At 39.0% G+C, this 72,089-nt stretch overlaps 3 protein-coding genes across 7 annotated transcripts; 1 reads left to right on the forward strand and 2 right to left on the reverse strand.

Moving 5' to 3' along the window:
* Positions 1-10,704: 10,704 nt before the first annotated feature.
* Positions 10,705-23,945, reverse strand: tfap2c (transcription factor AP-2 gamma (activating enhancer binding protein 2 gamma)). Of its 4 annotated transcripts, XM_042406621.1 has the most exons (9): positions 23,892-23,945; positions 22,321-22,474; positions 18,055-18,516; positions 17,602-17,653; positions 16,238-16,309; positions 15,404-15,626; positions 13,983-14,101; positions 12,415-12,556; positions 10,705-12,203 (listed from the first exon to the last, which is right to left on the reverse strand). In XM_042406621.1, the coding sequence occupies exons 2-9, from the start codon at positions 22,348-22,350 to the stop codon at positions 11,909-11,911; spliced, it is 1,395 nt and encodes a 464-aa protein (XP_042262555.1). In that variant the 5' UTR covers positions 22,351-22,474; positions 23,892-23,945; the 3' UTR covers positions 10,705-11,908. The 4 variants fall into 4 exon arrangements, with proteins under 4 accessions (XP_042262555.1, XP_042262556.1, XP_042262557.1 ...); XM_042406622.1 differs by lacking the exon at positions 16,238-16,309; XM_042406623.1 differs by lacking the exons at positions 22,321-22,474; positions 23,892-23,945 and adding an exon at positions 19,258-19,508.
* A 1,349-nt stretch (positions 23,946-25,294) lies between these two features.
* gcnt7 (glucosaminyl (N-acetyl) transferase family member 7) lies at positions 25,295-41,222 on the forward strand. Of its 2 annotated transcripts, none has more exons than XM_042407202.1 (5): positions 25,295-25,423; positions 37,694-37,939; positions 38,279-39,020; positions 39,984-40,079; positions 40,542-41,222. In XM_042407202.1, the coding sequence occupies exons 1-5, from the start codon at positions 25,349-25,351 to the stop codon at positions 40,778-40,780; spliced, it is 1,398 nt and encodes a 465-aa protein (XP_042263136.1). In that variant the 5' UTR covers positions 25,295-25,348; the 3' UTR covers positions 40,781-41,222. The 2 variants fall into 2 exon arrangements, with proteins under 2 accessions (XP_042263136.1, XP_042263137.1); XM_042407203.1 differs by lacking the exon at positions 25,295-25,423 and adding an exon at positions 29,885-32,547.
* Positions 25,795-46,540, reverse strand: rtf2 (replication termination factor 2). The gene is made up of 9 exons (XM_042407204.1): positions 46,365-46,540; positions 45,587-45,681; positions 44,827-44,920; positions 44,441-44,580; positions 43,849-43,927; positions 29,382-29,492; positions 28,611-28,665; positions 27,351-27,425; positions 25,795-26,747 (listed from the first exon to the last, which is right to left on the reverse strand). Exons 1-9 carry the CDS (start codon positions 46,431-46,433, stop codon positions 26,542-26,544), a joined length of 924 nt encoding a protein of 307 aa, XP_042263138.1. The 5' UTR covers positions 46,434-46,540; the 3' UTR covers positions 25,795-26,541.
* Positions 46,541-72,089: the final 25,549 nt, after the last annotated feature.

The following is a 72,089-nucleotide window of genomic DNA, read 5'->3' on the forward strand; positions in this document are numbered from 1 at the left end:
CTACATCTACACACAACCTTCAGCGTCATATCTTACAGTAATCCAGACACAAAATATTGTCTAAATAAAACTGACTTGAGTTCAAATAAACAAGTGCACATTTAATATACCACATTAAGATAAAATAATTTTAAAGAAACAAGAAGTTTTTTGTTTTTTTTTTCCTTTTTTGATCAGTTGGTGGCGTGAATGCTGCTCCTGTCAGGCTGCTCAGTAGACGGCTGTGCTTTAAGTTAGACGGTTGGTGTAGAGCAGAAAATGATGTGACATGTCAGAACAAGACTGATATTTTCAAGCTGCACATTTTTCTCCCTGCTGGAGACTTCTGCCTGTCTGTTTGGACAAAGCACTAAACGCACACACACAAATACACACACACACACACATACACACTCACACACACACACACACACAAAGTGCACTTATACACATGCATACATTCAAACTTATACACTTACACACACTTGTGTAATCATATACTCAGGCTTTTATTCATATTCACTCATGCGTGCACAGATAAAGACAAACACACACGCGCACACACACACACACACACACACACACACACACACAGACAACAAGGTTAAGAAGATCTAGTTTCATAATAAAGAGTATTCACATTTTCATTTGTATTTCATTACATTTTTACACATTATTAATCTGCTTTTCATTCTGTATTTTGTTTATACATTAAAAAAAAGGAAAATCTTTTGAATTTATGTGTAACTCTAATAAAATTTACAATTTTCATTTCCCAGCACAGCCTATCGTATAAAAGAGATTGTTATCATAGATGCAAGGCAGTTGTCAGATTCTTATGATATACTGTATGAAAGGCACGTTACTAAATATCTAGTGTCTCATACACACATGCGCAAACACACATTCTCACACACCCAAAACAGGTGCTCTCATGCCAGGCAGACATTGTGCAGATGGCTGTTTTATGAATTCCTGGTTTCTGAGAGTACATTTACCAACATTGTGACAGGTCTTTGCTCAAATAGGAATGATGAAATATGTCAGGAACATCCTTTTTGTCTCTCCCTCCCCTTGAGATACTTCCTGTTCATACAAACAGCAGTTCCACATGGAAAAATATGTTTCCTTATCCAACTTTTAAGGAGTACTAAGCACGCTGATGTTTTGAAGGGTTTAAAAGAATACCATGATAAGTGTGACACCTCTGTTTCTCACCAAACAATCAGATAGTATACAGCAGCAGTTCTGTAGTGTAAACATGCTGAGATATGAGCTTTATCGCCCTCATATCACTGACATCTGGGATCTCGCTCTCTCCTTCTCCCTTGTGCTCTTCATGTTATTTTTTTTTGTTCCTTTGACATGCCAGTTTATCCAACAGTAGTTGCATCAGCAGAACCGTTGTCTGCGTCAGTCACGCTAATTTAGCCTCTTTCCTTTTTTTTATGTCTCGGATAGGCAGGTGCATGTTTGCTCTCTCTCTCTCTCGCTCTCTCTTTCTCTCCTTCTCTCATAGACACACACAACCTACCATACATTAGCACAGGAATACAAAGCACATTACTTAGCAGGTTTGACACTTTTTGAGTATTTGTGTTTGTCGTGATCGTATTTGTCAATTTCTAACACTGATTAAACATCTAAAACAAGCTCAGCTAGTTCAAACATTTGAGACTTTGTTCAAATGTGTGTTTGCCTAGTTAAACACACACATTCATACTGTACACTTTGTACAAATACAGCCTGGAGACATCAATTCCACTCATTCCGGTTCCACTTCCAGGCATCAAGATATTCCTCCTGACTTGTAACAGTTTTTGATATCATTTGATTAAGTCTGCAATGCAAATTAATGCCACCTTTCTCCACATCACATGAGAAAAATTGCCATCATTGCCGGTGTACTGACTTGAGATGTCTAATGGTTTATATTTCACTTTGCATATATGGCCTGATAAATGAATATTACATTATTTCTGCATCCTTCAGAACGTCTGTCTCTTAACTAAAACCACAACAGAAAATAACTCAGCCGTTTCACTTTCTTCCTCTCTCTGTCTGTCTCTCCTTCTCTCTGTTGTTTAAAGAGGAGACAGTGGACACTGACACCTTTCATCACCACCTTCCCCCTTTATGCAAAAACAGCGCCGTGGCCGGATGCCACGGGTAGGTACTGTAAACATCACTCCCTTTCTCTCCCTCTCTCCAACACAATAGCGTCCAACATAATTGAGGCATGCAAGTCTGTGGCTGCCATATGCCAAACATGGGCTGGATAAATTGCTGGGAAGGAAGGAGAGAGAGGAGCAGAGAAAACAGCTCTGTTTCTTTGATTAAATCATTCATGAGTGATTCATCTAGATTCAGGAGAGCAAAATTCCATTACAGCGATTATTTGTTTATATATTCTTTTTCATTTTGGTTGTAAAGGAGAGTGTGAATACAACAAGATAACATTACAGATAACGTAACAACAAGGACTGAGGGAAGCTTGTTAGCATCCATTAATGTCTTATCCAGTAGCTATGGGGCTGTCAAACTACTATTCCTTTAAGTGTTACTACAAGTTGCTTAAGTATGGCCTTTCCCTGTCTGAGATGAGCGCATCTCCCTCTCTGTACACTATCCTGCACACTGCAAACAAGTCTGGACAGCTTTGTATCTCATCCCTCTTTGGATAAACACAGGCAGGAAATGAATGTGGTTTTACAATGATTCACTCCATACTGGAAGCATTTGCTGTCAAAGAAATCCATTGAAAGCAGCTTTGGCTTCACATGTTTACTATTTTCTCTTGCTTTGGCAGATATGTATCTTTTCATTGGGCTATTTCCTACCTCTGAAACACACCTTACCAAACACATGTCTGATTTTTGCCCTCTCAACTTCGACAGTTGCGTCTGAGTTTGAAAGAATTTTCACAAAAAGTACCATTTTTAGTAGCTTCTATCCAATGAAAATTGTACAAAACTCAAGACCCTTTATCTGTCTTTCATTTTGTGTATGTCTTATCTTTAATTTAAATTTTTTCCCCGCTTCACTCTCTCCCCTTTTCTCTGCAGAATCCCACATTTCTACATGTTTCTCTTCTGCTCTGCTATCTTTATTAGTGGAAAGTCAAAGTGCCTGAGGCCAGAGCTTAAACCATGCAGTACAGCTGGTTAGGGACTGTTGGCCGGAGTAATGAGCTTTACCTTTAGCTGAACCATAAAGGCTGGTGCCTGCCCATGGGCATTCTTGCTCTGAAGTGAGGACAACACATGCACGTGTACGCTCAACATCCCATCTCCCTCGTTGTAACGACTCTCATTCTCCAGCTTTTAAGTGTTTCCCCTCATCATGTCCCACTCAAGACAACAAGACATGAGTTACTGTTAGGAGTTGTTGATTGCTGAGTGACCACTGTGAGGAATCATAAGTTGTTGTTCTTGACAGAGGTCAGTGTGTGCAATCCTAAGGTAGTAGCTCCACAGGGGATGATATGTTTGAAGACAGTTCACCCGTAAACTAACATCTCTCCATTAGCTTCCTGTAAGCTACAGAATTGATTTTAAGCTGCTTCTCATTGTTTTCAAATTGCTTTATAATCTTCCTCCATCTTACAACAATGGCTTCCTCACACTTAATGTCCCTGACAGATCATTGCTTTCCACTGACTTTCTGATCATTCCAAGACTAACGCCTACAGTGATGCTGGATTTAGTCCATAAGTGGAACTGGCCAAAATGTGGAAATGCTTCTTTGTTTTGAGATTATGAACCTCTATGACTTTCATAAGAAAACGTTTCCAATCTGGTGTCACCATAGGATTTTCACTTACTTGTGTGGTTTTAGTTCTCAGATCTACAGAGTTTTTGAGTGCCTTTCAGCTCGTGTTTTGGTTTTACAGCCTGCAACCTTACTGTTTCACTCTCACAGCCTTTGTGTGGTATCAATAACTATTGAACGGATTTTTCCATCATGAGTTGCTGAAGACTAAAACAGAGCTAAAGGGAGGATGAACATCAGACTCACATTCACCTTGTGGCTAGAAACCCAACTCCAAATTAATGCTAACGTGGCTCCATGTCTGCTGGATGTGTACAATAGGCAACTTTATTCTGTGATAATATGTCAGTGTTGTTTTTACAGCTTGTTTCCGCTGCCCCTATGATGCCTTCAGACACCAAAAAACAATTATTGCTTCTTTAAGCTAAATGTTATCATGCTAAATGTGTCAAATTCTGATGAGTGGAGTATTACAAAAAAATCTATATAGTACATACTGACTGCTGGTTATGACCAACTCCTTTTATGATCATTTCAGGTTTTGTAGGGTGGTTTGAATCATTTCAACTCAAAGGTGAAACAGTAGGTCACACAATATTGGATGAGGATTAGCAAATGCTGCCAAAAATACAGAGGTGGAGAAGGTCTGGCAAGTTTTGGAGAGCTGGTTGAAAATGTTTTTAGTGACACTTTAGAAAATATATCTTTTGTGGGTTGAAAACAACAAACACTGTCATGTGATCCAGAAAACAATTGAATTACGTTTCTCAATTACGTGAAAACTCATCGTATTCACACCATTTCCACAGCTGCTACCTTATGACCAGCAGCACGTCCATAAATTCTTGAGTCTTCCACAAAGGTCAATGTGTACAATTTCAAGGTATCAGTAAAGCCACGTAACACTCTCCAGCCTCTTGACATACAGTAGGAGGTGATGCACCATGAGTTCTGTGTAGTATAAGATGTTAATGGGCGAGTGACGTATTGCGAGTTCAGCAACTGGAGCATGACTGAAGTGGTGCAAACCGCATGTTGATTTTGGTGTCATTAGAGTCCAGTCTTGTGATTGTTACTGTGCTTTCCGAGTAATTGCCCAGTTTTATACAATAAGCATGACACTTTTACAAGAAAAATAAAAAAGTGAGAGAAGAGAGACAAATATATTGATTGCTAGCTTGATCCAGTAAATACATTATCCTTGTACTTACATTAATCCAGGTTGTTCGGCAGTGTTTTACATCATGTATGATGTGTTACATCATAAAAACAGAACACATGTTAATGAAAGAAAATATTAAGCTTCAGAGAAAACATAAAACACTTTACACAGCAAATGGCATTAATTTAATGAAACATCAACAAGATGTGTTAGGATCTTGGTAGATTACAACCTCTGCTAAACAACCATCTATTCATGTTGTTATTGTTACTGTTATTGTTGTTGTTCTTAGAGCCAAAAGGTAATAATTAGAAGTTAATAATTACAGAATAATTTGTACATGACGATATATTATATTTGGCATGAATGTGTTCTCCAGAGTGGAGTGATTGCAACCAAAAAATGCTATTAAAAACTAAAATTCATGCTGAAGTTTTCTACACTCACATCCTTCCTTTAGCATTTTCTCTGTATGAACTAACATTAAGGTACCATAATTGCAGGAGGCGGTTTTTGAGAAACTTTAATGCTTCACCAATATGACTCTACTTCAGCCACTGTTAGTCACAGGCTCCACTCACTGAGCTTGGGAATCAACCATGTGTGGACCAATGATGAGTTGAAGAACTGATGAACAGTGAGACACAGACAGATCAATAATCCTTGCTAATCCATAATCCCATTAACAGTTACAACAATGAGCAACAAATGTTATTTTTTGAGATTCACCCATTTGTTATCGATCCATAATTGACTTTAATAACTGTTATTTGCACTAAACCCTTTGAGAAAGCAACACCTGAGTGACCGGTGACACCACGTATCTCTTATTGTTCTACCGCTATGTTAAAGATTCCCAACTCTGGTAAACCAGTAAAGAGTACTGTGTGTAAAGCACAGTGCATTTTGTGTTTACAGGCCTGTTTGTTGACCAAACAGCTTGTTCCCATTACTGCACTCAGGCCTAGGTGAACAAGACTTGCTTGTATGTTGGTTAGCAGAGGGAGACGACAGATGCTTTTCATTAGATAGATGAGCGGCGGCAACCATCCTGTGTAATTTATCTGTTTTTGTGTCAGGCTAAATAAGAAAGAAAGAAGATGCTCTTACTGGTGGTGGAGTGCGTTTATGAGCAAATGAGTTTGTCTGTGTGCGTTGGAGAATATCTACTCAACAACTAATCCCCTTCCAGTTAGCTAAGAGTTCTGGGATGTGGCAGGTTTGGAGAGGATGGGAAGGAGATTTATTTTGTAGCAGAGGCTGCAAGAGGCCAGCGAAGAGACGCATGTTCCCTGAGAAACCAAAACATCTGTTGTCTGTGAGAAGAGAGCACAGGGTGGAGAGCAGGGATTGAGGGGTCCCTACAGTCCTGTCCACACCGGCAGCGACTACACTGCTGACTAATTGGTAAGAGGCCTTTGCGTGAGCAAGCGAAGGAGGGGTGTCTGGGTGGCAAGCCAAAGAGGAAGGAAGACAGGCCACCTCATTCCCACAGGATGAGGAAAAAAGAAAAAAAAAACAAAAACAAAAACAGCAAACAAAAATACAGAAAAGGACAGGAGTAATGGCTGTTTCCCCTCGTCCTCCCCCCCCCCCCCCTCTCTCCCTCCTTCCCTTCCCTCTGTAGCCCTTCCAGACCCAGACTCCAGACTAGCCTCATCCTTGTAATTTAGATTAATTTCTTCCACATTTTCCTCAGGGATTAGGCTGCAAACCCACCCAGCCCCACCTCCTCCTCCACACACACATACATACACTCACGCACACTCAGTTCACCCCCCACCATAGTTGCTTAATGCTCTCATTATTGAACTACGTTCTCCTCACAGCTACCCCCACCCCCAACTCTCCACACACAAACACACTCAGAAATGCAAAGACTCACAGCTCTGATCAGTGTTGTTCTTTTAATGTAATTAAATTATTCCACTGATTATATGAATGAATCAGTTATGTTTTATTTAACTTTATAAATGCGACGTTTTCTTCATCAGGGTCAACTCTGTTTTTAAATACTGTCACTAGAGCTATTATTAATCATGTTGGTATGTTCAGGAGGATTTGTCATTTAAGTTTGTTTGAACCTCTTTTACATCACAAAAAATCTTACAAAAGGTGGTGACCACTTTGGAGAGCATCACTGAATCGTACAGGGATAACAAAACGGTTTTCAGGATGCAACCACAACCATTTCACAGCGAGCATATGTAAGGCAGGCAGTCTCACCAGACAGAAGGTGTGTTCTCTGACTACTACAGAGTAAAGTGCAAATACCAGAACAGTGTACTCACTGTAAGTCCAGGTGTGTTGGTTTGCCACACAGGAGCTTGCGAATCGCACAGACAGAGCAGACAGACACGACTCAAAAGTTCCTCAAAACAAGAAGTTAACGCTGGAACTTGTATAAAACAATGAAAGTAAAGCAAAAACATGTCAGCACGAGGAATTAAACATATCACCTGTTGTTTTGTAAATGTATTTTTTTATTTGTTTGTTTTATTGCATCCTTCTCTTTTTCCATGGTCATTTTTCCTGTGTTGAACTCCTTGTTGTGCAGTAAATTCCAGCTGTTGGCCTGGGGAAGATGCTAAATGTCTCCAACAAAACACACGGAGTTACCATACATGTTTTTTTAACCAGTCATGGAGGAACAGTCTATGAATAGTGAGACAGTTAATCTTTTTCATTCTGTATTTCATTTTGATCACAAATTAGTCATTTTCCTTGGTTTTTCTTGAGAAGAGCTAAGGAAATTTTCCACGCATGAGTAACATTACGTCTTCATGAGTAATAATTAAGTCAAATTAAGAGCACTTATTAAGAAGCATATTGTACTTTCTTTTTCTTCCACTCATGAAACTGCAGTCCATGCTTAAACCGAACATTTGTTTGAACCAATTAAGTTGCTTTCATCTCTTCTTCTTTCACTCATTTAATTCATTCTTCATTTATCTGTCCATCACTTGATCTTATTTCTGAGAGGTGCCAAACAGCAGACGTCATCATGTGAAGATTGGACCGCTCCTCTTTTTTCTCTGAATGAGAGACACATATTTTGAATTCAAGTTTTCATCTGCTTCCACTGTTTTCTGAGCTGGGAATGACTTGACCTCGACTCTCGCTTTACACGTGAGAATCTAACTGTCGTCGGTATGACTTGTCGCTTGTGACATGGGATGTTAAGACTATGGTCTAACTCATAAAGTGGTTTCAGTGGTCGGGAACTGCAAGCAAGCGATTAGTCTGACTGCAAATGAGCCTTAATGTACAACAGATTTGAAAGGCGGTTGTTGAAGGGAAGTGGTGGGACCAAATGGAAGGGGTGAAAGTAAAGTGCGAAGTATCTGGGAACATGTTGGGCAGAATGCGGTTAACTCATTGTATTTTGAGAATACTGTGAGAAACTGATATACAACTTCCCCTGTCTTGATGTCATTCCCTCTTGATTTGTCAGCTTTGATAAGCTGATAGGAAACTACAGTATAGTCAGGCTTAAATGCTGCCATTTCATTGCTAAAAACAATAAACAAGGATAAATGCAAAATGATCCACTTAGATTTAAATGTGGTATAAAAAACAAAATATAGCTTAGCATTTTTCCACTTCCCTGACAGTTTTGTCATGTGACTTGCTGTGACCTACATAGAAAAGGTCATTCAGTCAGAACTGGCATGAAATATGGCTACAGTTCAGTGAATCTTGAGTTGACATTTAGCCCTGGGCATCCTAATGAGATCAAAAGATTATATTAGCACGTCAGATATAATCTCTGAAAATAAAAGAAGTATATGAGTTTCTTTTTTTTTTCCATAAAAGAAGAAAATGTGAAGGTAACAACAGGTAAGCTCAACAAGTCTATGCTCGCCTCCGTTTCCCAGCTTCATTAGGTGTGTCAGAGGTGAATCACTCATGTCTCACAGTTGAAAGGGGAAAAGTTTGACCAGTTACCATGTTGCCTGTGTTTTGGAAAACAATTCATAAGGAATGAGACATTTTAAGCAGGTGTACTGTGGTTTGATTGAAAACTTGATAATTTTCTGGTGATAGGTTGTGGCTGTTTAATCACCATTGGTATTCATTGTTTTCACTCCCTGTGAATTTGTAATTATACATGCATACCTGGTTTACAATGACTCATATTTAATTCAACTGCTCATAAAATGACAGTCCATGTGTGTACACCTTTATACTGGACCCTTTATATACTCATCTGACAGACTCTAACCTAATAAACTAACTCAGAAGGGATCTCATCCAATGACAACAAAGGTGAGGAAAGCGAATAGGACATGTGTGTGTTTAATAGCTCACGGCTGCCAAAAACAAAACCCTGCGATGACACGCTGACAGAGTGACAACATGAAGAGAAAGAGAGAAGCGACAGAGCGAATAACCTCCAATCAAAGCCTCAGACGCAGAGAGGTGTTGTCTTAACCGTGTTCAACTGGTCATCAAAGGCACTCAAAATCCTCCTCCGCTCTCTCTCTCTCTCTCCCTCCACCAACCTTCACCAATACCTCCTTCTACTTTGCTACCGCCTCCTCCTCCTCCTCCTCCTCCTCCTCTTCCTGCTCTCTCAGGGCAAAGCGTACAAGCTAACACGAGTAACTGAAGGCAGTTAAAGTCAACCGCTGCGAGGGCAGTGAGCCACCAGGTTGACAGGTCTGGTTAAACAGGTTCTCAGGGGAGAGGCTGATACTTGTTTAACTGCTAGGTATGGCACACTGCTGCTGCTGCTGCTGCTGCTGATGCCTCTCTAATGTGTAGTAAGACCTTTGTGAAATGCTGGTTTCACCTTATGACCTTCAAAATGCGATATGATTAATGTGGCATGAGTTTGGCATACCATAGAGAGAGCTGTAGATACCATACATTATTGTGGGTTATGAATATACTCAATGCTGTAGTTGTCACACTCATAAATCCAGCTATGTGTCCAATGCTACTGCACAAATGTTTTTCGATCAGCAATGGTTGAGTCGGTGTTACTATGGCTCGGGCACTTTGCAATAAGCTGTTCTGGAACACATAAACAGACAGAGCACATAAATCAGCAGGGACTGGCTGAACAATTGATGATTAAGCAGCCTTGCACCACATGTAAAACCCATCTGCACTTTTGCATCACTTCTTTTTTTTTTTACAGACATCAAAGGAATTATCCTCCGCATAGTGAAACTTGCAGAACGGGTTGAAATAAACCTTGAAACAAAAGGCAGATCGAAACCTCACGATGGAGCACACCTGCTCTAAACTCAGGAAATGGAAAGGAAAGAGGAAATATCCGTGAGCAGGAGACAAACTACAGAGAGATTTTGGAGACAGGATGCTAAGTGATGGGTTCTTAGTACAATCTATTCAGTATGTGTCACTAGTTTTCTAAGTTTAAACATAAACAAGCCATTTGTCTGCTCTCAGCTGTGCATCTTTGTTCATCACATGATGTACTTTTGAGGTTTCTGCCTTCACTGAGCCACACAGCCTATTTGTGAAGCTAAGTGAGAGCAGATAATGATGGCTTCTGTTCCCATTAGTTTGGGGATTTTTCTTTGCTGTTTATTAATAGGAAAATCTTCCAACACATGACTTAACCATCATCTGTGAAATACTGCTGAAAAGGAGGTTACAGAACAATAGTGCTATCCATTAACAAAAATGTGTGTGTCTCTGTGTGTGTTTGCATATGTATGTGTGTGTGTGTGTGTGTGTGTGTGTGTGTGTGAGGCCTAGGCAACATCACTAAGTCACTAGATCAAGCTGGAGTCTTCAATTTTATTTTTATTTTTCCTGAAACTCTTAAACAGTTTTTTTTTTTGTTTTTTTTTTTTACATAATTTCAAAAAAGTATATCATGCCCACTTCCTAACCTCTACTCGATAAAAAACTAACCCATTTATAAAAGTTTAACACGTCATCATAAAAAGTGAAACCATACACCAGAGTGATACCATTATTTACACAAGCCCATTAAATTACAACATAAATTAGAAAATATTTACATCCAGGACAAGACACTGGATAAAATTCTATGTTTGGAATTTAATGTCTAATTAAAAACATTTTCAGAGAAAGGAATATGTACATTTACACACATTCTCACAACATACATACACTCTGGCAGGACTGAACTCGTTGGTAGGTTGATGTCAACTTGGGGTTTTTAAATACTAAGGATGATGAATACCTAATGTGGTCACAAAAATAAAAGATAGAGTAACAATGGAAGCATTGCTATGCCTGTAATCCACACGGACACTGAAGAGGCTTCTATTATACCAACTTTAAAGTCTCTGGTTTCTGACTGAACACAGACTGACAATCCAAAAATTGTCTTTTCTCATTCAGGCCTACATAAGATTCAAATCATCTCTCATGAACAAAGCACAATAACACTGGAGCCATTTTGAAGTGGTTGTACAAATCAAGCACAAAAAAAAAGAAAAGGAAGTGGATTTTCTTCTCTCTCTTTCTCATATAAAAATTGTCCTTTGCAAGTCCATTGAGACACAGGAAATCAGTGGATTTGCCTCCAGACAGAGCAGGAGGGGGGAAAGCTGAGAGGAATTCACAGCCACACCAACTCATCTTGAAATGATGTCCTCTAGGGAGAAAAAACAGTATGCACTTTGTTCTTTTCCTCTTCTTGCCAACAGAGTGCAGGTCCCATGGTTGTAGTATCATAAAATTGGCAACTGTATGGAACTGCATGGTGGTTATTAAGCTATGGTGTGTAATATGTCCTCACAGGGTGGGCTCCCATCAGGACCAATTCACAGGCGTTCGCCATATGTGCCATTGCAGGCTGACAAGTTCTTAGAAATCCTCAAAAAATATGATATAAATTCAACAGTGCAAGCACACACAGACACACAAATTCAGCTCTCAAAATGTCAATACTAAATATTGATTTTAAAAAAAGTCCAAAAAGGGCAGACAGGGCGGCAAGATTAAGGGACTTGGGGGTTCTCAAGTTCATAAGGATTCTCTTTCCAGCTCTCATTTCCTGTGCTTGTCCATTTTGTCGGTAGATTTGCTTCCACTGTCTGAGGACCCCTGGGTGTCGCTACCAGAGCTCAGGTACATCTTGTCCACTTGTTTGAGCGCCTCATTCAGGTAGTTCTGAAGCGAGGTCATGGCGGCGCAGATGGCTGGAGAGCCAAAGCCATGACTGATGAGGCTGAAGTGGGTCAGGCAGCCTTGGATTCCAGGCTCCAGGATGGGCGCCGGTCGTGAGTTTCCCAGAGGTGAACGGTCCTGAGTAAGCAGGTCAGTGAACTCCTTGCAGATTTGCCTGAAGGTAGAAAACCAGAATTGATTTATCTACTGATTCACTGGGATCTAGGGACAAATTCAATAGATGAGACTGCAGGAAACTCAAGTGCAAAATCTTCCAGCAATCAATGAATACCATTAAACTAACCGAAGCATTTAAAAAAGTTCCCACTTTGCTAGAAGTGTTTTTCTTTGCAAACCCAAGGCAACCATCCAGAAAAGACACTTACTTGGCAGCAAGGAGCATGTTCTTGCGAGAGTTAACCTCGTTGCGTTCCACGTGTGGCCTGCCCAGGTATTCAGCAATTGCCTTTGCAGGGAATTCTGTCTCACACACATAGCCAAAGTCTCTCGCTAAATGAACAGCTTCACCTGAGAAAATAAGAATAAAACAAACATTGTAAGAAAAAAAAAAGACTCACGTCACCTCTAAAACCAAGAATGTTACTCTGGTCTAAGTCAACATAGAAGCTGACACTTGGCTCTTGGGCTTCTGATTAGCTGTATATTAATCAATAAATAAAGATTATTTTCATTTCCACACACATTATCCCAGCATTTCCTTTGACACACTTGACAAAGACGGAATGGTAGGCCGGCTGGCCTCAACAATTTATCAATTTATAACTTTAAAGCAGCAGCTCTGTGTCAGACTTGATATGAACAAGCATCAAGGAAGTGAAGCAGTTGAACTACAGAATAATCAGCTGTGCTCAGTTTTCTAGCTCAGGGGAAGAAGAGCTACTGAGATGAATATATTTCCGTCTTGAGGGTGGTTTGACTTGCATGGTCATAATGGGCTTATGTGGATAAATGCTAGCAGAGAGTGCCCACAGCGCCAACAGAACCACTTATTGATAGACACGCACATCACTTGAGGACGCAGGCAGCTATTCAGAAGCACAAGCTTTAAGGTCAGCTGGCCCTCCTGGCTAGCCGTACACAAGATAACAAGGCTTAATTCAGCTTTGAAGGTCTCTAAATAACACAAGCCTCCAGTCATTCTCCTGCACAGAATCATCAGCCCATTTATAAAAATTAGGCGTGCAGGGAGCAAGAGAGCAAAAAAATATTCTACCTTAGCCCGCGGCAGGTAGATGTGATTAAAGTGATACTGTGATCACGGCGAAGCGTCACTGTCTGGCTAAGGTTTGACTGATGATGTTGTTTTAGTATTTAAGGCATTGACAATGGAAGCTGATGCTGTCATGTTGTCATTATAACTACGCATCAGCGCAAACAGAAAAGAAAAGTCTAGATTCCTAAAATGACGTGTGTTAACACCGCGGCCATTTAACATGATGCAGAGGTTTAAATGAGGAGCATATCTGACAATAGTTTAAAGCTGTATGTACCTTGTGGACTTAGAAGTGATGAGAAGAATTGATTTTGAGTTGCTCCTCAAGTTTTTGCAGTTGCTTGCCTCAAAATATGAGTTTACAAAGGATTTATGTCCAGTCTTCTTTGTTGGCCGAAGACTGAGGATAACCAGCATTAGACATCAGCTCTGTCACTCTAATGTTGTCTAAATAGACAGAATGGGAACAAAGGGACGACAAATGTGCAACTGACAGTTCTTCATAAAGGAAAACTTTGCACTCATATTGTCTGTCTATCACTAAGTATTTCAACAATGACTGGTGTTTGGCTTAATATACTGTACAGTATTTAAAACACATATGGAATATAGAAAGATTGACGTTCCCATGTTCTCACGTTATTAGAGCGACATTCCAGTCAGTGCAAACAGTAATTACACCTGAGAAGGTGCTATGCACTACTGAGTGACAAGTCATACCTTCTACTAGTGAGGTAAGTAGAGTGACGTTGGCTGCCTTCCTTCTTCCTGCAGGCAGGTTGAGCCCAATTTTATCCAGCTTTTCTCTCAGAGAACGACCTCCATTTTTTGACTTGGCTCTGCAGAAGGAGAATACAAAAATACATATTAAGTCAACAGTCATATAGCCATTTCAAGAGTATCATATTTTTGTTCATGTTTGTAGAAAATGGTTCATGGGGAATTGAGAAATTAATATGGCATTTGATGCTCTCATGACACATTGTCAAAATTTCTATATTTCAGTCAGCTTTAGGACGTTTAATAGATAGATTAGGAAGATCAAACAGAAAAGATTTTATCATTAATGTCCTTTCAGAAGGAGTTTACAGCACATAAAGTGGAAATAACCTCCTAGAAGAGGCCTCGCACTGGCTCCTGTAGAGGGTCTCAGCGTATACTTTTAATAACAAATAAACCACACACAAACAAGGCTTTCCTGACCTAAAAAAACACTGACACAATTGATGCTTCCACTCAAAGAGCGCAGCAGAGAAATAACTCATACACGCGTTTGCAGTAACACTTCAACTCCCCACTTGCCATGGCCGATTCAGTTTTCCGCATGACTGGCGGGCAAGCTCTCACTCTCCATGGCGGGTGAGAGAGGCAGCATCTTTAGGGAGGCATGTGTGTATGAGTGCCCCCACCCCTTCATCCCCTTCTACCCCCTGTCCCTCTGCTAACGATCCCCCTCCTATTGCTATATGACCTACTTAAAAATGTCTGTGAATGTGTGTGTGTGTGTGTGTGTGTGTGTGTATGTGCATGTCAGCATTAACAGAGGCACATGGGAAGTGGCAAACGTGCACTCCAAGCACAAAATGCTCCGGTCAGGGGTGTTGAGTACATACTGTAACCTCGCAGTCCCTCAACAGACTGTCCCACTAACGCACGTGCCATAAGGTCAACTGCTCTGCCACAGTTAAAGGTACCCATGCTGCAACCCCTGACAAACACACAAAAACACACCCACAGAGCCAAGCATCTTTAAATCGGTACTAACTGTGTTGATGTAACCTATCCTCAGAGGAAGCACAGAACCAAAATTGCAAACCACACAAAGAATGTCACGAACCTTACGCAAAAAACTGATGAGCCGGAGCAACGAAGCCAAACTGTGCTTTTAGAAAACCCTTTCCCATGGGCTGCTGAGCTTTAGTCTACAGATCACTAGAGCAACAAATCTTCAGTTTGATGATCATTCATATTTGAGACAACCTTATCAACGGCTTGTAGATATAAGAGATATTCATAAAACACCAAGTAAATTAATTATGTTCGGTCAGTTGCTCTTATTTTTGTGAATCAGTGCTACTGTAGTCCTGTGCAACACCATGAAGTCTAGCCTGCTGTCATTTTGAATGAGTTTGAGCTCTGACCTGCGTAAAACTCCTCCCAGGAGCGATGCGTTGAGGCACTCTGGGGGTGACAGACGTCTCTGGACCTCAGCCACGGTAACCTTGTATTTAGAGGTGGAGCTCAGCAAGGAAAGACGACCAGGTACAGAACAGAAGACCTCTGTGGGGTTTGATACCATGCCCAGCAGGGACTCTTTCTGGAAGGGAAGACCCAGCGCGTTGCCTTTGGGAAGAGTGACAGGCCCTGGAAGGTGAAGCAAAAAAATGTGAGTGAGAATAAGCAGAAGATGCATTAAAAAAAATTTTAAAAACACCTAAAAGTGAGTCTGGTTGTGCAATAGCGTTTGTTTATATATGCAGTTTTCTTGTGTATGTTATTCTTAATCAACATAATCCTCTCTGTGCAACAGGGAATCTGTGTTTTCTTGTATGTAATCACAAGGAAGAATGTGTATGCAGCTCTGCACGCCTGAGAAAACCAGTTTCTGCTCTACAGAAGTATACAAGAAACAACTACTAAAGACTTGTGAAATATTGTGTGGTTTTCCAAACATTGGTTACCTGATGTTTAAACAGCTAAAATGCCCTCATTCCAAACACCATCCACAAACAGGTACACACATACAGACTGCCCCTCATTTAAGCCGCAGATCCTCAGTACTCTATTATTTGGTCTCATATGCTCTAAATAATCTAGATGTTGTGTTGTTGTTTTTTTATTTTTAGCTGCTCTAAAAGTTGGACTAAATTAAGTTCAAAGACTCAACATTTTTAACCCCCCACAAAAGCACTGACAGTCATCGGACAAACAAAACAGTACAGCACACTACAAAAAATAGCTATCTTCATCCTCACCCGCAAGAATGCCCCCCTGATAATAAGTCCTCTGTAAGCGATCAAGGTTCCTGCCACCTCGTAGTCCTAATACTGAGACAGAAATCACAGTCACATGAGTGCTTTAAGGCTCCTCTGGGGCACATTGCTGGGAATGACATGCCGTTGTTTACAAGTGGAAAACCTAGATTGCCCATAGCGTGCCCTTAAGCATGGGAACAATATAATGAGCCATTACTGATTTCCGTAACCAATGGGGACTGGTTGGTTTATTGTGCTGTGCAAAATTGCTTTCTGATGTAACTATGCATCATAATACGGTCACACTTTTTTTTATTAGAATGCTTTTGAAAAAACAACAACATTGCATTCACTGTAAAATATCACATAAATGTCATTGAATTAACCACAATGAAGATGGCGGCCAATGGTATTTAATAAGCATGGCAGTGAGAAACTAAAGCATGAGATTTACATTTTTAAACTGAAACATAAACTCTATCTTTAAATAAATATATCATACTGTTCTATCTATCTATCTATCTATCTATCTATCAGCCTGTACGTGTTTCAAATAAATGCACAAAGCTGAGCAGAAGAATAATGTTGGTCAAGCTGATCTTGCTCTGACTCAAAGTCTCTTTAATGGAGCCCTGATGACGAAACAGCAGGAATAAATTCTCACTCAAAACAGTTCATGTCCCAACAAATTACTAAACTGTCCTTCACATGCAAGCCTAATGCCACACCCCACCAAGAGCTGGTTCTGTAGAGCCAAACACAGCTTCAAGATCAACTCGTAATATCCTGCTAACGTGAACTGAAAAGAGCTGCAATTGCAAGCTTAACCAGCCTAAAGGTGATCCAAAGCTTTCCTCTTCTCTCACAGTCAACACCCCGGTCGTGAGATTGCTCAATTTTCATGTCATGTCAGCTATAGCCTGACGTTTTTTTTGTAAAAGGGATCCTTTTTTTTTCCACTGGGCATCTTCATTCACCAACAGAAAAGACTAAGGATCACATCAAGCTTAGATAAAGTGTATCTCATGGCTGTGAGGATTATCATTGTATGCAGTGCGAGTACAAATAGAACGACTCCTCCTTTACTGCACTGAGTGCCCTGACATTTCACTATAGAAGTAATTGTTGTGACATTTCCAAGTATGTAGAGAGTGAGGTAAAAAAAAAACGGTCCTTACAGTAAATTTCCAGCCCTTTCCAGTAATTACTGCATCTTTATTTGGCTGTACAAAGGCACATGTACCCCAGGCAGAACTTTCCAAAACCTCTTTTCTTTTTCTTTTCAAATAAACAGAACTGCACTAAATAATTACTACTTTTGCACTAAATGTTACGTCATTCATAAATTTGGAAAAAAAACTCACCTTTTTTGATGACTGTCTGATCTGCCACAATAATACTGTGGTCATCTACATGCTGATATAAAAAGAACAGAAGAAGCAATAAGAAATCATTGTTAAAAACAAAAAAAAACACAATCTTGAAGACACAGCAGGCTAAAGTTAAGTTTCAAAATGAAAATCCTCTGTAACAGCTGTATAAATCATTCCTTCTCTCTTTGTCTTTGTTATGCAAAACTAATAAAAAGGAACAATGGTGTTGCTGTATTATTTTCAATAAGGAATTTGTTTGTTTAGTGAGTTGACAGTGAACTTTAGTTATTTTTTATCTGCTTTGAGATGACAAGATATATTACACAATTATTGAATGCATGTGTGGTAGCTTAAAATGTAGCTATCATATTTGGCTACTACAGTTCACAGCTTTTCCTCTAAAGTGTAGTATTTGAAGTGGTCATCCCAATAAAATCCACTCACTTGAACATCCTCCAGCCCGTGCCCCATGTCGTGCATCCCCATGTTATCCCCAATAACCGACGACTCTATGCTGTGCGCGTGGGGGGGCAGCAGCTCCGGCCGGCGGAACCCTTCCCTCCTCATCCCGGACGAGCCTCCCTCCAGGCCCAAGATTTGACTCGCCAGCCCGCTCCTCCCGTGAGCTGCGAGCCCCTCCTGGCCCTGCCGGCCGGGCCACGGCTGCTGCTGGTTCGACGACGGCGACTGGTGTATGGAGTTGATGTTGAAAGGGTCGCCCAGGTGGGAGTAAGGGTCACTGGACTGCGGGTAGGAGATAGGCTGGTAGGGAGGAGGGAAGTACGGGGGCTGGAAGTCCGAACTGGCCGAGTGTGAGAGGGCGGGAGACGGGCTGTAGAGGTGTTGACTGACCGCTGGCAGGTGAGGCAGCCGGGGGTTCCCATTGCTGTTGCCGTCGTGCCTTTCCTGGGGGACGGAAGAGACAGGGCAGCTGAGAGAGGACAACTAGATGGCAGGTAGTGGTGACATTTGCCCCACAAGGGAAAGTCTATTCACTGGCACGATGTCCACTGAAAATAGGCCTAATAGTTTAAAGGAGAGCATTGAATATATTTAGACTTTAATTTAATTTAGGACTTTAATATTTTCCCTTTATTAGCTTTAGGAAGAAAGGCACCTTTTTAATTTATATATGATAGCCAAATTGAAATCATAGTAAATGTTTTCAGGCGTTAAGTTAATAATGAAGCAGAATAAATTGTGGAACATTTAAAAAAAAAAAAAAAAGATGTTTTAAAATGTGTGTATGTAGGCCTATGTAAAACAATATATATATATATATATAGTTATTGTTATTATTAGTAACAGTATCATTATTATTATTATGCCTACTGTTGTTATTATAGGAATAATTATTATCCAGTTATTCTGAATCGTGTCTTTCGTTTTTACAGTTGTAGGCGTCTCAACTTTTTTTTTTTTTTCAAAATTGACTTTTTAGCAGTTTTTGTCCCCATGTTGTCGCATTTTATGCTGTATAAAGATTCCCTCCACACCTTTCTTCTTATCTTTACAGTTAGCATATGAAGTTAGCATATTAAAAACAATTAAACCATGCCTGTGGTTGAACTACAGACTTTTGTTGGATTGTCACGCAAAGGGGACTTTCTTTTCTCCCCTCTTTTTTGTACTTCTGTCGAAACTCACCTCACAGTCATCCTCATATTTCACGTTGTCGGCTAATTTCCACAACATTCTGACTGTGAAAAAAAAAGTCTCTCCGTTACGAAAAAGAATACAAGAAAAAAAACAAAAAAATATATATATTGTCGCCTGCGAGTTAATCCAGGTAAGAATAAATGAAGAGCTTCCTGGTGACCATGAACCCCCTTGTTCCTCAGCTGCGGTAAGACGAAGTTGTGGGTGAAGAAGGCTGAAGGGGCGAACTGACCGACCGACTGACTATCCGACCACAGATATGAGTTTCCAACAGCCACTATGAGGGAAAATAATCGTTGTCAAGTAATATTTCCCCCCCTCTCTCCGGTCAACGCGCTCTGTACTTCTGCTGTGGAAGTGGGCGAGAACTGTGCATATAAGAAACTTGACTCCCTCTTATGGACAAAACAGCGATGTTCAGTCTACGCTCAGCGCAAACATGAGCACTGTGTACTATATCTGCACAGACACACGAAGGAGGCGTCACCCCTGCCCGGTGATGTCAGTGAACAGGAGAAATGAAAATATTGCTGATTGGCGGGATAAGGAACCAATCAGAATTCTGTCCGTCTGTACAACGTCAGACATTTAAACCCGTGGACTGTGTAGCCCACTTTTCGTAGCTTCCAGCGAGTGAAGCCTCTCACCAAGTTGTTTGATTAACTGTTTTTTTTTTTTTTAATCTCTTCAATCATGACTTGAGGGATTTTAATTATATAGAAGGACACCTGTAAATTCTGTTTCAGGATTACCACTGAGGGAAAGATTCAGAAGATTATTAGTGTTAAATTAACTCTATAATACGAATTTTTTTCTCTAATCATGAGTCTGTAAACTGATGTGATTTCTGTTCGAACCAACAAAACATGGACTGATGTTGTTGCAGTGAGGGGTTGCTAGGTTACCGGGTTCCTCGTTGTGAAGTTTTTTTTGACGTTAGGTGGAATGCTTCTCAGCCAATCACACTGCTCGGTACGAGCTGTTCTAGAACATGAAGAGAACATGCTACATTATGGCAGCTGAATGGGTTCCATTTATTACTCAGGCTATATTTATTTATGTAATGATTAATAAGACATCAATTATATACTGTTAAAGTCATGATGTAACAATGTGGCTTATTACCATTATTACTGTCATAATCATTGTTTTAATACATGTTATTATTATTATTATTATTATTATTATTATTATTATTATTATTTGTAGTGATGGTAATACCTATTTGTATTAGGCCTAATATTAATTATTATTATTATTATTATTAAAAGTACTGTGGAATGATGTGTGTGTGTTCTTTATGCGTGACCCTTACGTTCTTATTAAGAAAAACTAAATTCTTGTGTTCATCATTTTTACCGACTCGCAGTTACCTCGGTTATTTTGTTTAGCCGAGAATCAGCAAGATATCAAGATGATGAAGATCTGAGATTTGAATGCCTAAATAGAATAAGAGGCATTCAAATAAACCCATGACAGTTTAATGTCGGTGTTTCACAGTGGTGGTTAAGTGCTTGTTTCAAACCGCAATAAGCCTGAGGGCTTAACATCATTCTCTCAAAAACCTCTAAAGCTCAAAGGATCTCAACAAACAACTCTTTCTTAACTTCATTTACATTTTTGGTGGAGCTTTGCAATGTCCAAAACAAGGCTGCTTTGAAGCTTTGTTATGCATCAAATCCCAAAATAGAGACAAAAGATGTTTCTCCTTTTTTTTTTAACGTTTTCATAACGACCTGACTATCCATTGTTTTTGTTTTTAGTCTGTTTTATTTTAATGGTAAACTTTTAAAATTCAGGTTTATAAAAAAAAAATCCCCTATATCAACTGAAAATTATCAACTGTGTGTCAATGAGGCCGTTTGGAGTCATTTCATTGATTGGTCTTGTATCATTTGACGAGTATTACATGTCAGATTATAATTTGTGAGATTAATTGGGAGACCTTTGTCTTTTTGGGACAACAGCCTGTGGCGTCCCTGCACCCAAGCTGTGAGGATCGGCTGTGCATGGGAACAACAGGACGTGGGCGACTGAGGATTATCTTTTTTTTTTTTGCGTGTTGGTCCTTGGCTTGTTGTGATGCGAAGCAGAAGTGAAATGCGCCGCTGATTAGATGTTATTTTACGTTGGAATAGACACAGAGCAGACCTAAAGGAAGTTAATCACGCATGGCCTGACGGTGATGTTCTCCAACAATCCTGATGCTCAGCTTGTCATTTTTAATGACAGTCGACTGCAGTGACAACCCGCTCAGCTGATGTCAGGTGTAAAGATTAAATGGATCCATGCCGGGACAAATTAAAAAATGTCACACGAATCAATGAGCGACTTCTGCTTAATGGTTTTTAAGCTGCCTTGTGCTGCTAGTGTCCATATATACTGTAGTAATATAAGAAATTATATTCCAATGACTTGTGATGAGGCTTTTCATAATGAATACCTGTGAAACCAAAATATATTAGTTTATTTATATGGAACACAAAAATAGAACCCATCCTGATGAAAGTCACAATAATATTTATGTTATATTAATAAGTTATCTATATAATGTTATATACCCTATGTTACGTTATGTACAGTATATTAGATTGTTTGCAATACTTTGTAGTGAGGATTGTGGCTTATGATTCTCCTATGATATCTCTCTGTTTATTAAATTCATTTGATAATGATGAATAAACATTTAATAGAAGTCATATAAGGGAAAACAATACATAGGCTATTATTCTTATTGAAAACCTATTTTAATGTCTATTTCAGTTTCGACCCCTAACTTCACGACAGCATCACCGGTTTGTAAACCAGTAAGCTCAAACCAAATTACTCGAGGTTTTTTTTTTTTTTTTTGAGAGAGAGAATACAGCCTTGGCCTTATTGACATTAATCACGGGTTACTCGAAAGCTCATACCGCGCTGAGCGATTAGAAACAGGTGATTATGGTGGAAAGTAATAAAACAAATACAGGCTCGGCAGCAAAAGCGATAAACATGATGCAGGTTGGGTTAAATTAAGTCAGCTGTAAGAGGAAAATACACGAGTGAACTCACCCTCCAGTCTATCCTATCCAGCATAGACATCTGCAAAGCTCCAGTCGCAGCAATCCCAGTGAGACGCAGCGAATGAGTGAAACCATGAGTGGTTTACATTGCAGACTTCACCTGGTGGACGTGCAGTGCGCATGCGCCGTGCGGGGTAATACACCTGAGTGGGGGTAAATCAAAACAATCAATCTAGAGTTCCTTGATTAATTAATTAATTTATTATTAACTGATCGATTTATTATGTTTTATATAAATTATTAAGAGTAATTAAGAGAGAATAAAAGAGCGCACAAATGTTTTACAATCATTACATTTCTTTAAATCATAAAAGCTGAACATAAACATGACTCATAGGATTAGAACTATAAACGAGAGATTTATAGTCAATCTCATAATTATCTGTTATTGCTGAGTAAAAAAAAAGAGAAAGAAACAATGTCATAGAGGCTAAAGTTTAAGAAAAGGTGAAAAAAAAACGACATGGGGAAATTTCAAGATGAGGTAATTCCACCCCCAAAGCCACAACGCCTCAGGCTGACCAAAAGAATCTGCTTTCAAAAGCCACTGAAGCTTTTTAAGGCCTAAAATGGCTCTTGTTATCTGATCTCCCAAATACTTTAGCTTAAACTAATGAACAGATCAAAGTGTCGTTGCTATGTGGTTGAGAATGTAGCTTACATATCTCGCTCTGAGAAAACAACCTTATATACCTGTCTGATCAACAGCCCTGACACCTGCCATCAAATAGACTCAAACCAAACTGTGCAATCTCAAATTATTAGGAAAAATAACTGAAACAACTGTGCGTGTGTTGCACTGAGACTGCAGATTATTGAAATAATAGGCTACATTGAATTCCAGCTTACAAACATACAGTATAGGCATACAGATGTTGCAAAGATCCATTTTGCGTTGCTTAAAAGACAATAGGTATCGAACAGTATAAAGGCCTACGATTTCCAACTTTATTTGAATTTCATTTAATTCTCCTGTATAGTCTTAAAACATGACCATGACTGTCATAAAATCATGCTACAATTTATTGTAAATATGTCTTTTGTTAGTCCGTCAGTTTTAAGAATGCATCCAACAACCAAATTCAATAGTTTATTTTTTGAGCCCACCATAATGCTGACTGTGGTATAATATCTATTTCAAAACATCTATTCAGATCAGAAAATCTATCTTAGTCCTCCCAAAATTATGGAGCACATAAAACCATTACAATGGAGCATAACAAGGCTGCTGAGATATTTAAAGAAAAAAAAAAAAGCAAACGAAAGAGCTGCTAGTAAATTATTCTGTCCTATACTGCGCAGAGGCAAAGTAGTAAATGGTTTCGATCTTTACTTAACAAGAGGTCAATTAAAGAAAACATACATGCGCTCTTGTGGTTCTTATTATTGATGCATTATTTCTGAAAGATTGCATTCAGTGATCTAAACGTGCGCAGAAAGACAGAAATCAACAACAAACAACAAAGCATGTTATAGACTGCAGCTGGACGAAGCCAAGAGAATGCCGTGTTTATTTAATTTTTGAGCCACAATGATTGGATTATTTATGGTGTAACTTACATTTAATGAGAAGCAGGCAGACTCCCCATGGTATGTTTTTTTCACACTGAGACCACAGTTCCCAGTCCTTTTAAAATCACAGGGTGCGATAAGGATGCGTCTGCTGCCACCTTGCGGTTGGATCCTCACATTACGACAGTGCTCTTGTTGTACTCTGTCCCCCCTCGATAAAGGATCAAGATTACTTTAGAGCTTAACTCATATAAACTGTTAAATATACATATAAGCCTATCTGAGCAGAAGTTGCTGTTTTTATCCCATGAATCGGATGTAAGAGTGTAATTGTGGCAGATTATGTCTGTTTTTTTTATCATTAATGGAGCAAATCAGGCGGCGAGGGGAAAACTGGCCAATCACAGCCGGCGATCAGACTGATCAGAGCTGTAGGCTAAAACTCTGCTATGACGGAGTACCTTAAAATGACTTTGCTGTCATTTTAAGAGAGAGAGAGAGAGAGAGAGAGAGAGAGAGAGAGAGAGAGAGAGAGAGACGCCAGCTGGTCCTGATGCTCTGCCCACACACACAGGAAAGACAACAAACAATCTGGCCTAACCAAATCATCTCAAAACAAAAAAGGAAATCATATCAAATGTTGGAACGAAACCACTATATCACAAAGCAAATTAAAAATCCACTTGACCCTAAACAGAGAATGCATGGCGGCAGAGTATCTGACCACCGTGGCTGATAGGAAACGTTGACAATGTACAGACTAAGTGGACACAGCCTGGGCCATAGAAACAGGGCCGTCACAGGCAGAGCAGGCTACCCACGGAGTGCAGGCTGTGTTCATTTGTCATAAAAGAGAAGTTGAGACAGAATCTCACTTCATATTATATTGCAAGACATAAAAGGATTTGAGAGAGGTTTTATCCAACTCCCCAATCCTCAGAAACTGCTGCAATAGCCGCAAAATATGTTAAATATGTTCATACTCTAAGAGAAACAAGCAATGTTTGAGTGATTACATCTGTTAAAAAAATGTCTTTTATTATATTGCATTTGATATGATTGTTGATACTTGCATATCATTGTATATTTATTACTAATCATCTGTCAATGGTATTAATTCTCAGTACTGCTTTGGCAATATGAGTTTCTGATGTGTCACACCAATAAAGCTTATTTGAATTTGAATTTGAGAGAGCAGCTGTGGGTCGAGCGAGCTAGTGAATGAATGAAGAGACAGGGAGCGGTGGTAGCGAGAAAGCCGCTGAATCAGATCAGTAAAAGTTTATTTTCTGATAGTTTCACAGCGGTTATGCCCCCCTCCTTCCACCCATCCGCTCCACCCTGCGGCATTACACTGCACCGCCTGATATGGTCTGAATACGGTTTGATACTGGCAGCTGGATGCCATAGATAAACACATTCATCACTAAATAAACGACACAAGGAATCTCAAGCTCACACCTTTTACATGTAAGCACTGGTACGCTACGTAATAAGAACTTTCAATGGTTTGTTGTTTTTGGTGTGAATTTTCCCTTGAAGGTGTCAACAGGAAGTTGCTGCTGCTGCTGTCATCAAAGGTAATTGTTGCTCTTTCTTGTACATACAGCTTTGTGTAACCAAGCTTTAGATTACACACGAACCGCACATTACGGGCAACTTCTTGGGGATTTTACTTGTAAAATCAGCTACAGAATACACAAATATATAGTGAGTAATTTAAAAAAAAAAACTCATACAGTAGGATTGAATATAAATTTATTTTGACATTTGCTCATTACATGCAAAAAAAAGGATCTATGTCCAACTGCAAACAGGAAAAACACAACATTTCCTAATCTCCTTTAAAAAAAACAACAACAACTGTCTAAAGAAGAGAGTGTAGAAAATATGATAATTCAAATTCACTACATTTTTGCTATCACAAACTGGAAGCCAACATATTTTTTTCCCCCCACAGGTCTTCCAAAAATGCCCAGAAAAAATACTTATAAGACAGTGGAAGCATATTGTTTGGGATAAAAAAAAAAAAAAATTAAAATATCGCAGCTTGTGATGCTCAAGGTTGAGGGAGATCTCAAGTATGTTTCCTGTCGTCCTGTTACATTAACTGCTTTTTTTTTGCTTGTGCACTTGAGCTTGGAAGGAAAAAAAAGAAATCATTATCTGTATTATGTGTTCATTCACAGACAACAGTAGGAACTCTACAGATGTAGAGATTTTTTACAGATTTTCCCGTTAAATGAAAGAAATCAAGCCTATCTGACATTAGTTTTGTGATAGTCTCAACCATGAACTGTCCACTAGGAGACAGCAGAGTGACACAGACTATAATAATATAGTCTAAAAAAGAAAAAAAACACCCCTAACATCAATCCTCAAAGCACCTGTGAGTGAGAACAGAGAGATGCTGGGGGAATACATGGGGGACAAACTAGGTTACAAAACAAAGAGTGTGAACTGCTTGGGGAGCTATTAACAAAATGTCCACAACATGTAAACACTGAGCTATTGGGGACTGAAGAGAATGAGTCCGCACAGTGGTGACACTGTCATTAGAAGTCAGATGGGTAATATGTATGTGTGTGTGTGTATGTGTGTGTGTGTGGGCTGGCGATGAAGAACTAGATTTATCAGTAATGGCTCTTTAATGGGTCAAAATCTAAAAATGGGTGTTCTCTGCTCTGAGTGATAGTAACTAGAAGTGATACGGGGTGTGAGTGACCCAGTTGGATGTCTGATCTTTGGTGCGCTTTGCCGAGCTGTGGGAGGTGAACAGGGATTTAAAGGCTTCTGACTTCTCCGACATGTCCTGGATGGACCTCTTGGAGGCGGAGCTTGTTGAAGACTTGGAGCCTTTGGAGGAGCTGGAGGAGCTGGAGGATCCCGAGGGTCCGGCCACAGCTGGACGGTAGATTAGAAAACAGCCGGGAAAACAAAACAGCAAGAGGAAGGAGAAAGATGAGGATAAAGAAGAATGAGGCATAAAATGAGAAAAAAATAAATGAAGAGGATGAGGGGGAGGTTATCAACAAGATGATGAGGATTTTTAAAATTGGCTTCAGTACTAATATAATTAGATAATGTCCTATTGTACTGTATATTCATCTTGGTCTCTAACTTCTCTAAAACGTCATACTAAATGTAGCAAACTATATTAAAAAACCAACCAATTTTAAAGAGAAACCATAGTTTGCCTATATTTTGTGTTTGATCTGACACCCAATCAAAGCTTTTTAAAATGCTCCCTGAAGTTTAAAGTCCTCACTGAATGACATGAAGTAACGGACTATCTTTTTCAAAATGATCTGGCAAAATTTCACACACAAAACGTGTGCACTTTCAACAGTTTCTCTCTCAGAATGACTCATGTCGTAGGTGGGGTGGGGAGCCTTCTTCCTTGCAGCAATTCTGGCAGCCCAGAACTAATCCCAGCTTCAAATTTAGAGAGCTTATGTCTAAACGTACACTGACTACATTTCTAGGAGCAAAAGCGTGGTTAGCTACCTGACTGGCTGCTTTCACCGCCATTTTGTAGTGAGCTACTCCCTGCTACGTCCACTTGTGGAGATTGTGTGTCACCTGCAGGGAGAAATAAGAGTTAGGATATTTCATGAAGACAGAGAGGTGATATTTTGTTGAAATTATGATTGGAAAACTAACTGTACATTATGTATATGATAAAAACAAACTGATGTATATTTTAACCACATAAAAGGTTTATAATGGAAGTTCACTGTTGTTATTTTATAAAGGACACAACATATTGAGAAAAGAAGTCAGGGGAAATAAAAATAACTGTTTGTATTATATGGTTTTAATATAGAAATAATAAAACAATTCACAAACTTAAACCTAAAGGAAGCTTTACACAAGCAGGAAAGGGAAAGGGTGCACTTAGGCGATTGTTGTTTCATTGAAACTTAAGTTATGATGTCAGTAACACAAATAAGCTGCGAGTGTGACACAGCCAACACCCTGTTCACTTGTAAGAAAAGAGGCCTGTGCTATCCTAGAGACCTAAACAGGAAACCACACCACTGCTCTCAAAAGACACAGAACACTCAGGGTCTCTGATCTGAGATTTATAAACAGAGATTCAGACAGTAAAGCCACTGTACCTGTTCCAATATCACTTTTTTGTTTTTTTCCTTAATCAGGAAGCCCAAGAAAGAATATAAAAACCGGTGGAAGAGCGATACATGTTCTTGAAAATATTTACAAAGAGGAAGTTGTGCAAATATGAAGTGAGTACTAAATCAACACAGTGAGCCTGTCTAATATGACCAACCAATTTCACAAAACTGCTATAAACTGAAGAAATAATACATAATATGGACATGGATCTTGGGGTCAAGTCAGGTGACAGACTGGAAGAAAAAGATAAAAAAAAAAAAAAGCAGTGGCTATCTGCTGGTAACACAAAGATTCCCCACAGTGTTCCACAGCAGAGATGGTCTGCCTTACACAAAACAAATGCCATACAGTATATTTAATGATTGTTTAGATGTTCATCTGCAATCAAAACTGATCACGAGACACAATTGTGTTTGTCCGTCTGATTATATAATAAAGACGAAAGTATTTACTGAGATTTCATCTGGGTTTAAGGTTTGAATAACCCAGCTACTCCTCTACAGTGCATTCAAAACATTATCCAAATGAAGAAGCAAAGATTCCAGCATTTTGTTAGCTGTTTGGTTTTGGTTATGTAAATGCTAAACATATTACAAGGTGTATAATACTTTACCCAGGCTTTACACAAACCTTTTGATTCTGATGGTGTTGACACAGTTTCAGCGACTTTGCTCTTCTTCGATTTCTAAAAAGGGAGATGAAAATGTGTTGAGTACAAAATAAACACAAACAAAATCCCTGACATGACCTTTAACTTGAAAAACTATTCTAAGACAAGTATTTGATGGGAAGTATCAGTTTACAAAAGAAAAAAAAAATGGCAAAATTTCTTCTTAGTGGGTTGAAATATTAAAAAAGCTGACAGATAAATAGCTTTTAAAGTCCAGATGAAACAGCGTTTTGAGAGTATCTAACTTCTGTATCGTGACTTATTTGCAACAGGATAGACAGGCAGGGCATAACACGTTGGGAGGAACTTGATTTGAACGTTGGAAAGTGGGTGTGTCGTAATGAATCAGCTAAAAGTTGAAGACTAATTGATGGGTGGATGTCATGATGACATGGGTTGGTTAAAGCCTATGTAAGCACATGTCATATTTTGTTTTACAGGAAGAAAGCATAATTGGATTTTGATATAAAAACACAAAGAATTTTTTTTTTGTATTTTTTGGCATATATGAAATATATTATTGGCATATATATAATATATTAAATGTTAAATACGTGCACAATAAGACTGGGGATGTGATCTAAAAGAGTTTAAAACAAAGTATTTTTCATTTCATCTTGATTTTAAGAACAAACCAAATTATTTCACCTTCCAAACATAACCCCAGACGACCTATTTTATATTGTCATCATCTTATATTAACTTGTATCTCACTTAAAATGAAACCTCACCTTAGTTTTGGCTTTGGCCTTCCTCTCTTCCATCTTCACCCTCAGCTTCTCCACCTCCTCCTTTGTGCCATTGAGCACAACGATGTCCTCATCGTGAAACGGGTCCCCACACTGAAGCACACACAACATCCCAGTTAAGAGATATTATTAAATGACACAGTAGAAAACATCTGCACTAAAAAAAAAGGGATCCAAATTCAAAAAAATGATCAGATTGCGTGTATATCTTTAAAATGTGATGGGTAAGAAAATCTGGGCAACACTAAACTCTTGCTGGGCAGTAATTCAATATCATGATTCAACATTCAGTAGAATCATATCATGATTATATGATAAGATAACATGATTATATGTTTTTAATTCTGTTGTCGAAATGAAAGAATGTGAGCAAATTCTGATTAAAAACTGACAAAACTGAATATTGAAGTTCGTGTTATACATGTGCAAAGAGTTTTGTCTGTAGGGATAAATGAAAGCAAACAGTGTATAGAACATCAATTTGATTATTTCACCATTATTATTGTTTTTTTCCCCCAAATAATTAAGTTAAACACATCAGAACACATTGATAACTTAATGTCTAGTGTGAGATACCAGGCTCCTGTATTTTCTATTTTGGTGTTGGGGATAAACTAACGACTGAATCACATGTTGTATCGTTAAGGAAACCCACTAACTCCCTTTGGGAGAATGTTTTAGTTATTTTTAATTTGTTTGTTTTTTTTTTATTAGTGCTTTAGCAAAATTCCCCAAGCCACTTATTTATAGATCATTCCTGAGAAGTCCCATTTTATGTGTTCAGAGGATTTTCCCTTTTTTGATTCCACTGTCCACCAGCTTGAAGCATAAATTTCCCAAACACAAGTTGAGTTGTTACTAGGAAAGTTAAGAGAACAATTTCTCTGAAAAAGTCAATACATACTCTAAAAAAGGCATCATCCAGGCACATCTACTCAACATTCAGATGAGCAAGCCTCTTTAAAAAACACACAATCTCACAACATGATGTATGATTAGGTTAAAAGTCCAGATCTCAGCCTCAATAAGCTTCAGGTGTTCAACAAGTAAGGGGTACTCCTACTTTGACTTGTAAAGCCATGGTTTGTTTACCCAGCTTGATGGAAATCTTTAAATTGTTTTTGAGGTTATCCGAGGCAGGGCCAGGTAAGCTGAAAAAGCACATAGTAAAATAAGTCAAGCTATTTCCATACACGACTGCATAATTGTTTTTCCAGTGAAAAACAAAAAACATACACAGAGATTGTGCTGTGCAGTGATCTTTTCTGAAGTATAAAAGATCAACATTCATCCAGATCAGCATGCAGGTTGCATTTAGTTTACTCTGAAAGGAAAACTGAACCTAAATAATGGAAACAAATTGTCTATTCTAATGCTCAAAAATAAAATGATGTATTGTAGTTGGTATGCAGGTGATAGTTGAGCATGGTGGATGTTGTAACTACAGAATTGAACAGCAAGAAGCATGTGATCATGACTATTTCGTAATCATAGGTGTCTAGTGATGTATCTTATCTTTGTACATCTTTGTCACACCGCAGTATATCTATAACAGTTTATGAGCAACGAATGACTACTACAGGCCTATTTTTGTGTTTATGTTAGTATCCAACAAAATCTAAAAACGCTCCTAATGTGGATTTCCCACAGCTCCTCCATCGGGTACTAAATCTTGTCCTGTTTTAAAGATATTATTGGACATCTTATCATCTGGATGACAGGGCAAAATGAGGAAATGTGTCTTTTCACGACAGAAAAATTCCCTGTGCAGATAAAACTGTTTGGTAAACAAACCTCTACAACTGCAGAATACGTTGTTTCACTAAATCGAAAGTCTGCTTGTTTGTTAGAGCCCTAATCGAATTCTGGCAGATGATTCATTTTTCTTTTCTTTTTCTTTCCATATCAATTTCCTGTATAGATGTTAATGCAGCTTTAGCATTTGATTGATCCAGAACAGTTTGTAAATCAGATGCATTTCTCTTACACATGGCAAAAATCTCTAATTCATAAAAATTAGTGTATGACTGCAAAAACTATAATACTAACATAAGCTACAGTCTGCATGCCTGCCTCATAAAAAGGGAAAACACACCCGTATCCAAACACAAATATTAAACCCCTGAGTAACCAGCAGGGGATCTATTGTGTGTCTGTAATGCAGGCTCAGTGGGTGTGGACTCATGGCCATGTGCTCTGTTCAACACAAGAGAGATAATCTCAGAAGCTGACCATGCAGCAAACAAACTGTGTGCATGCTGCTCGGAAGTCAGTCACTCTGCTGTTGCTATTACCGTAAACCAACAGTGAGCTGAGCACCTTATCATGAAGTCAGTGAACAAGTCGACCACAACACTGATTCAGCACTAAACCCACCAGCTGACGAGCAACAAGAGGGTGAAGATGACATAGAGACGGCGCTACATGGAGAGACACTGTGGATAATTCAATATGTGCACTTTTAACTGGGTAGATGAACTGGAGTTAACCATATTTGAGAGACAAAGAAAAGAGGAACTTTAGATAACGATGACTGAGGAACGATAATGGAAAGTGAAAGGACTAAAAAGAAAAAAGGAAGATGCAACGGACCAGTGAGTAGGAAACTGTATGGGGAGGAGAATGGAAAAAAACCTTGGGGAGAGAGGGTGTGTGTGTGAGGTGTGAGTGTGTGCCTGTGTGTCAGGTGTGTGTGTGTGGGTGTAACTGCTGGTAACCAGGCAGGGACGGAACTCATCTCATGGGGATGCGGGGTGGGGGGAGCGACTTAATCAGCAATGAACACAACCAGAGAAAAAAAAAAAAAAAAAAAAATCCCACAAACATATGCAAAACACTGTCTCACTCAGACACAGATCTCAAGCTTAGAGAGCACAGCCTCCAGGTCACTCACTGCCAGAAACAACAGTAATCAAATCCTGACAACCAAATTTAGCTCAAAACTATAACAAAAGACCACTCCTGTTGCTGTTGTTGCTGGTGATGGCGCCAGTGGAAATTACTTACGTTCTCCGTGGGACTCTGGATGAATTGATATAAGACACTCGGAGTAGCTGTTTAGATTACCCTGATCAGAAAAGCTGCTGATGTCTAATGTTTTACTTCCTCTACGAGAAGAGAAGGACTACAGGCTGAACTGTCTCAAAAGGTAACTGGCTGACCTTGATCTGTCTTTGCCGTTCTGTCTTTACGTACTGTTCCTGTCTGTGTGTTTTATTGTATGCGTTGCATTTACTGTAATATAAGATTTAGATCAGTGGTTCTCAACTTTCCATTATCCAGGTCCCTTACTGCCCCCTGATCAATTAAAATATAGGCTAATTGTCTCCCCTGAATACTAATGTCGATTATTATTTTGTGTTATATCATTAAAAAAGCATATAAGAATAGCTATAAGAATAGAAATTCTATTTATAAGTGTTAAACAAATGCAGCGGCTAGAGATTTGATAGTAAAACTTTAATGAGGTTATGAATCATGAACAGTAGCCAATCAGAAAGCAGTCAGTTGGTGCTGGTGTCAAACAAGAAGCCCTCTTATCAATTGTTCCAAAGGAAAACGTGATGCTATCCAGCTGATTCATACCTGAATGTATGATGAATCATACCTACAGTGGTCAGAAAAATAACAACTGGCCTACAGGGGTTTTGGTTGGGGGGTTTGGAGGTCCTCCCCCAAGAAGATTCAATGTTATATAACTAAAAACTATGCAGTTTCACACAATTTCGGACTATTATCATTACAATATTTATTTTAAAAAAACTGTGTGTGCCATAAAAAAATAATAATCACAGAACATTGGTAAAACAGGCATATTGTGAATGGATTTGAGTCGGATTTTCTCATCCTCCAACAGTCAGGCTGTAGCCACTAGCCAGCTGTGGGGACGGTTATGGTTTTATCTTTATTTTATCAACAAACCATTTTTTGTCCCGTTTTGCAGATATCACAGAGACAAAACAGAGTGCACTAATGTCATCTTAGCACTTTTTGTTTCCTTGTTGCAAGAAAAGGCACACGTCAGACTTTATGATCCAACAGATATAGATTTTTACTGTCTGTTAATATTTGACTCGTTCCAGATTCATTCCAAAGTTCACAGATGAGTGGCAGCATTTTTTCTTTAACGAAACGTCAGAGGAAAGAAACAACAGTATTTATCAATACTCTTATCAGTTCTTTTTCATTACTAAAGAGTTGAGGGTTTTTGAATTATTATTTTAAAAAAATATGAATTCAGAACGGGGTTAGAATAGATTTATATTTCAAATATGACAAAAATAGTTTCTTACAGTAGCAACAGCAATGTTTCCATCAGCAAAGTCCCCTGGGGGTAAGTACCTCTCCCGTAGAGAAACACAACTTTAGATGAAAATCCCCAACTACAAAAACTGAGACGACCAAGCTAATTTCTCCTTATTTACATGTTGGGTAGTGCTCGCTTTGTATGTTATGAATATGAGGGGAAGGAGTGTGTGGGAGGTATCTCGACAGATTAGAAACCGTCGACATTTCCATAGCAGCCGCTCTATGGATATTTGTATCTCTGGTGCTGTTCTCAAGAACAACAGAGCTGTAACAGCAAAGGGGACTCAAGTGAAGAGGCTTCATTGACGTGGGATTAAGAAAGGTCCTCAGAGATGTCCAGCTTCTCTCTTCTAAAGAGGCTACAGAGCTATAAGATATATTTCTTAGCCTATGCAAGCTTTCTATCCTTCGGTCTTCCCACAGCTCAACAGCTCCAAAGCAAGAGTTTTTATATCCTGTACTTTTTTGGTTGATCATTATAATTTGCACAATGTTGAGGAAAGATGTGGACTTTATCACAATGTTAAGCTTGAAGTTAAGGATTTATAAAATTTGAATTGTAAATGCTACCCTCACTGCATAAAATACAAAGGCAAAGCACCCAGGGAAACTATGACACCAATTCATTTAGTAACTAAAGTGTTCCAGTCTCATGGGTGGAAACTAGAGGTGCAACGGATCACAAAACTCACAGTTCGGATCATATCATGGTTTTAAGTCCAGGATTGGATCATTTTTTGGATCAGCAAAAAAAAAAAAAAAAAGATGTCCAATTTTTAAATAAAATCTTAAAATCTATAAAATATTCAATACTCAATTGTTAAATTGAAGTGCATTATTAGGCATGATACCTTCCTCCTTTAAACATGGTAGTGAATGAAACGATAGCCTGTGTCTACATCATCAAAACTTGATGATAACTGACTAACATGAATACCCGTCTTGTCCTACAGCTTAGCTTGTTGAACGAGCCACCAAACAAATATTCACCAGGGAAAAGTGCACCGCTAATGTCAGTTAGCAGACAGTCAGTAACCAAATCTAAGCCACTCAGGCGTGAACAAATTAAAAAAAAAATTCTGCCTTTCTTTCACATCTGGAGTCAGATAACATAGAACAAACTGTATGGAATACCTTAAACTTCCGTCAAGTTGATAAAAAATCTTAACCCCATGTTCATTTTAAACGTGACTTATATGAGTAATGCAAAGTCTGTTTACATTTAAGCTTAAAACATATGACTCTTACTCTTGTCTTTCACAAGATCATTCAGAAAGTAATATTTTGTGTCACATCTACAGGTACAACACCAGCAGTTATCGGCAAACCTTATTCAAAAGCTTAATATAATAATTGCCAGAAGTCCAAGTGCATATATTTATAACTGTGCTTTTGGCTTTTCACTGTTACTAGTGACAGATGTTGCCATTCAAAACACTCAGAATTTCAGATTGACCAAGAAACAGGTAACTTACTGATGATAATAATACACTTACTGATAATGATAGCTGCTGTTCTGAGAAGGGTTATACTGAGATCTGGTTTTCAGTAAACAAGCCAGGTCTGGTTTGAGGGAAGAGGTTGAGATGCGTAAAATGTCACGTAGGTGGAAGTCACTTGGTCTTGACCTAACCAAGAACTGCTTCGAGTTCATGACAGAGAATGTCTTCTCACACAAATACGTGGAGCCGAATAAGCTCAACATTATCTTTGCAAATGTTCGCATTTCTGGAAACCTAAAAGTCAACAACAGAAAGCTGCTGGTGTCTGCCACGCCACTCATTGTCAAACTGCAGCTCAATGAGCTCCAGCTACAGCTGTGGCGAAGCATCACTGGGGTCCACGGAGAAGGGAGAAGAAAAAAGCAACATGTCCTTTTCAATAGCTGCAAAATCCCGAAAGCGTTCCTTAAACTCCACAGAAAGAGATCCAATGGCTGCTGCATACCTCTTCGTTTGCACACCGATGTTGTCCTGTGGAAAACTGTCCATGACCTCTTGCAAAGCTAAAAAATGTGCAGTGCAGGGTTCAATCTGTGACAAGTGTCTTTGGAAAAGTTGCAACTTGGTTCCAAAGGCCTTAATGTGTGCATATAGTTGGCTCACCACTGCGTCTTGTCCTTGGAGGCTAACGTTCAACGCATTCAGATGCTTCGTTATGTCAACCAAAAAAGCTAAATCTGCCAGCCATACAGTATCTGACAGTTCTTGCATCGGTTGTCCCTTTTCAGCCAAAAAATGTCCAATTTCTTCTCTGAGAGAGAAAAATCGCTGCAGTGCAGACCCCAACTGAGCCACCTCACATCAGTATGATATACTACATCTCCGTATTCAGCCTGGATGTCAAGCAGGAACTGCTTAAACTGGCGATGGTAAAGGGCTTTAGAGCGAATAGAATTGATTGCCTTTACCACGGGTTTCATAACATGATCATATTTGAGATGTTTTGCGCAGAGAGCCTGCTGGTGAATTATACAGTGGAGTTTAATGGCATTACCTCCTTCTTCGCTAACTTTGTTGCAGATCAATGTGGACAATCCACTTCGTACACCAACCATGGTGGGCGCACCATCAGTAATCATCCCACTAACTTTACTCCTTGATAGTTTCATATCATCAACAGCTGCACAAACAGAAACGAATAAATCCGTTCCTCTTGTTTGGCCTTTAAGGCTTTGGAGGTCAAGCAGCTCCTCTCTTGCGTTTATGTCATCGTCAACTTGTCTCAAAAAAATCAGTAACTGTGTCAGATGCATCTGTGCTTTCACGGCAGGCTAATGAAAAAGTCACTCCTGTCCCCCAGTTGTCTCTGAATATCTGACGATATGTCCTCTATTCTCCGTGCCACAGTGTTACGAGCCAGGCAAACATTAGCAAATTCTTGCTTCTTCTCGGGGCAAATGTTCTCCACCATTTTCATGACACAGTCCTTGATAAACGTACCTTCTGTGAAAGGTTTGCCATATTTGGCGATTAACATGGCAACTTCGTAGCTTGCCTTGGTGACGGATTTATTTGACTCACAGGCCTGCACGAAGAGTCGCTGTTGTGAGGCTAAAGCAGCTTGGAGTTGCTTCACTTTTTCTGCGCGCTCACTCCCTGTTAGCTTGTCGTATACGTTAGCATGTTTTGTCTGGTAATGTCTCTTTACATTGAATTCCTTAAACAAGGCAACAGTCTCTTTACAAATTAGGCAAACACAATTGCCTCGATTTTCAGTGAAAAAATATTGTAATTTCCATCTCTTTTATCTCAAGATATTATTCCTTTGTCTGCATAAATTAGCTCTTTTCATAATTCTATGAAACAAAAGATAGCGAGCTAAGCTAAACCTAAGCAAGATGTAACCAACAATTGTCTGACATTTTTACTTGATAATTGACTGGTTATCAAATTTATAATTAAAACATTTGATCACCAGTGGAACAACTCACTGCTTAATTACCTAGCTAATTATTTCAGCACTAATTTCATCCGTGCATCTAGCAGAGCTAAAATATTTATAATATAACAAAAACTTAAATGACTGGGTTTAAAAGGTTTTTATAGTAGCAACTTTGACTCTATATTTTGCCTAGGGTGGTTGAACCATTTCCTCTCATCAGTTTTGTTTTGGCTTATTTGCATGTTGGTTGGGGTGTAAAAGTGAGACAGAGCAGCTCTCTGCAGGTGGAATTTCTTACACTGCATGATTATAGAAATCTCACGATATAAATGTTACATATAATGTTACATATTTAGGGGAATTCTACTATTAAATGTTGTGTTTCAGAAAGACGAACCAGATACAATTGGTTTCCAGTTATGCTTGACATCTCAGATAACAGTTATTAAAGGACTAAATTTGGTACACTAAACTACATTTCTTGAGCTAAAAGCTGGCTCTATCAATTAGGGCTAACCTACATATGTAACCTTATTTAATATCCCTCATGGGTCCAGGACCCTTCTGCAAATTATTAACCAATCTGGATATCTTTATTGCAGGAGTTTCATCTGTGGTGGTGCTGTCTGAATACAGAGAAGGCTATTATGCGCCAGCTTGAAGGGGCAAAATGCAGCTTCCTGTTGTGCCTGGGGATGAGTATTATGGTCTTCTCAGTTTTTTACTTGATGACCAGAATGCCGACAGAGCCCAAGCCCTTAGAGCCGCCAACTCACAGGCCCTCTTACAATGAATGTAAAGCTGTTCTCCCCGACACTGAAGAAGGAATAGAATGGCACAGCTTCAAGGTATGTTTCATTTTCTATTCCATATGAACTTATTTGCAGGAGAGTAAATTATTATGAGAATTATACAGAAAATTCTGGATCAAATTTTCCAAATTTTTAAACTGACACAAGTACCAGGTAGTATTTACCATGTGGCATTGCCATCCTTATTTGCTTAATCTAACTCTATTACTAGTGGAGCTAGAAACATTTTATATTATTGGTAATATACACCGCATTTAAAAAATGATTTTTTTTTAAATGTATAAAATAAGAAATTACAACAATCAAACCAAAACAATTAATTTACCAGATCCATTATTTTACAGGTGTAGTGTTAATGTTTTTTTCTGTCTACAGGCACAAAGCTATATTCTGAATAGCCATCTGCAGTGCTCCAATTTGACCAGAGACCTTAACTTTATCACAAGACCACTAAGCCTCGAGGAGGAGAACTATCCTTTAGCATTTATTGTGACTGTTCACAAGGAGCTGGAGCTTTTCGTGCGCCTATTGCGGGCCATTTACATGCCCCAAAATGTCTACTGCATTCATGTGGACGCTAAGGCTCCTTCGGAGTACCAAGCGGCCGTACGGAAGCTTGTCAGCTGCTTTGAAAATACTTTCCTCTCCAGCCGCAGCGAGACTGTGGCCTACGCTGGGTTTTCCCGTCTGCAGGCAGATCTGAACTGCATGAAGGATTTAGCAAAGTCCCAGATAGGCTGGAGAAAGGTGGTGAATCTGTGTGGACAGGACTTCCCTGTCAAGAGTAACCTGGAACTGGTGCAGTACATGCAAAGCAAAGAGTGGAAGGATAGAAACATGACCCCTGGGATCAAGCAACCAGTGTCTATGAGGTACAGGACACATTTCCAGCACAAGGAGATCATTGGGTCTCATGTAGTTGCGAAAGGGAAGGGACTGAAGAAAGGTCCTCCTCCACACCATCTGGAGGTGTACTTTGGAACAGCCTACTACGCTCTCACGAGGGCCTTTGTAGACTTTGTTCTGAAAAGCCCAATAGCCCACGACCTCTTGGAGTGGTCCAAAGACACGTTCAGCCCAGACGAGCACTACTGGGTGACACTCAACCACATCAAAGGTAAACTACCTGGTACACTGAAAGGTGGTGACTTCCAGTAAAGCTGACATACAATTTTTCCAGATCTGTAACATAAACCTTGGTATATAAATGTTAATTATTAACTACTGTGATGTTTAAACAAAAGGAGACCCGAGAAAGAACAAGGTCATACAGTAACTTCAACCATAGCAAACATTGTATACTGACTTGATGACTGTGCTCTTATGGCACCGGTCATGATTTCAAGTTTGCACGGGCTGTGTGATCTAAAGCAATGTAATGGTAAGAGAGAACACCTAAAATTCCCCTTTTGGGAGGCACTTCAACAAATTTTTGTGTTCAGCAAAATTTTATGATAAAGTCAGAGATGAGAAAAGTCACTGGTGTTAACTAATTTTAAAAATTAGTCTTGAGTTTAATTGGCCATACAGTGGGCTACAGCATGACTGAGGTGATCACACAAGAGCACTGGCACATTAAGTAAATGCTATTGAAATGTGTGAAGATGTTGGAAGTTTTTTTTCTTTTTTTACATATAAAAAAGGTCACTTGAAAAAAATGGTACATTTATTAGTCACCATCTCAAAGTAACACATTTCCTTTTTTTTTATCCCACCCCTATGGGGTGAAAGAAAACTACAACATGCCCACATACAGTATCTAGTTTAAAACTGAGATCATCATAAAAACACTGATTGAAAAGAGAGAAAGAAGCACCATATTTCCTTGTCAATCCTATGGCCTATGCACCTGACCTTCACAGACTTGATTGATTTTGATATTCCTGTTAATCATTTTCTTAAAATTTGAGCTTTTAATCATCCATGGGTGTGTTTTGTTTTGTTTTGATGGTTGTCATAGGGCTGTATTTATATTTGGCAAATTAAAAATGTGATTTAGCATTGCTGGTAGTTAATAAATACCTATAATCCAATTTGGTCACATAATAATGATTCATCCTGTCTGATTACGTGTTTGAAGAAGCTCCTGGCAGCAACATAGATGGAGGTTGGGCAGGATCCATCAGGGCAATCAAGTGGAAGGATCAAGAAGGAAAGGCACACGATGGTTGCAAAGGTACATTATACTGTAGTACAGCATTTACAGTGATGGAGGTCATTTTTTGTGGCCAAACCCACTAGTACACTACATACTCTATCTCTGTCCTATGAAATAAAGATGGTCTGCAGTTATGTTTGGCTGTTTGGCTCCAGACAGGCTTACAGAACCATTTACTGACTAAGGAAACTCAGGATTTACAAAACAAAAGATGATAAGAGGACTAATCTGATACGGCGTCCTCTCAGGTTTAGACTATGTTTTATCCAAGCTTCTGCAGTATAAAAATAGGAAACATGATTTTTATATAACAAGAAAATACCCGCATCTTTTTAGAGAAAATTTTACAATGGCACACAATCTACCCACATACAGAACACACACAACATCATGAAAGTCTGATATTCTCTGGTAAAAGAGTACCAGGCCTAAAATCTAATATACAGGTGCATGACCATTGTTGTCTCTGTCATTTTCTAGGGCGTTATGTACGAAACATTTGTGTCTACGGAATGGAAGACCTGCCATGGATCATTAACAAGAAGAGCATGTTTGCCAATAAGTTTGAGAGTAAGACTTTTCCTAAGGCGCTGGACTGTCTAGAGCAGTGGCACAGGAACAAGGTGCTCATGCAGGCAACTGTTCCCATAGAGCCGTCATGGCGCCTGGCCAGCTTAAAGCAACTAAAGCAGCAGCAGCTACTTCAAGAGAAGTGCTAGGGCATGAAATTGCTGTTGGTATCCTAAACAAAAGCTGGGCTACAGTGCATGCAGCCCAGATTGTTTGCACTCATTCAGTGGTCACTTTGAGCACTGTTCACTGTAAAGACTCTGCAACATGAGTATTGTTGAGAGATGTATGTGTCTGTTTATGAAACTGTAAGACGGCTGTTCTTGTTGATATTGAAACAATATATATGCCATTCACTTCAGTTTGAAAGGCTACTATCTTTGGTGGCCAGAGAATATAAGTATCTTTACAGTAAAGGAAAAACAGTTAAAGCATGTAAACAAGTAAAATAACTTCCATGGAGAAAGCATACACATATATAACAAGACACCGTTTGAGACCACTACACAACACAAAGTATTGAATAAACATTTAATATTATTTAATTAAATTTATTATGTATTTGTTTTAATTTGATATTGTTCAGCATGTCGTCTAGCTTTTAAAAAAAATCACCTGTGGATAAAACTGTTGTCTATTTTTCTTTTGTAATGGATTAGATAGTAGCAGATGCAATGAAATAAAGACAATTTGGAAACAATCTCCCTGCCCTTCTTGCTGACATTCCATCCTATTTTTCACTTTATCGTGTAAAATGTTTGTCAGAGTGACTGTAGAGGTTAAATCTCCTCCCCAGCATGTTTCAGGATGCACAGCACTCTTTCAGGTTTCAGTGTGAACAATGAGGCTACGGAAGACCGGAAGATTATCTAGTGAGTCAAGGACAACCAGACTTGCCTTTTCTCTGTTGCATACAATTATGTTTTGACTGCACAAAAAGCCACTTCACATCTGAATAAATAAATTTAAAAAAATTAATTATGGCTTTCACTATAAACCACTTAGAGGAAACGGTATAGTTATATTCACCAGAGCTTGTTGGCTGAGGTTACTTTTAACTGTGTTGAGAAACTTGTCTGGTCACTACTTTGAGATATTTTCCCTGCATTTTTATAGGAAGATAAGTCTTACAGAATTGACTTATTTGGGCAAAAAGCTGTTTGGGGAAAACATCAGACCTCTTGCATAATCGAAGTAAGACACACAGCCTTGGGGTGATTTCAGACCACTTACAGCACTGAGGTTTTATGGTTTTTGCTTGGTGATGCGAAGTCCTATTACTGCATTCTCACATGTTCACTAAATATGCCAACAACTGTCCGAGTCTACACGATGCCAGGCAATGTGAGATTGAATTAGAAGGAGGTACAGGTAGCCTAAATGTCAATGACTATAAATTCAAGAAATTGTGTGTTGGCTATAATGCACATCTCAGTTAAACTAAGTTTTCTCACATGGATCACTGTAGCTTTTCTTGTGGTTTCGGGACCTACTTCTGGCAAAGTAAAACAACTGATCTGTGCCAAATGCTTCCACTTATATAGAAACAACAACAGTGATTAGATATCATCCACTATCTGCTACCTCAAAATAGCCTCTGCATGAGAAATTACAACCATGGCTTTAAAGTTACTAAAGCTAACAGGTCAAGACCCAAAATGGCTCATAGGCCTGTATCTCTGAGATTCCCATGTGGCTCCATTTGGCTCACTGTCAGAAACAACTAGAAAGGAAGAGCAATGCTGCCAAAAAATGCCTAGAGACACTTGATGAAAAATAGTCAAATATGTGTGATTTTCTCAGGTAAGCTGGGACTGTGAACAATTTCCACTTTGGACAGTGATGACTGAAATAACGCCAAAAAAAGGAACAACCTATATCTACATCATCAAAGGGGCACTGAAAAAAAAAAAAAATACATGACTGAATTTTCAACCATTTGCTAAAAGTGTGAGATAATCACACATCAGAAGAGGGTCAAACTGAGCTACAAAGGTATTTGTAACAGGTATGTGCTGACTGTAGTGGCTCTATCAAAGCAGAAGTGGCAAGGCAGAAGTGGCTTTGCCACTTCTGCTTTGCCCTTTTTAGAACATGTGCTTTTTTTAACTGCTGCTAGAGCTATTTTAGTTCATGCCACTGTTGTTCTTAGGGATACTGTTGTGAGTAAGCCTGCCAAACCCCCGTTCAAAAATTTATGAAGTAAATCTTTGAAAAACTTGGAGATGTTATGTGAATAGTTTTTATCATTTTATTTTACAGTGCCACTGTATTACCTAACTTGATATGCAACTGTCATTTTGGATTACCTATAAAAAATAATAACATAAAACTGATATGTTAATCATCCATCCAGTTTATATCATACACCTGTCTGACATATGTAAATTTCAGCTACACATTTGTATAGACTCTAAAATGATCACCACCAACAAGCTAACAGTCTCAGACTGTGTCCTCAGGTATGATGTTTATTGATTTGCATGGTTTCCTCATATCTTGACAATAATTTTGAGTACTACCCATCTTTTATATACCTTAATGGTGTCAATGTTGTTTTTTATTTCAAGCTATATTTTCATAGATAGCTGATACAATTTTCTTTTTATTCAAGTAGCTGCCATACTGTGCATGGGAGCTTTAAAACATCACACTTCAGAGTTTTAACTCACATTCTTATTCATCTCAGCAACAGACTGTTCATCCGGAACCAAGTCAATGCCCGACTGCTGGTGTGTTATCTACATTGATATCAAGACTGCTTATTTACAAAGCATTAGCAATGAGAGATCTCTGTATGTGAATCAAACAAGCAGAATTACTGCGAAAGACTGGGAGGTCAGTGATGTAGAGCAGTTTAATAGAAGAATTGGTTTAAAATCTACCAGGAAAATAAAAAAAAAGATTCATAGTTGGCAAACCACTAGTTCATCAAAGAACTAAATTATTATCGATGTGAAAGTTGTAGCATATGTAGCAATGTTTTCCTTGATTCAAATTGCTTACAAACTGCAGATTTAATAGTAAATTATTGGGTAGTTATTTAATATTTTAGTGCTTTCCTATCTCTTTGACATTTTTACACTATCCACAGTGAGTTACACATAAATGTATAAATGTGACAAGGGTGGGTTTATTAGTAAAAAAAAAACAAAAAACATACATATATTGATTTGGAACAGATCAACTGGAAAAGAAAGGATGAAATACTGCTCACCTTGTGGCAGATTTCTGTCTTGACCTCCTTCAGGGCTCGGTCAGAGAAGACACAACCACAGGTCTGCAGGTAACAGAACCTGAAAATGGAAACATCAGGTAATATGAAATACAATATGTGGGTTTTTTATCTTGAACCTTTTACAGCCTTTTTAGTGTGTATGACCATTCCCTGTGCAAAATGAACAAATGAAAAGGGCTCCCTTGGCCATGAGGAGCATTTTCTAACAGTGTTAAGTCTAAAACTTTGAATGAAGGTTTATAATAGCGGAGTACGCTCAAATGCTCTAGCAACATGCTCACTTATACACAGCATTGAATATAATACAAGCAGAAACATCATGAAGATACAGATACACGTCTGCACTGTTCACACAGATACCGATGAGCTTAATTTAATGGCACATTGTGATCAACAGTGAACTTTCCAAGAATCTAACAGTTTTGAAAATTAAATTCTCACCTAATAAGTAGATTAGTATTAGACGATAAACTGGGTGAACAAAGCTGATATTTAAGACAAATGGAGAACATTTTTTCATTATTATTATTTATGATTCTTAGGCTGAGGACCCTTTACTAGTTAATGTTACCTGTGCTTGCCGTTCATCTCCAACCCAACAACAGGGCAAATGAACATGCCACAGTGGATGTCCTCATATCTGTCTCCTTTAGTATTTCTTCTCTCTCCCTCCCACTCAGGGTTATCAGTCAAGTTGAGCTCCTTTATATCCTGGTAATAGAGGAATAAACATGCACAAATTTCCACATGAAACCAAAATAAATGCTCACAAGTGTCAGTGCCCCCCCACACAAATATATAAACAAACACATTTACATGCACTCAAGTTCCCCTACATGTATGAATGCATAACCAGTCGACTTTAGAAATAGGATTATATATTAACATTCATCAAAGAAAAGTTGGGAAATTATCAGTGAATTTTGACAAGAGTACAAAACTTCAGTGTTAACATACCTTAATCCCACGAATGTGTGCTACAGCCTCAGCATTGGGTCTCTCGGCAGACTTATCCAGAAGGTATTCAATGATGGCATCTTTATTATAGAGCCTGTAACAAAACGTTGATCTGACTTTTAGTACACAGTGTATTTCAATCTTTAACACAAGACTGTGACCGTGTTGCACACACTAACTCAGACAACATGTTCACATTGTCACATAATAATAATAATAATAATAAACTTTATTTATATATCACCTTTCATAACATAAAATGCAGCTCAAAGTGCTTTACAGAAAGAGGTACAAATAAACAAAAAAACAGATATGGCACATTTAACAAGCCAGCATTAAGCGACCTAAGCGAACAGTTTAGAACATATTCTGACAAGCAATCAGAGATATGAAGTTGCTAGACCTTTTTTGGGCTTTAAAAACAAGTAAAAGAATTTTAAAATCTATCCTCAATGTTACATGTAGCCAGTGCAATGAAGCTAATATTAGTGTAATATGTTCCCTTTTCCTAGTTTTGGTTAAAATTCTTGCTGCTGAGTTTTGAACGAGTTGCAGCAGATCAATGGTTTTATTTGGTAATCCAGTATGAAGTGTATTGGAATAATCTAAGTGTGACAAAACAAAAGGCATGACTGAGTTTCTTGGCATCTTCCAAAGTTATTATCAATTATAATTATCAGGCCATTCTGTCTCCACAGCTGTAACAAGGGAGCAAATTTAACCCTGATTATCAATGAGTAAACAGAAAGACATCCCTTACCTTCCCAGGTCGCAGGAAACAATGGGGCGTCTGAGTTTCTCCTGGCTCAAGGCACAGTACTTCCATTTTGCGGCCAACTCTGCATTTTTGTCAACCTGGATACATTGGCATAAAAGTATACAAAAGTATATCACACACTAAAATTCAAACGCCACATGATCGAGAGCCACTATACCTAGAGTAGGTTTAAATAGCGGTAAGGCTTTTGCTACTATGTCTAACACTTATTCATAACTATAATAATGGTATCAGAGGCTAACTTTAACGTCGTTAAGTTAACGCTGTGTGAATGTTGTAAATGAAATGTGTTAACTAACCCTACGCTGGCGTTTTGGCCAGGACAAAAATAGATAATGAATCTCAAGAGACGCGCTGGTTAATTATATGAAGATTAAATTACATACTTAACACCAATGTTAGCTGGTTGTTTAGATTCTTCTTTCGTTTGTGAAGATTAAACCACCGTAACGTTAACTATTTTAAAAGCTAACGTTAGCTAATTTGTTAGCCAACCAAGCTACATTTCACGATATAACATCTCACACAAGAGAACCGAGCACACATTAGATCCAATGACTGGCTAATCTATCTTTATAATTATCACTACTATTTAAAATAAGACTCGATTTAGTATGTCACTTAGTATTTCCAAGACAAATAGTTATGACAATATCATGTTAGCCTGCTAGCTAGCTGACAATTAGCATCCTGACAGCTTTTGTCAACGTCGCCAGCAATGATGAATTTGAAAAGGAAGAATGAAACAACCGTAACGTACCTTCTCAACTTTTTTGGGCCCCTTCACCAACTCGTGTCTTTTAGGAATGGTCCCACCATCACATCCCATCTTGAAAGTTGACTTTAGAAGTTTGATTACACCACTTAGCTAACTGTGGACAAAGCTACATACAGGAAGGAAGTTCCCAGGTTGTAAACAAACAACAAGACGTCTGCAAAACTCGCGAGATGTACGAGTAATTTCGATATCGCCCTCTAGTGGCTGAAGGAGCAAACCCTCTTAGTGTATTTTGTAGCCTCAGCCACACTGTGGAAGCATCACTCCAAATATTAGTTTACTAGCTTTTGCTCAGCAAGCAGCCTGTCAGGAATTGTCAGTTATGAGTGGGAAGCAAGTAAAAATGTACCCTAAAACTAAAAGTACGAAATGTTTTCTTTTTAACAGAAAAATGTGGAAAGATGTGATTAAGTAATTAATTTCTAAGAAGTCTATGGATTGTATACTAAATTTAAGCTGTTATGATTTTTATGACCGGTTACTTATTAGTTTTTCACACCATTCTCACAGAATGGCACATGCATAGGCTATATTTATATAACTGACGTACTTATTAATGCAAGATAAGAAAAGAATATCATAAAGTGAGAGGGGGAAAATAAGGAGTAACAGAGAGGAATATTTTAGTATGGTACACAACATTATACCATAAACATAAACCCTTTTAGAAAAATTGTAGGAAGTATTATTTTGATGTCAACATTTTCACAAATGAAAAGTTCCTGCATGCACCAAAAACATTGTCTTGCACAACTCTGTGTATAAAAAAAAATACATCTTATACCATTGTAGCTGTGCATGTAAACATGAAAACACTACTTCATACAGATGACTTCACTCTTTTATTGCTCATCCAGCTATTAGACATTCTGCAGTCAGCCATTAAACCCAGAACTAGTAAGTGACATTAGTCTGGCTTTCAGGCCTGTTGTCAGAGTGGTCTAAAGATGAAAGTTTCCTTGGAAGATAGTTCAATGAGTGCTAATGAGATCTGTTTCCTGTGCCTTGCAGGCTGCAGATTAGTTTACTATCGATGGCGCTGTCCAAGAGCGACCATTAGTTTGGGGAATACCTCGGTGGAGACATCTCTGGCGGCATGACTGATAATCTATGTGGAAAAGAAGACTGAACAAAAACACAGCATTGGACTTCATTTTGGCTGAGAAAATAGATTTCCACTTCTTTCACCACACATCAGCAGCTGCTACTGTGGTTCACAGAATTTTGAGAAATTAACAAACAGAAACATTTCTCCATTTTTCCTGTTGGTTCGATTGGTTCTTCCTGTAATTTATAAATTGTGTTATGTGTCTTATTGAATTTCCCCCCTTTCTCACACAGCGCTAAATGTTTAGTATGGATTTTCATTAAAGGCAATGGAGTGAAAGCTCTGTTAGCAAACTATCTTTGAGAGAGTGAAGCACCCCAGGCTGATAGTGCAAACTAACACCTCAGGAACACACAATGCACAATAGCCATTGGACAAAAGAAGACTAGAACAATGGTATTTTATCCATGTCTTGCTTTTTTTTTTACTGCTTTAAAAACTGCAGATAGAGTCGTTTTCCATAGTTTTGTGGCTTATACTTGATGCAATTAATCATAAAAACTTACGACAAAGATCTCTTTATTGGGAAGTTACTACAGTCTTAGTGGTAAGTGACACTTTGTTTTATTTTGCTCTCTTATTATGTGTCTTTAAATTCTATTTTAGATATAAAAACTGATTTACAGTTTTATTAGGTTAACACGTAAATATACACAACTACATTGGTCTACAGTCATGCTATTTCATGCCAAAAGTAATCCAAAAATGCCTGTGTTGAAGCTTTGCGTCACTGGAGCCGCATAATGGAAAGCTGGAGTGGCTACTCAGACAATGGCTCACAACTTGATATTCAAGGGTACTCTTAGCGCTGCTATTACACCCTCCATGTAACACAAAGACGTGTTGTCACAGCTGAATCATCCATTAAGGTACCCTGAAACGACAACAAAATGAGGACGAGAATAGTGAAAGTCTTCTTTTTGGGTTGCACTAGACGTTGTTCCAGACTACATTTTTACATTTGTATTTCATCAAATTTTTTATTTGATTAATATTAAACACATTAAAATTGACTAAAAGTAACCTCAATCCAAAGCCATAATCTGTCATGGCCAGTGAGCATAGATCCTGACTCTATTGATCACCATCCTCTCCAACTGTTCATCTGAAACACAGCTTCCTCTTCCTTAAATCTCCCCCTCCAATTGACCTCCTTACCACACATATCTTCCTGGCCTGCTGTGGTGCTACCCTGCACGGCTGACCCAAAGAAAACCCCAACCACCAAGCGCCCATCCAACCTCATGTTTATACTTCCATGATGAGTCCAACCTGCCCAATCAGACTTCCACTGACTGGCCTTGAACTGAAACTGTATACATCTTAACCATTCCAGCCATCCGAGGCAGCCAGTGGAGACCAAGGCTGCATTAATTGCATGGACCAGCCCTGGCAGTGCACCGAGTCCAATGCATTTAGCGTTTCTAATTGGGAAGGAATTGCTGTGTTTACATTGGCGCTAGTTGATAGAGCTGGACCCTTAGCCCTCCAGCCAACCGAGCTAAAGCTCTCTGAAGGAGAAAAACCCAAACTGCCTATTCCCTGAAATCTCTCTGGACAGAGCTGGAAGGAAATGATTTGGAACAGAGCAAAGGGTAAGATTTATCAAGGGGCTGGTGAATCTTTTTTTTTCTCTATCAGATTTTATTCAAAATCAATAGCAAGCACAGGCAAGATTTTGATCATTTGTACTCACTATGATAATACCATTTTTATTACTTTTTTTTTCAAAAGGGTTATTTTCTCTATACAGTGACCCATTTAAAAGTGGGCAAAAAAATCAGTTTACTAGAGAAAAACACTAATCTTGACTATGGCTGCAAAAAAAATGTATTATGTTCATAATCGATTACTGTGTCAATTATTTTTTTGATTAATCAATGAATCTTCTAGTCTATAAAATGTCAAAAAAAATAACTTTGAAATAAATACCCATTACAATTTCTTGCAGCCCAAGGTGACATCTTCAAATTGTTTGTTTTGTCCAACTAACAGTCCAAAACCATACAATAATGTAAAAAAAAAGAAAAGCAGCAAGTCCCAACTTTTTTCTGAACCTCTTGAACCTCCATATTGAATATGCATCCCTTTTAATTTTCTCGATAGTATGAATTTATTTCAGTATTACACTAATATAATAAGCAAATATATATAAACATATATAAGCACACAAAAATCCTATGAGCCATATAGGGATAATATGATATAAAGGCTGTCGTGAAGACCTTTCACAATTTCCTTAGAGAACTAATAGTGAAAGAAGTGACACCAAAACGTGTACAAGAAGTCACGCATTCAAGAATTTTACAACAAATTCTACAGTGACCACAACATTTCCCTGCAATAAAACGTCTGCTAGGCTATATGAAAGAATATTTTATTTGTGATCGGGAACACCACTGTACTCAGTCAACTCTAACACCATGTATCAGGCCATATGCAAGTTCATGTACATATAATGAGAAATCCAAAACCCTGGAAAAAGCACACCACATCCAACAAGAAGACTGCAACGGGTTTCCACACACACACACTCACACACACACACATACACACACACAAGTCAACCACAATTATTTTCTCATTCCTTTTTCTGTTTATGTTGAAACTCACATAGCTAAAAATTATGTCAGTAGGAAACATTGCCCAAACTGTACTTACTTTTTCTATCATTTTGGTCTGAGCAGTACTAGTGTGATTACAAATTTACAAAATTGATGATATATATTTTTGATAGCTTGTACAGTAAATTTCCCCATGTTGTCTGGCATAGTCATAAATAGGGAATTTGAGCATGGGTTTTTTTATTGTCATTGTTTATAACATGATCAAGATAAAACCCCAAATGAAAAGGATTAGGATTTATTGTTTTAGGTGATTCCAATTGGATTTGGAAACGCTGTAGATGAGTCAGCAGCAAGGAAATCAGGTTTTGTCTGTATCTCGCAGCTTCCAGGGTATGACTGATGAAGAAAAACATGGCTCGTGTTGCCATGATTCCTCCAGCAGATGATTGCGGACCATTTTTCCTTGTTGCACCAGCTTGCTATGTGACAGTTTTAATCCGTCGGCTGTGCTGAAGTGTACAGCTCAACATTTTATTTACCACAAACTTCATAAAGCACCGGGACCTTTTGTGATCCTCGCCAAGCCGAGATGATGAAAGCAGCCAGGACCCAGACCCATGCACCAGCACACACCAGTCCACCTGGACACATTTTTACCATCAGCCAGTTTATGATTATCTTTTCCACTGTGGCAAACCAATCTGAACACCCACAGACGCAAACCCTCTCACAGATAAATGGATGCATACACGCACACATAGCTCAGATGTGTATGTATACAGCTACAGTCTGTGTAAACACACAACCATATGACACACACACACATACATGATCCATGGGTCCTTCCTTGATGGCTGTGACCAGGGTAAGGAAAGTCTCCATACATCAGTGGAAGGTATATAAAAAGAGCAATTGCTTGTGTGCTAGCAGCACAGACTCAGTCACATCTCATTAGCTTGACGGGATACCCGAAAGGTTCTGACAGCATGCTGGCTGTGATTGGTGTGGCCCGGGGTGATGGGGACATACCTGTGGCTGCCTTGTGTACTCTGTGGGCACGTGGTGAAGACTAAGCACACGTAGCAGCCGAGGCCTGGCAGTGACAGTAGCTAAGGTTCTGGGTGTCCATGCCAGCCGCCGCCTCACCATACACGTCTTCAGCAATAATAAAACTCACTCTCACTTTTTTCCTTTTTTTTTTTTACCCTCACTTTCACCGTCTCATGCCCTCTCTCACTCTCTCCTGCCCACACACACACTCACATTACACAGACATGTGGGGAAACAGTGGGTGACTCTGTGAACCGCTGTGCCACGATGAGCTCAGTGCTAAGTTTGAATGCTAACCAAAAATCCATTTCAAGTGGAATTGTTTTTATGAGTTTATTATCCTGATTTTATGATTTACATTTATAGAGTTCTCAGTCTTTCAAATAATGTTTCAACATTTTAGGAAAAAATGTTAATAGATTGCTACCACTCTCATATTTCTACAGTTAATATGAAGCTAGAGCCAGCAGAAAATTAGCTCAGCACAAAGACAACAAGTGACAAAATATACCATTTTCTGATCTGCTGCTCCTCTCAGCAAGACGTACGATACTGCTGTTTAAAAAATAAACATTTTTGGTAGGTTTGGTTGGCACAAAAACAACATGGTTGGGGTCAGGGAGAGATTTGGGTTCAAATAACTGTTGGTTTAAGTTATGTTATAGGTTATATATTGTGGTTTTCAAAAATACTGCTTTGTTAAGGGTAGGGGACCCTCGTCATCATGGTTACAATAATAACTTGGTTAGTGTTAAGGAAAAAAAATCAACGCTGACTGTGAGGAAACGGGTAACGAAGTGTGATCTCCTGTGTAAAAGTGTGATATTTTGTTCACCCACCCATCCACTCTGACCACCTCCCTTTCTTTCTCAGCAATTCAGTTTTTTTCTCTGGATTAAACTAATCAAACCAATTCCTATGGAAAAAAGATATAGAAGAAATACAACATGTTAATTATAGTGAGCTTTAGAGGTTTCCCGCTGATTCCAGTCTTTATGCTTTGCTCAGCTAACCAGCTGCTGGCTCAGGCTTCATTCTGAACAGACATGAGAGTTGTATTGATCTTCTCATTTAATGTATTTCACAAAATGTCCAACTATTCCTTTGTTTATTTGTCTGTTTATCTGGATCCCCCTACCATCGCAACAACTACTCCTCCTGGGGTTCTTTAATTTTAGAAGACTTGTTGTCCTGAGCAACTTTTTGCTCTGTCACAGCCCAAATGTTCTATGCTCCAAAAAATTTTGGATGTGTCATTTTTGGCATGTCCGTGTGTCTAGTTTAGGACAGCACACATTTCTTCAATGATGTGCTGAAAATGAGCCTTCGGTCTGCAGCACATTTATTCAGTCCCCTCAGATGTCTCTCTAAGGGGTCTTTGGAAGAACACATGTTTTTAATAAGGGCCTTTGCGTCTGGCCTTGCATAAATGTTTAGCAGCGTTCCTTCTGGGAACTGGGGCCTGTCTTTACAGTGGAGGCTAATCAGCTGTAAATTCTGCTTTAAAAAGGAAAAGGAAGGCATGGAAGGAGTTAATCTCCAAGGCCCATTGCACTCTCTGTCTCACCCCTTTACTTTCTCTCTCACACATACATGCACATACAGTACAGTGCACACCCCTCCCTCCAGAGGGCAAAAGCAGAGGATGATGACAAAAAAAAGAGAAGAAAAGCTTGAGGCTTTGACAAATGATCTAATAAACGGCTAGGGAGATTACAGGCTAGGTGCCCGCTGGGATAGGAAGTGGGGTAGTAAATATTTTTTAAAAGCTGTCAATAAATTTGCAGTGTTGAGTTGAGAGAAGTATTCAAAGGCCAGAGCCAAGGAGATTAGGCTTCTGTGCTGGGTGGGTGCATGTCTATGAGAGGTATTGGTTAATAGCCTATGCTTGGAGTGATTTTAGTGCCAAAGTATTGTTTGAAAAAAAACTGTACGAGACAGAATAGTGCAAAATGTCTGCTAGAATCAATCTCAGATTGTCTGACAAGTAAGCTACATTCAAATAAAAAAAAAAAGTCTTTGAGCTGTCATACTATCAACATGCTGACAGACAAAATGCAGTCAGAGCAAGATTTTAAAAAATGCAACAAAGCAATAATATGTTAGAAAATGATATGCTGCTCTTCCCGTATTAGCTTTGTGGAATAAAAATAATACTGTTTACTGCCTTCACTGCCTTAAACTTGCCAGTTTTTCTTATGTAATATACCGTTCAAGAATAAAATATGCTGATTCTATTCATACAGTGTATGGTGATGCTTTGGAGAAAGAGAAAAAGGTATATGTGTGTACTCTTGTAGAGATTGATAATGTTCTTTCTTTATGATAAACTCATTGTTAAGTTTCTTTCTTTTGGCTTTTTAACAAGTGATGATAGAGAGACTATTATCACAAGTTCTGACTCCGTAGTTGGCGGGGTGTCTGTCAGAGCCTCATAAAGTTCACCAACACCGGTCTCACTTTCCCACACCTTTCAACCACGCTTGTTACTCAGCAGCCCAATTAAAGCTGATTTAAGGGTTCACCTGTGTGCCTATTGGCAAATGCTCCCCTCAAGGCAATGCTTCCATGTGATTGATGGGTTGATGAGATAATGACAGACAGCCACAGGTCTTACCTGCGGTCGCCTATTTTAGCGCTCCAACACTGATTGGCTAATTATCTGGATAAGGCAGATCCTCCAGAAACCTCCGAAAGAAAAGGTCGCCCTGACAGTAAGATTACATTGAACAAAGACACGGTTGTAATGAAAATATTACATGGCTTTGCCATTTCAGGTTGCACTAAAAAGATTCCTGTGCTTACAGTGTGTTGTGCTGACAAAGTTACTTTTTGACTCAAATTGTTTAATTATCACTGGTATTATCCTTGACAGATCTAATTCCCCTCAATTAGTATATTGAATGTCGAGTTGTCTACAGTGGATATTTGCTGGATTTGCATATAGTTGTATTCACATTCAAGTCCAAAAAACTGGGTTAAAAGGTTGCCTGGTATTTGGAGACATTGTGTAACTTGTGGATGGGGTGAAGTAATACATTTGGGTGAAAACAATAGCTGTTGAGTGTTGAACCTAGTGCCACCTATTTGTCTTGTTAATAACAACTGTAGGAAATTGAAGTTTTCAGACCTCCCAGTCATCAGACATAACAATAAAAACCATTTCTTTAATTCCACTCTACTCCCTCTCCCGTCACTGTGTTCACTTGGCGAAAGATTATCATTAGTGGTCATACTGTAAAAATAAAAACTAGCTCTGTTTTGTGCTGGCTATGAATGTGAAACATTTTTCTAGGGTCAGGAAATGTTATAGAAATATTATCTATTTGGCAACATCAAGAGTCATCCTTGTGATCGTTAATAACGGAATATGTGTGCTCTCTCTCTCTCTCTCTTACACACATACACACACAGGCTCACACACACACACACAGGCTCACACACAACCACAACAGAAGACCCTGCAGATATGGGAGAAGTGTCAGGATACTGATACTTTCTTTAACACCTTCCTCCTTACCACTGGAACAGATCCTCTTGAGTTTCTGTTTGGTAAGCAGAGAGAACATCTTCGAGTCGCTCCTGTTCTGGTTTCCCATCCTGTGGATAATGTTTCACTGATCCCGTGACAGACTGTGTTGTTACTGCTAAGGTGTGGTGACCAGAGGTTCAAGACCTCTAAGCCAATTAAACACAGCACAGATAACAAATTGGTCCACTGCATATAAGCAGTGAAAGGTGTTAACATCTACATTTACAGTTGCTACACAGATGCATTGTGTATATTAGAAATATTTTATGCCAATAATTACAGTGTGGTGCTGTGCAGAAATAACGTGAATCATTTTATTCTAGAAAGACAAGTCATAATTCATCAGAATGACTACTTTGAAATTAAAACTTATGTGGTATTAGTTTGACACTGTATACTTGTGTAGTACCTTCTGCATTCAAACTTAATTTCTTTTTTAGACCCATAATATTCATCAGCACTTTAAATTATTTTCCACACCTAATAATAGCCTGTGTACTTTAGCAAATGTGAGGGCATGTTTTTGGATCATAATAAAGACATATTCTGTAAATGCTAATCTTTTATTTGACATATTGATTGTTGACTGTTCCAGGTATGGTTTGCCCAAAATTGACATTTTGGAGTAAAAGCCTTCTGGATTTGAAATTCAATTAATATTACTGTTTTAAAAAATGAATTCATCCCGCTTTTTGTCACAATTCAAGATAAGTGTTGACAGGTGTTGAATTTGTACAGCATCATGACAAAGAAGAATTCACCGGTGTTTCATCCCATCACTTTCCGTGTCACATTCCAGCTCGTTCTAATGCACTTTTAAAGTAGCAGTCTTACCAGGTTGTCAAGACAGCTTTGGCTAATAAACGCCACTCTTAATTACTCTTCACTCCCTCACACACTTTTCAGGTTTAAGTTTGCCTAACTGTGCCAGAGACCAGGGTTCAAACTCCTCTGACATTTATGCAGCTGCCCTTGAAGCAGAAGCAGCAGCTACCAAACACACATCACTTCCAATCATCATCACAACCTCAAAGCCCTCAGAGAACGAGCAGCCTGACTCCTGGTCTCCAGTTTCACCTCCGCAACTCTTCAAAACTCCACCACTCTCAGCAGTACTCCCTCGAATTCCCATTCACTCTGACCTACAGTATCTTCTTCCCCTGCAGGAATGCATGTATTCTCACCCTAACAATAGTTGAAAATCAGAGGGCAGGGAAAAAATCACTGTAGGATGATATCATGTTGTTTTTAAGCCATTATCTTTTTTTGATGGGCAATTGACTTTGGGAACGGGGGTTTGCGGGGAGGGAGGGGGTGGCGGAGTTCGTCTGTGCTTGCCAGTAAGAGCTCCAAGGCCTCCTGCCCTGTTCTGCTGTGATGCCTGCGTGCTGAGTTTGGCTTGGCTTGAGTGTCTGCACTTGATGGTTTATTCATATTCAGTGGTGCAGGACGCTGTGCCATGAGGTTCCTCTCACACTCAATATGTCTGCAAAGAAGTGACAGGAAAGAGGTCTGAGTCCCAGTTTTGCTGCATGAGGGTTTGAAATATTTTGCTCTCGTCTTAAGATTGGAACAACGATTATTTTCAAAATTGGCCAACACCACAGATTTTTTACTGTTTCTCTCCAGAAACGCAGATGTTTTACAGGGTTTTTAGTATAATTCTATTCTATTCTACATCTAGTCATGTGTAGTCTAATAGTGTCTGTTCCAGTCTATTTTTTTTTTTTTTGTTGTATCTATTCAGTTACATTTTATTCTGTTCTTTTATCGTGACATCTATGTCAGCCTAGCTTAGTTTCTATTCTTCGTCAACATCTACCCCATGAATTCCTGTGGCTTTTTAATCCTTTGAGAGACTGTACAAAGAATTGTTAACAAATATAACTCATGGCCATCTTACATCAAAGAGCATTAGAGCCAACGCTGAAGAAAAGTTTGTCATTTTGAGGAAAAATTATGCTTTGTGTATATTCCAGCCTCCGCCGCAGTCATCACCCATTCCACAAATGCATACTGTACTTGTACATGCACACGCACATACTGCACATAAATACTCAAATAGGTAAACACTTCCACTTCTAAAAAAGCTAATCTCTGCTCAGTCATTATGTCCGTGGCTCGTGTTCATCAATTAACAAGCCACTTGCTATTCAAAAACAAACAACATCAACTTCCCCCCGAAAAGCCCAGTCAAAACAAGCGGCAAAGGCTGGTTTGTCCACACTGCCCCTCTTAATCAAAGCCAGATGTCTCCTCAAAAACTATTTCTCTCTTTTCCTCACTGCACCCCTTTCTCCAATCGCTCACTCCCCTTCTCTTTCCCCCCCACATTCCCTTTCCTGTCTGAGATTGTGTAGATGGCTGGTCCTCAGCAGTCATGATTTGGCACTCTTGTCGGTTCTCTGTCTGTCTTTTTCTCTTCATCTCAAGCTTCCTTTCCCTTTTCCCTCTTTCTGTCCCGAGAATCAACGTCTTGTCAGGCAGGCATGGACCTTTGCTGACCCTCCACGGCGTTCACAATCATTCAAGGTGAAAAATTAGACCCACATGGCAGATGCCGCCAAAGAAGTGCTTCTTGCAGAATAACTCCTAGTTGATCTGCCAGCCCATTTGATGTGAATGGTGATTTAAAATACATGCCACAGCCTGCCTGTCTAGCTAAGAGCTCTAGACTTCTTTCTGTTTACTTTAGCACAAGCCATGTCCCTTTAGTTACAGACCTTTGAAGAGAGCAATCTTGTGGCTGTCGACACACCATTCTCAGTTTGTCAGGGCCGGAGCCAAGCACAGAGTGAACGCTAATTTACTTTTCCACCTCAGTGCCGAGAGAAAACACCCTTTCTTGGAGATGCTAAACAATACAGGCAGTCCCTCTCTACTAACTGCTCTTTAGGGGGGGGACCTCTGGAGCTCGTCTGCCTACTGCTGCTGCTTTCAGCTGGCTATCTCGCTCAGCCTCTTTAATCTGAGAAGCAAATAGCCCCCAGTGTTGTCCTTAGAGCTCAGGCACAACTCTGGACGGCTCAATGGGTCCTTGGAGAGCAACAACAAAAGTGCAAGTCAGTGTGTTTGAAGTCTGCCTTGTGATTGGCACACATACATTTACTGGCTCTTTACCCCCTTTGTACTTTAGCATTACATTATGTTGTATTGCATTACAGAATTAGCTGAGATTTACTCTGATCTGGAAGAACAGGAACTGCTCTGTCAAAAGTGTCAAATGTTCTGCTCAGAGTTGAACTCCTCAGTCATTCATTATGGGACCCACAGAAGAGATCCAAGAAAATCTGAAATTTCCCAGAAACTTAAAATACTAAGGGTCTGAATTTTAGGGTACATATACAAGGATATGGGTTATTAAGATCCAATATATATTGTTGAAACTCTTTTTCATAACAAGGCCGTTACCTCAGTGTAGTTCTGGGCAACAAGCATAATTATGAATAATAGCTTCATAATACATATTAGCATCATCATACATACTTTCAACATTATTAAGCAGCAGATCTCCACAGGTCACATGTGCCCTTCAGTTATTTTTACTCACCATTAAAATACATGTCGAATACAGTATATTAACAGTGTTGGCCTTGGAAAAGGAAACAGGCTGATGGGGGCCATTTAAAATACAAGCAGATTGGCTTCCTCCAGCCTATTGCTCTATCATTTCCAGACTTTGTTTTTCTCTGCTAGGCGTAACAACCATAACATTTTCACCATTCTGTGTAAAACGGTATGGAAACAATGTCAGAAGCGAGTTTTGTTAACTGTATCTGTGCCTAAAATCCATGTTTCATTTTGAATTTTGAATATTTTAATCCCTGAAGGTATGCAAAATCATGACTGTAATTGCTATATTTTTATATAGGAAATATAATGTTGAGTTTGTTGATTAATACTACTTTATAAATACACTGTCCTCAGTCCTGGCTCTTGGACTGCGTGCTTGATTTGCTGGCAGTGGACGGTGCTTCAGTGCTTCACTGGGATTGAAGGGATGGAGGAAGGGGCAGGAGATTCTTGAAGGGGACACTTGTGGGAAGGAAAAGAGTCTCATTGCGAGAGATCAGCTTGTGTAAACATTCAGGTTAATGAAGCTCAGTGGGCCTAATCCTCAGCCCTCTTTCTCACTCTCCCTCACCCCGGCCTCAAACCCCTTCACCCCTGCGCAGGACCCCCACCCCCTCTACCCCCCAGTTTTCCACCATAATCCCTTGCAGGAGCAGGCACTGTCAATCAAAAGGACCCCAGGGAAGGACAGCGGGGGTAGACGTGTGTGTGCACTTGTGTGTGTGTGGGTACATGTGTGTTATGTTTGTATACAGTAAGTGTGTGCATGTGTTAATATTCTGGATTGGATATGTGCGTGTGTGCACAAACCACAAACACTGTGTACCTGTGCACGTGCTTGTGGGTGTAGGGTGCTTTAAGGTGGGAGTTGGCAGAGGGATTTCCAGCAACGGAGCACCGCTGCTTCAAACCATATGAGTGGAGAAGGTGAAAGCTCTGGGTCCAGACCTGGACTTGGGGGTAATCAGCAACACATGAACCGTATATGAGGAAGGGGAAAAGGGGATGAAGGAGCAGTGAGGGGGAGGACGGAAAGGCAGGTTTCCACTCTAAGCTCTCCAAACACTGACATCACACATTGTGGTCAGGCTATCAGACGAAACACACATGGCTTGAGAATCTGTTTTTATATCCTGAAACAACATCACATGATCATAATATATTAAATATGTGCAGTATGAATGTGTACTGATAGCTGCTCCTTCATGTGAAAATAATATTTAGGCTTTTTTGATTAACAATAAACTTAGGAAGTATTTGTTATATTTCACACGACTAAGAGCTGAATCATGCAAAAGACCATTTGCTAAACTCCTCCTGCAAACAGTGATTGTCCAATCATTGTTGTCCAAGCTTAGCAACAGTAACTATGGCAGGTCTGCATGAGGCTGCAGTACTTGGAGACTGGTGTTTTTTTAAGCCTTTCCAAAACCAAAACCACAATAGCAAAGCTGTAAGAAACTGATTAAAAAGTGTGTTTGTCTACTCTGACGTAAGCTGCAATCATTAGCATGTCCGGCTAACTGCCTACATTAGCAACCATGCCTTACTTCCACAACCAAGGAGCATTTCATTGGCAACATTTGCTAGTTCATTGGTGGGGTTATAGCCAGTATTATTTTCCAACTGCGAGGGAGCTGGTCCAGCATGCTATCAGAGTTTTAACATTAGCAGCTCCGTCCTGCTCTAAATTGGATTTGGGGAAGTTTACAGTCAAAAGCCAAAGTTACCCCGAGACAATGTGACATTTGCCAAACATGTTGGTTAGTCGTCACCCTAAAAGCCTTTCTCTAGTTACATTAAAAATTGTTGCAAACAGGTAAAGCAGCCAACCAGTATTATGTTAGAACAGTCCTGTTCAGTTGCCATTTCAGCTGGCAAAATCATAGGTTGCATGCTAGAAATGAGAAGCTACCACTGTGTGAAATCAGAGACTCATGTTTTCAAAAATGACAAAGAATTTTATGGTAAATCTGCTTCTGTTATTACTGCAAACTGCATATGTGCTGTGTGAAAAAATTCTAAATAAGGTGCCAGCGGGAGTTTCCTTGTGTGTAAGAAACCATGTTTCTTTCTCAGACGTTAAAGTTGCCCTGAGGAACCGTAAACAGCATTAACTAACTAACACCTTCTCCACTGTCCCCTCCGAGTGCTTACAAACCAGCTGGCTGATGGCCACTATTTTGAAAAAGATACCAGAGAACTATGCAAGTCTGTGTGTGAGTGTAGGTTATGTACAGTGTGTGTGTGTGTGTGTGTGTGTGTGTGTGTGTGTGTGTGTGTGTGTGTGTGTGTGTGTGTGTGTGTGTGGATGGATGCAGTTCAAGCTTCCTCCTTGGCCAACTCCCTGTACTGTCTTCACAATAACAATACCATCACAGCCCAAGGATAGAGTCTGAACTGGCCATTCAACTCCACTGTTGCCATATCAGTTCCAACTCTGTATCAGGGAGGGGGATGAGTTAATACTCACACCAAGCTCAAAGCATGTTTTATTTATTCATTAGTTTGCTTCAAAATTAGATATTCACTATTGAAGCTTTCAGCTTTGTGACTTTGCTTGTCAGTTTGGTTGGGCCTAAATAGTGACAGAATGTATCTACTATCTAATACCTCTCAGTCTAGGTCTTGTACCTCATTTTTAGTGGAAAATTCAATACAATTTAATGGAATAAAAATTAAAGCTATACCTTCGTGCTAATGACTGCATTTTTCAATCCTTTAATCCATTCTGCTCTCAACCTTCAAAATGAAGATAAATCCTAATGTTCCCACCTTTGAGCGCACAATGTTCTGATTAACTTATTCTTGTAACAGAGGTTTTAGTACAATTGGGAAGGTAGTTGTAATTTATAGTGTGGAGCCATATCAGTCGCCCTTAATTATGATATGAAATATATGTAGACAATATTTTTTCCTTAAAAAATGCTAATTAAGTATTGACAATTTATGCCCAAGTAGGATGTAGCTGAAAGTTTTTTTTTAGTCCTTATGGGAAAATTACGGTTGATGATTTGAAGGCAAATAGACTTTTAGTGTCCAGCTGTGAATGAGTCTGAGCTTTCTTTCCTTTTAAACTTGCATTAAATTATTTTTTTAGCTTCTTGGATGCATTTGAAGTTTCATATTGACACATATAGCAGATAAAAGTAGCATTAGCAGTCATGTGGAGTTGTGTCTCTGGCCACCTGGCGAATGAAAGTCCAATATTTTTACTTCTTTTAGCTTTGTTTTGGTCTCCACCAACTCCTGAAGAATCTGCTTTTTTAGCTGTTAAATGCTCCACTGTTTTCACCATCCAGTAGCTAACTTTGTCTACATGCTGTTTGGTGCTGGGCAGGTAGCATACAATGGGTTTTTAGAGCTTTTTTGTGGAAATCCACTGTCTGCTGCAGCTGAAAACACTGATGAGACCGGTGAGAGTGAACCAAAACAGTTAGGCTGGAAAACCAAAACAATGAGCTGAAAGACACTGAAACGCACCGTAAAGCTGAGGGTAACTGCAGAGTCTGGTGGTAATAATCTATGGGTTCATCACTACCAGCAATCCCTTTCACGTGCAAGTCATTTGACCTACTGTTAATATAACAAATATTGATTATTGCAGCTTTAAAGATTTAATGTAAAAATGCTCTGATTTCTTACAATAATATGAAAAAGAAAAAATGCAGAAGATTAAGATTGCTTAATTTTGCTTAAAACAAAAAAGATCTTTTACAACTCTAGCAGTGAATAGTGTATAGGTGGTGTCTGGGGCATGCAGGGTAATTTTGAAAGACTATCGACGGCATGACTAATCATAGTAGTATTAGTTTACTGGCCATATCTGGTCTTTGGTCACTCTCCTTTTTCTCACACTTCTCCTTTTTCTGTGGTCCTTACGGGGTTTCCCTTTTGCTCCTGTTTTTTTCGGAGCACCAAAGGTTTGGCTGCTGTTTTATGATGCCGTACTTATTGTGATGATGATGATTTATGTCCTAATACGCTTTTCTCTCATTTATTTCTGCTCCCTAGGTTCCCATAAATCAATGCAGATATGGAGCCAAGCTCGGCTACATGCCACTTGTGCCACAGGAAATACTCCTCAAGGGACACAAGGAGACATAAAAGACAGATCAAACAGTACCTGAATATCATCAATGTCCAGTTTCCTTTAACCTTACATTCAATGACAATTACCGTTGATCTACGACTTTCTGTACTCTACATGGAAATGCAAAATGAATAAGAAATCATTTATTGCCTGTCTGCAACTATTTATTGGCAAAGCTGTCACTGAAGTTTTTGCAGTAAGATTTGGAGGAATAAAATGAGCCCCGTTAACACCACACCAGTGTAACTGAGCTGTCTGAGCGCTTCTGTCAGAGGTCTGTTCACTGGAGCCAGATGGCAGAGGGAGAGAAGGGGAGGGAGGATGACAGAAATGGCAAAAAAAAAAAAAGAGCAATAGAGGAAAAGGACAGGATGAAAAGCTGGGTGGTTTGGGGTTGGCCTGGCATTCTGCATTAAGGAACACAAACATGCACACAAACCACACACATACTCACAAATATACCCACACATAAATGCTTAAGTATTCAGACCAGACTCTGGGTCCAACTGCTGGCTCCAATCCAACATTAACATGGTACACTCCATAGCGACGTGTGGCACCATGGAGTAAGTAAGTCCTACTGCCAACTTTCTTCTTCTGTGGTAAAGCTGGTGTGTGGCACCAGAGAATGAAGCCAGCAGCATCTTACTGTCCCTACCAAGTCCTTCCTTTCTCTCTTCTGTGGTGGTGGAGCTAGTTGTAGTGTGGTGTGGTGACAAGGGCAGCCTGGGATGCAGTAACGGCCCCTCACTTGACTGAATTATCTCATCAGGGTCCTTTTATTAGGAACTCAGCAGGCTTATTATTTTTATTATTAACGGCCTGTGTTTTCATCCTCAGGATGCCAGGCTTCAGTGCACACAGCTGTTTCTCCTCAACTCCTATGTTTTCTTAACTTAAGAGGTGCTTTTGCAAAATGCCGTTCAGATATTTTTCTTCAGCATCCCCCCACTCTATGCCTATCTTTTCACTGGTTTCGCTTTCTCTTTTTTTTCCTCCTCCTAAGGCAGGATTAGGCCAAGTTTAACAACCATGTCTCCAGGCTGGAGTGACAGGCTAGTAAAATTATGTTGAATACAGCGAGCAAGATAATCATTAAAGTATGAAATAATAAATCCAGGTTTGCCTGCTTTGTCTCAAGCAAGGTACATCAATGTGTTTGAACATTCAAAGTGACAGCAAGAAAACATACCTCTCTCAACAGTATATTAGTACAAGTCTTTGGTGTGAATTCTTTGTAGTCTTTGCAGACATCAATTATGTAATGATGAATAAATATACACCACAGAAAAGACATAAATGGTCAAATCAGCAAAGGGGTTAAAGGAATTACTAGTCATGAATAAAAACAGTTAAAATAGACACACCTCCTCAGAGTGTCTAAATCCTGAAATCCTAATGGGAGGATTTATGCAGTGTATTTTTGTCTATCATTCATCACAGGCCCCCACTGTCTTTTAGCAGAGGGTCATGAAGTGAACGTGGAGACATCAGGCAGCTAGCTAATAACCTGGTAGTGGAAGCCTGATCAATAGCACAGCTCAGGTTTCTCAGCTACATCACAGAGAGAAAGTGCGGCGGCAGCAGCAGCTGTTTAGAGCTTCAATCTCGATATGAAGTGCCAAGCCCAAAAAGAATGGAAAGGCATTCCTGAGTAAGGTTTAACATATGGACACTTTGTTAATGTGTGTAAAAATGACACTTTGGGTTAAGGGTTGACCTCGCTTTCTTTTTTTGTCTTTTTTTCTTTTGAACAGGGCTCTTTTTTCTGAAAGTAGACTGAACAATCCACTACATAAAGGATAAGCTTAGCGGTGCTGAATATGTATCTTATTCTTAACAAATCCCATAAAAAGACCAAATCAGCAATGCAAAGCGTCTCAATAATTTCTGACTTCCACAACCAATTTCTTCCAACTGAAAACATAAATATCTAAAATCAGAGAGAGAATGAACTTCTTACAGCTGCAGTTTTTAGCAAAAAATTAGCAAAAACAAAAAAGAGGAGTAAAGAGGAATATTTTGGGGGGACTAATTTCAGCCATTGTTTCGGTGCACTAGTTTTTGATAGACAATGGAGGCCCATGGCCCAGAGGAATAAACTGTATATCAGGCTTTAGGTACACACATAACATGTTGGTATTGGTCTTTTAATGGCACTTCATGGTTATATGCAAAAATTCAGGAGATCCCTAGACTTGGCCTTTAAAAGGTTGCAATGGCAATTGTTAATAGGCAAAAGGGTTGTCTTTGTACATACACTAAAAGCCCAGTGAAAGAAACATTTATGGCTTATGATATGAATTTCACTTACTGTAATGTACAAAAAAGGTCAATATCATAAACATCTTGCCAGTAATATTATGCCATAACTAATTTTGTGAAAACAGATTGTATTTTAAGTTTATATGAGTAGACTGAGTGTGATTAGAATGTGTAAGGTACTATTTAAAACACAAAAAGACTGCTAACATTTTACAGTTACCGTAAAACATGTAATTTTTCCAACAATTCAGACCATACAGCAAAGATCTGTGCTCCTGTGTTCATGAGCTCGCTAACAACATCTGAAAACTATGATAAAGACAGAGACAACCAGGAACATTTTTCACAAATTCAAACTGTGCAGCGGAGCTCAAGCTGAGTTCAGAAGCAGAAAACATGATTCACACATTAAGACACGCAGACACCCCTGCAGCCGTCAGTTTTTATGTATCCCAAAAGTCCCATTATCATAACTCTCGAGCCTGAAACAGGCACGTATTCTCCACAGCTTTGTCACTCGGCCCAGTGAGTCATGGTTAGCATTGACTATTCCATTGTGCCTGTATCGCTCCCAAAAATGTTCAGACTTGTCAAAAATCACTGTGTGGTTGTTCTGATAGAGAAAGATTTCACCACCATCTCAGCCTAGGAGGGACTGGATCAGCATTCAGTGAGGCCAGTGCTAAGAGTGAAAACACATATACTGTATCTGAAAAAAAAAGGAGATGAAAGGGAGATAAGAAATGACAGATTGGAGTAGTACAACTCAATGACAGTTTGAGCAAACGATCTATTGGGAACATGTTGTGCTACAATGAAAAAATGTGATTTGAGTTGTTTTACTATGAGCTAAAGAAAATCAGCTGTCTAACGGCTGAAATTGAATTTAGATATCCTATTGAGAATTACATGACCTTGCCCAAAACAAGCTTCTGGTGTGCCAGCACATTCATGAAACTATTTTAACTTTTTATGCATGCCGTTGTGAGCCAAGAATGTTTTTCCGAATGGGTCAGACCCAACCATTGAGCCATGCTTCACTTCTCCTTCACCACAGCCTAATGGTGGTAAGACTAGACTTAGTAAAACCAGAAGGGGGGATGGTCAGAGTCACGATGTTTAAAAAAAAAACACTCAGCATCCATCGGTCGTGGTCCCAAGACAATTGGCTTACTTTCCTTTCCTGATGGTTTATCAATAAAGTGATAAGCTTAATAGAAAGAACAGTGCCTTTTAAAAGCTTCTTTACGTGTCAGATAATTAAATCAGCTAATAGAGAATGTGTTCCTGATCAGATACTTGAATTATTTATAAGCCAATGGAATCTTTTGGAAGCGCTCTGGGGGTTATTAATAATTGATAATACTCCATCTGGATATGTGTGTGTGTGTGTGTGTCTGTGCATCAATGAAAACCGTCATCTTATTAACACAAGAAGTATTTAACATACACCATCAGCAGCAGCAGTGACAATTGGGGGGAAAGCAAACTGCAGCACCAAAGACTATGAATGCTGTCTGACTTTAATTACTTTAAAATTTCCCTCAGTTGTGTGTTATTAAAACCAAGCTTTGTGTCCTTCACTACCCGGTCTGAGTAATAACAGGGTAATGCAGTAAGTCAAACAGTCTTGTTCTAATTAGGTGTGGTTGTGTGCGGCGTTCCAGCGCCTGTCGACTGCTCACAGACATGACCATAAACACGTTTGGCCTCTGTGCTCATTGGAATCGCAACACAGTCTGTAGGACTGTGCAGGGATGGATCCAATAAGGCCTTTTCTCGTGTGTTTTTCTCTCTGAGAGCGAAGAGGGAAAACACAACAATCACAAGAGAAGGCTAGTGCAAAAATGAAAAAGAAACAACTCAGAGCGAGGAGGAAAATAGAGACATTGTGTGTGTCCATATTCATAGAAGTCCATACTCATAAAGACTTTTGGTTGATTTTTTGCATAATTTTAGTGATTACCTCTTTTTTTGTTCTAGTTTATAAGGAAACAGAAGAAACATTTCTTTCCAAGAAACTTTAAGAAGAAATATTCAAAATGTTTTTTTGAGACTGACCTTCAGTAACTGAGTCACTGGTGGCCACACAGAATATGTCAAACCCAAAACTGTGGTTTTGGTTTTCATGTGGTCTGCAAACTGACAAAATGACACACTCAGTTAAATCTTTGAACTGACAAAATGACAAACTGCCCTCAGCCGATGTTTGGCTAAAAAATTGTTACATCTTCATATTTAAGGGCTTACAGGATGTATAAAGTCTTACAAAACAAATTCATCTCAGTTATCTGTATGTAGAAGTCATCCGTACTGACAGCCATGAAAGGGAATGAATGAAGGGGTTAAACTGTTTAATATAAACCATAAGAGTATTCTCACTGAAGAGCATTCATTCTCAAATAGTCCACAAATACTCACATTGGTGCAGATTTTTTTTGCTATGAGGACAAATATATTTAAAAGCTTTTCAAAGGAGGTTGAAAAAGTCCACTTAATAGCTAACTTATAGTTCATGAATAGCTTTAATAATATATGCTGAACTGAATAAAGCTCTTTAGGTTGTTTTTAAATTAACATAATGTTTAAAAACGGAACAATCTCATCTCAAGGTCCATTTAGTGGCTGTTGTGGAGCTTTTAATCATGTCACATGATCTTTATTGGCAGATGGAGTTTGCCCAGTTAATGAAAATGTAGAGAATCAAATTTCTATATGTTGAAAGCCCCATGATGGGTCACAAACTGAGTTTCAAAGTTGTTTTTGCTAATATTGAAAACACAGGAATATAATATTGGTGCAAGTCTTAGATCAGTGTGTCAAATCAGTGTGTGTAATGATAATGTCTTAAATGGCATAAAAACAGTAACTAATCACTTCTTTCCTAATCAAGCATAAGCTACTATTGTTGTATCCCTGAGGTAAACTGATGCTGTTTATTAATGAGCAGTTGTGTCTTGATTTGTTCTTTACTCTCATTCATTGATTACTACCCAGGATTTTGTGAACCTCACAGTAAAGGTGTTAACACTGAGCCTTTCTCGCTCTCTTCCCCTCAGCATTCAGCTCTTTGTGGGCGGAGTTTTCACACACTTTGCAGTGACAAGACAATGTGCAACAAGGTGAGGCCACGGTGAAAATCCACTGCCTGGAGCCACCAAGCAGACCAGAGAGGAAATGAACACATCGCTCCTTTTTTTTTCACACCTTTACCTACCCCAACACGTCCCCACCTTTCCTCTCCCTCCCTCCCTCCCTCCCTCCCTCTTCCTCTCTCACTCATTCACCCCAGGCACCGAGCTGATAATCCAGAAAGGTCACCTGTGGCCTCCTTCTCTCGCCCCTCCCTTCTATTTCTCTTCTACAATGAGAAAAAAAAGAGAAAACAAGCCTGAGGGAGTTTCAATCCTGATCACCCAGGGCAGGTAACTCTGGGAGTCAGACAAGTGTCTCCTCTTCTTGTTGCAATTTCCTCGTGCGGAGAGATCCTTTTCTTCATTCATGAAGGTGAAAAGGTAACATGGATTACTCTGAGAAAAAAATTTAAGCCAAAAAGTAATTTGCTATGCTCTTTAAGAGCTGGTATAAAAATGCAAATACTCGATTCTTAAACCAAAGAGGGAAATATGTCTTCCCACCACATGAAAGATGCAGCAGCTTGCCATTGAGATGGAATTTCTGTTTCTATTTTAGCCATAACTCAAACCATAAATTGGGCTGAGCCAAACTTTTAGTTAATCACTTAAAGATTTTAAACCAAACCTTGACTTGACCACCAACTTTTCACAGGGACACGTATAACATGATCCAGTGTGTGGCAGACAAATATGATCCTCACATAATTTGTGTCCACAACATGTAATCAGCACTGTAGAGTTAATGCTCATTTCAGGATTTATGACTAATATTCTGTTGACTTCCACATAAGCAGTTAATGTAACGTGATGTCTTTGAACTCCATACTACACACTTACCAATCCAGTCTGTGATTCTTCATCAAATAACACCAAAAGAAAGACACGAGTAAAACAATTGAATGCAGGTCTAGCTCACTGTTGTTTAACTTTTAAGTTTTGGCACTTTACCTCCTGTAAGTAGAGAACTTTTCCTGCCAGAGTCACATTACAAAATTTCTTTTGTGCAAAAATGAAGAAGAATTAATAGTATCTCATTCATCACAATGGGACACTTTTCTCTTTTTAAACTGAATCTGTGATTTTGGCTTCAGAACATTAAATCTTGAAAGGTTCAGCTTTAAACGCACCTTTTAACTCAACAACTTCATCCATTTCCCTGCTCTTCAACTATCACTTTACATCATTCCATTAAAATCATCGATTCTGCAGCGATCAATTCTATGGCTTTGTGCAGTCTTTGAATGGGAGGGTCAAAAGGTCAAAGGCCAGGGATAGGTCATCCTTCCATATTTCATTTGGAGTCAATCAATATTAACACAGTGAAAGTAGACGGGTAAACCAGCGACTGCAATTTGTCCTGTTTGGATTTACTATCAATAATCAATTTAAAGACATTGTTTCTCATAATACTTATTGAGCAATTATTAGTTAATAAGAGTTGAAACAGCAAAGTATAAACTAAAATCCTATGTAAGAAATTAAGAAACTTCATTTGCTCTGCTTTGTCAGTGTTTAAACTGTGGATTTTATGACTCAGACATCGCAGGATCTTTTTATTATCATCATTAAAATTGTCTGTTTTCATATTTTCAGACAGACATACTGTAAAAGCACATTTCATTACCCACAGCTCCAATAAGACAAAGGGATGTAAAAATAAATTTAAAAATAGTTTGAACTTTTTGATTGTTTCATAGTTGCCTGTGGGTGAAATTCATTTAAACTCACAACCACAAGCTAGAAATAGTTTGTTTATGACGGAACATGAAAGAAAAATATATTTTTACACTGTATGCCGTACACAGCAACATCTTGTGTGTAACGTTAATGACATCTTAAGGGTGTAACTGCATACAAGAGTGTCTGCATTGATATTATTTTTGACTCACAGTTTTTAATTATTCTCTTGACCTTTGACCTTGGTACAGTATGATCCAGTGGAGTGAAGAAGCAGTTGCTCCACGGTTCTTCAGTGGTATTGTCCCTTGTTCTAAAACTCAAATCTGTTTCAGATTGTGAGGCAGTGGGGCTTCTGTAACTCTGGAAGCCATGAGAAAGTATTTGAGATCGTCCCCTTTTGTACGAAAAAGACACCTTGTTTCATGATTGTGTTCTTCGTGTTGATTTTCGTCTTCATTCAGTGAAGAAGTGAAGTAAAAGTAGGATTAAGAGGGAAGATGCGGGAGTTCAGTTTGCCCCCATTAATGAGGACTTGCCAATAGAAATCGCAGTCTTGCCAATGGAAATCACAGCAAGAGATTAATTTTTCTTCCTTTCCGTCCTCATTCTCTTGCACATAATGCTGTTTTCCCTTCATAACTGATGAAAATGTGTTTCCTTTTCTTTCTTTCTTTTTCTTTCTTTCCTTCATTCTTTCTTCCTTTCCTTCTGTGATCATATTACTTTCTATCCCCTACAACTCACTTCCTTTTGCTGACAGTGATTAAATCTTTTGCTTGCCTTCCAATAGAAAGCCAGAGATCAGACAGACATGCACATACAGGTCATATAATGAACTCTTGCTTCCTTTGGCCTTCCAGCCATGGGAATCCAGCACAACACAGGCAGAAATGACATCATGCAGTACCCTCACAGGTCAAGGATAATCCCTTATCATTATAATAACAGACATTACACAAACCAACAAAAAAAGTTTAGTTTTTGCTACGTGGATAATTGCTCATTAATCACTTATTTAAGAGTACAAAAAAACAAGGTTGGCTGTGTCTTAAAGAAAAATAATTGCTCATGTGTTGATGTGATGACAGTTTGTTATTAAAGGTTCATCGTTTGCTGCATATTAAGCTAGGGAATCCCCTACCCTGATTGCTTTGTTCAATTGTGTTGCCACAACAGCCATGTAAGGCAGCCAGCTGGTGCTGTCTTTAACAATGATCTTTTTTTTTTCAAAAGCAGATGCTGTGTGATTGTACTTGGCAATACTTTTTATTGTATAATGATGTGATGACTAAGATTATGCGATGACAAACAAAGAAATGGTCTCTTTGTTGAGCTCAATGCAACTGCCACAGGCCAGTTGATTTACAGTAAGTACCAATATAAAAATGATATGTAATGAAACTGAATATTTGTGAGATACATGTTTTACGATATTATATGGGTGAGAACCATGCAGGAGGGACTGAAATCCTCACTCTAATTTCATATATACTGACGCAATTGTATTAACGAACTTCCTTTTTGGCGTGCAGGTCTCTCTCTGTTCTGCACCACAGACGTTATTTTGAACCACCCATGGACGTGTGAGCCCAAGTGTTGCGTATTCTTGGTCCATTTTTAGTATATGCTTAATTCCTGTAGTTTATATGCAATAAAATTTTGTTGATAGTTTCCAATAGTTACTGAACAATAATGTTTTACTTTTTTAATTAGCAAAATCTGTGCTAACCATAGCATTAAATGAAAAACTCAACGTAATGTGATGGAAACACATTAAACAGACATCAATATTCACAAACACATGACTGCAACAACTTGAAACCACATTATTCTTAACATGCAATCCAAATCTCTCTGACTGCTAAGAATGCTAGGCATCAGTAGACTGAATGGAAAAAAGTGAAAAAATAATAACATAAAACTTCTACTTCTAAAATAAAAATAGAATAAAAATTCTTCTCAATAGTTTTCTGCAAGCTTCCTTCTTCCACTGTGAGGTCATAGTGCAGGGCCAGCGAACAGAAGCCTGTCAGTGAGTCTGCATTTCTCTCAAGGAAACATCAGCAGGAAGAATGATTGGCACATGGTTAAAATGTTTGCACAAATGACAAATTTGTACTACATAATTAAGACAAATATTCTTCTTATCTTTGAATTATAATCTAATTTTTAGCCATGCCAACAAAAGGCTCTAAACTAACAGTCTCTTGACCTCATCAAATGTACCTTCACAGCTGAAGTGTAATTGGCTCAAGGCTTTCTTTTCTCCCATTCTTCTTAAAAGAAAACATTACCTGAAGAAAAACTATTCATAGGAGTATCAGCATCATCTAGCAATGTCACTCCTCCATCATCACTAACAACTTGAAAAAAATCTGAAAAAACCTTTACATTGTCAACAAAACAATAGGGCGTGTTGTTGTGAAACTATTTCACACCATTCCTCGAGTCACACGGACAGAGCAGAAATACAATACTCTCGACACACCTTGTGTTTCCCAGAAAGAGAGACGGCGAGAGAGATAAAGAGTTTTAAAAAATCCCTACACTCTCAAGCATGGATCCTAAAGTCTGATACTTTCTGCACTGTCGTGGGAACTTGCAAAGCTACGTGTGAACGTATCTCTCTCACCTCTGGGCCTGTGTGCAGGAAATGGAAGAGTTGAAAGTGTGTTTTTGTGTGTTGGTTTGGGGTGCGAGTG

The sequence above is a fragment of the Thunnus maccoyii genome, chromosome 3 (assembly GCF_910596095.1).
Source record: "Thunnus maccoyii chromosome 3, fThuMac1.1, whole genome shotgun sequence".
Classification (NCBI taxonomy): Eukaryota; Metazoa; Chordata; class Actinopteri; order Scombriformes; family Scombridae; genus Thunnus; species Thunnus maccoyii.

Excerpts from the sequence above, each read along its gene's own strand:
- tfap2c (XM_042406623.1), bottom strand. The coding sequence starts at position 19,305 with ATGTTGTGGAAATTAGCCGACAACGTGAAATATGAGGATGACTGTGAG. Across the intron at positions 14,102-15,403 it reads CTGGGAGGAGTTTTACGCAG|AGCCAAGTCAAAAAATGGAG; the intron begins GTCAGAGCTCAA and ends CTCCTTCTGCAG. Across the intron at positions 12,204-12,414 it reads AACATGCTCCTTGCTGCCAA|GCAAATCTGCAAGGAGTTCA; the intron begins GTAAGTGTCTTT and ends TTCTACCTTCAG.
- gcnt7 (XM_042407202.1), top strand. The coding sequence starts at position 25,349 with ATGGTTTGTTGTTTTTGGTGTGAATTTTCCCTTGAAGGTGTCAACAGG. Across the intron at positions 25,424-37,693 it reads TGCTGCTGCTGTCATCAAAG|GAGTTTCATCTGTGGTGGTG; the intron begins GTAATTGTTGCT and ends TCTTTATTGCAG. Across the intron at positions 37,940-38,278 it reads TAGAATGGCACAGCTTCAAG|GCACAAAGCTATATTCTGAA; the intron begins GTATGTTTCATT and ends TTCTGTCTACAG.
- rtf2 (XM_042407204.1), bottom strand. The coding sequence starts at position 46,433 with ATGGGATGTGATGGTGGGACCATTCCTAAAAGACACGAGTTGGTGAAG. Across the intron at positions 28,666-29,381 it reads AGGCCAAAGCCAAAACTAAG|AAATCGAAGAAGAGCAAAGT; the intron begins GTGAGGTTTCAT and ends CTCCCTTTTTAG. Across the intron at positions 26,748-27,350 it reads CGGTGAAAGCAGCCAGTCAG|CTGTGGCCGGACCCTCGGGA; the intron begins GTAGCTAACCAC and ends TCTACCGTCCAG.